Below are 72,089 nucleotides of genomic sequence, written 5' to 3'. Positions count from 1 at the left end.
TGTGTAAGAGTGTGGAAGTGCATATATATATATCTGTTTGTCTATTAGCAAGCAAGTTTGATGATTCAGTGAGGTGACTTGGCTGTAAATCTTCGCATGTACATGCATTCACATGTGCACATATATATATATATATATATATATATATATATATATATATGTGTGTGTGTGTGTGTGTGTGTAAACACATCAAATATCTGTGCACCATCAAAGAGGTTTTGTTCTACCAGTAAGATCCAATTGGTTTTTTCTCTTTTCATTCCTTTTTTTTTGGCTCTCTCCCTCTCTCCCCTTTCTCTCCTCCTTGCTCCCGCTCCACATCCCCCTCTCTGGCTGCCCGTGGCTCGCTCTGGCCGGGGGTAGCCAGGAACACGGGTGCTGTGATATGGACAGCTGGTCGCTCCATCTCTCAGGGCCCCAGAAGGTGTGAAATCTGGGATACCTTTCATAGCACATTACCCTCATTTTGGCAAAAAGAAAGAGACAGCACAAAGCCAGGAGAGCAAAACAGAAGGGAAGCAGTTATTTATACTGGAGTGAAATCTCTTATTCTTTAAAGGACCCTGGATCACAGATCCTGTCATCAATAGTCCTTCATTGACTAGTTTTCTTAATTGATTGAGGGAAAGGAGAGCTAATATTTGTCATTTTGACACGTCCATTATGGCAGTGGAGTCTTGTCCAGTGGAGCTTCAGATGTGTCAATAGATGAGAATGAATTGCTTGTGAAAGTGAGCTTTCAGGTGACAAGCATTGAGAAGCCAGTGTCTGGTAATAGGGTCATTTTTAAATACCAGAATTATTCACTGTGATGGCTAGTGATGCAATCCTTCTCTGTCACACCCAAGAATACTTTGACATTAAAAAATACATTGGTGGCATAAAAATAACAGCTTTACCATGTTAATATGGTTGTACACAGGAATAATATCAGTTGTGATCACATCTTTTACCATAGCTTGTTTTTTTAATTTTTTACCTTAACTTACATCATGGACTCAAAGAATCAAAGAACAAAGGAGGATGAAGTTATTCATTGACCTTTGAAGGCCTTTTGAAAATTACATTTATATAAGATCAACAAGTGCCCAACCATGTTAAAAGTTCATTGGCTGTCACAGCTTTGTTGACAGATCTGTGCACTGAAAGATGCAACAGCTGGTCCTGCCTTTCATAATTCGGGAATTTGCTTCTCGTGTTCTGCAAACCCCGATCAAATCCTGAAAATTTGTCACTGCAAGAGTCAGCAACCCTGCTGAGAAGGAGAAATATATGGTCTCATAGCTACACCAGAGCCACTGGAGAGGGAAAATGCAATCCCATTGTGGGCAAATAGATGAAGATGACTTACCCCCCCTCCCCAGCACACAAGCTTCAGAGCTCGCTCATTCCAAAAAAGATATCAGAGACGACGTTGGTGGCAGTGAATGCCAAAAGGAGAGAGAAAAAAGGACCAAAGTTTGCTGATGTGTGAAAGCAGATAAAGTCGGGAGTAGCGTTGCAACTTTCTCTTATCTGATGGCGGACCTTTCTAAATGTATCGGGAGCATCCTCGGCTCAGTGGTCGCCCGGCTGGAGAGAAACTGCACAAAGATTCTCCCATCGATACGGTCAGTCCTCATTCGATTAGCGCACCGCTCATCCTCCTGCTGTATTTGGATTAGTGGTCGGAGTTGAGCGGGTGTCGCACATGTACCAGGGCTTCTGCGTGTTCCATCCGCAGCTTGTCAGTATGCGCGGGACACCGTGGATCAGTGTTTATTGAATCATTTTCCAAATAGGGGAAACGATAATTACAAGAAGTGGCGGCTCTGCACATTATGCAAGTGCTGTGCCATGACTTTGGAGCCAAACGGGCCTTCTTATTAAAGGCGGCTGGGCAAGCGAAGCTCCTAATCTATTTCCAGGATTTCCGAAGCTTCAGCAATCCAGGGATTAGACGTTTTCTCACAGATTTAGACCCTTCCCCTCCACTTTACCCCCATCTCTGCCTCCCCCCACCCTTTCTGCTCAGGCCTCCCTCCGCTCCCTCTCTCTCTGTTGCTCTCTCACTCTTGTAGTGTTGGCGTCTGCAGTTTGTCAACTTGAACCCTTTCTATTCTAACACATTCAAGCACACACACACACACACACACACACAAACTCAGACATATCCTTTAAATATGGAACACACACACTTTCACATGCCTGCCTCAGTTTGTGGTTGGAGTCATGAGGGCAAACGAATATGGACTTTGCGATAGCAGTACCAGAGTCACAGAATGCTAACCTGCCTCCTGACACTGGTGTGTGTTGCTAAGTGATGTTCACATACACTCAAACACAGCATGTGTGCCCACAGGGAAACATGCTGCTGTGGCCAATTTGCAGTGTTGACCTGCCACACAGGTAAACTAAAGGTAAACTTCGTGAACTAAATCTTACCTTGTGTCCACAGCTAAATCTGAAAATACTCTTTCATATATATAAAAACAATATGCATGTCAGCCGCATAAACATCCGTCTGTTCTGTCACCTACTGTGATCACCTGTTGTGCTCAAAGGTATAGTTTGGCATTTTCAAAATACACTTATTTGTTGCTTGCTTGGAGTCAGGTGAGAAGATAAATACCACTGGTATCTGTATGGTACATATGAAGCTGGCCTGGCTCTGAAGGTAACACAATCCCCCTATAAGCACCTCAAACATGAGAGTTTTGATTGTGTCTAATTTTCAAAGCATATTTCCCAAAATATTAAAAACTATTTCTTTAACATAGTCAAACTCAAAGTTTAGCTGTTCTTATTTTGTTTCTGTTGTCAGACAACAGAACAAGCCTAAATCTGTTATTTGCTACCAGTTAACCTCCTGCATAAGTTGTCAAATCAGTAATTTATAAACAGACATAGACATTACTATTATTATTATGATATATTAGAGGCAAGAGAAAGTTGTTTCCTTAAAGGAAGACAAAATGGAGAGAAAAGACCGGTTTTCAGATTTTACCTGCCTTGGTGTGGATGTTGTCTTAAGTTGCTGTTGAGGTCCACTGTTTCTTTCAGTTTTTAACAGTCATGTGGGGAAATGACTCTCTGGGATCTTTCTCTACATCTAAAGCTATCACATCAATCCTTTTTTAAGATCAAACTGTGAAAAGACTAAAAAGAAAATCTGAAAAAATAAAAAAATAAAAAAATACAAATTGTCATCTTCAAAATATGTCTGCAAGGCAATAAAACAATTCAACAGTTCTAAAAGTTACAGAACAAATGTTTCAAAACCCTTGTGATGCTATTCGTTTTGAATAAATCATATATTATTGTCACTGTAAGCACCATTTTCCAGACTAAATACTTAGTCTATGTAGAAGTTAATCAAAAAAATAGGTTCCCTGTAATCTTAAAGAAAGATGTTATTCCTCAGCAACAACACTGCTGGGGAGTATAGTTTACGAGGCAGACAGCTGTACCCGGAGCACAGAGGTCAAACCTGAGGGGTCACAGAATGTGAAACATGGGGGACAACGGGCCTTGTGTTGGTCACAAAGTCGGGATAGAGGTTTATCCCCGGTTGTAATCAGCTGCCCTCATGTGTTCCGGATGCCACAGTGAGGCAAGTGAATATAAATACAAACAAAGACATAAATATGAGCACACGTGCTAACACACAGGCACACACATGCACACAAGTGTCTGACAAATATAGATACATGTCCACTGTCAGGTATGCCTTCTGTTACACATGTGCTGCATGTTTGTCAGCGCTGATGTAAAAACTCACATTCATAAATCGTCACACCTGTGGTTTACCTGTAATCCCGTTCTCTCGGGATCGGGGCAGATTTTCCTTTTTCCCTTGGTGGTCTTGTGTCACCACTGTCCGCAGGGTCAGGGATGTTCAAAGTGCTCTGATGGCTCTCGGGTTAAGGGAGGAGGGGTTGCAGGGATGGGCATTTCCACAACCCAGTGCTGTCCAAGCTAATCATGGAACAGTTAACGCATGCGGCTTCCCCGCCTGAGTCACAGGCAGAGCTTCATTGGAGCTTGGAGGACTCCCAGAGATGGTCCACAATGAGATATTGGTTGCCAGAAAGGTTCTGCTTAAGATGACATATTCATATTCTTGGCTATAAATGGGTTGAATGTTTCTAAATGTAGAAGGTACACATTTTATTAAATGGAGAATTACAGAACAAAAAAAATGCTGAATGAAGATGAGAAAATATGGAAATTGGAGGAATACGGGAAATTGAGCTGCAGCTGTAAGGCTTTGGAGTGATAAGCTTATCTTAGTTTGAACCATTTTAATTTCGCAGTTGAAGCAAACAAAAAGAATATTTGATAAAATATTGCAGAGGTAGGCTGACCACTTAAAAAAAGGAAGGCTTTGGCACAGTCAGACTTCATATAACAAGCTGCTCTGGGGATGCAAACTGAATGTGACCAGATGAGACAGTTAAATACACTCTTCCCCTTCGCCAAGTCCAACCCCCTGCACGGCGTTCAGGTGGGACGTGGCCTCGGACGAGACATGTCACGACTCGCCTGATGGGATCCTCGGAGCGGAATAACCAGGTCCGACAAACAGTCCCCCACCTCCGCCTGCCAGTTTTCCTGTCCCCACCCACTGTTCTCCCAAGCAGCCCAGACTTGACCAGCCATGGGACGTTGGGGAGGGACTGGGGAGGGGGGAAGTTTGGATTAGACCTGATCCCTTCAGCTTTCAGCACGAACTGGAGGAAGGCTTGAAAAAGAGGCATTTTATCAGCGAATTAAACTAAGATTCATCCAGGGCTTATGTGATTAAAAGGGGAAGAGGACAGCATCAATTAACAAAATCCCTCCCCAACATTTTCGCCAATATTTGTTTGAGGACGTGCTGTCTGCGATGTAAGCCCCTTTTGATGCCATGCACAAATATTTGGAGTTTATTTCACTGGGCGGCTTTTAATGGGCATAGGAATTTAAAAGAACACATTACTCGTGCATGTTGAGAAGCTGACATGTTTACGCCAAGATTCTACTGACTAGAAATAGCAACAAAACAGACATATTGTGTCACTAAACTTGACAATGCTATTTTGTTATCTGAGTATCATTCAAACATTTGTCTGAAGCATTTGCTTCAAAAGACAATCCTGGCTGATATTCTTTAGGAGACTGGGTAAACCAGAGGACCTTGTCTTCCTGTGTCACCTCAGTATGACCCTTTGCTGAAATGTCACAGCGAGCAAGCTGAGCCATCACAGAGAAAGGATTTTACAACACCTCTGTGTACAGTGTGTCGCCATCTCATTAGCCCTACAATATGGTGATCTGACATCCCCAAGAGCTCTCACTGCTCCCTGAGACGTTTGTAATCTCAGTTGACACTGCTTCCCCATTCATTGTTTCTGGCACCATTGTTCACCCGCCACATCATCGACTAGATAAACCACAGACATGTCAGTTACAATTGGCTCCCCCTGATTAGCCGAGGCCGACAAACACACAAATAATAACCCAGCGTGTGCACAAGCATTAATAAAAACACACTCAGAAGTCACATGCAAACAAGTGGCAGCTCATAACCGTGGCCTTATTGCTGTACAAGTGCATCCTTAAAAGTTGCTTCTTCGACTATTAAGCCTAATTAATGGGCCTGGTGTGGAGGGGCGATAACCGCTAACAGCGATTATCGGCCAGCGTGACACTCAATAAAGAGCCACTCTGCACACAAAAAGCCTGGCTGCACTCAACGGCTAGTGGCAGAGAGGAAAAAAAAGGGAAGATGAGATGAAAGGGGGAGGAAGTGCAAGAGGCGGAGCAGTGAAGGAAGTTAAAAAAGACCAAGTGATGGAGGCAGGCCGTTGTTAAAACAGAGGTTGCTGGAGAGATACTGGGAAGGAGGGAAGGAAAGAGAGGAGGGGGAAAAAGCTGGGGTTGAGAAGAGAAAAGGGTCCTTTATCCCTGATCCCTAGAGTGTGGACTAGAGTGTGAGAAGCCAGATCAGAGGGCTGTGCCAACCATCAGGGGGTTCACGCTAGTGTGGCTACAAAGCACAGCCTTCTAAGACACACGGAAGTGGCCCCTGGCTACGAGCTGGAAATAAGATGTTACAAACAGGGTTTGGGTATGGCTGTGAAAGCCCTGAACTTCAGCCACTGACGACTCTGTCAATCCATCTTGTGCATTGACACAAACCAGCTTCTGTTTCTTCCTCTGTGTATTAAAGTATAGACAGTTTCTACTTAATGGTTCTGTTTCTATCTGTTTTTGTCTCTGGTACACACTTGCCCCCGGTAACTGGGCTACATCTTCAGAGACAAATCCCAACATGACTACAGCAATTCCAGATTCATTTGGGTTCAATCAGTCTGTCCATTTGTTGCGGCAGAGGACGTGTCAATATTGTCTGTTTTTAGTAGCGCTTGTGTGAAGGTGTTTGCCGTGAAAGAAGTGGATAGACACAGCAAAGAGAAAACAGAATTTCATTTTCACCTGTAGGTCACTGTAACTCAATTTGGTATTTCTCTGCCAACTTTAATTCTTTCCTACTAGGATACATTACACATTTATGGCAGGGTCAAAAGCATGGATTATTAGCAAAGATTGAGACTTAAAATTCCACTGTGTTTAAAAAAATGTGCTTGTGTTGGTTGGAGTTTGTTCCTACAGGTACTGGTGAGAAGATGAAATATGTTCAGTTTGAGTAATCCTCTGCCAGAGCCCCTCATTATTGCTGGTGTATATTAAGTCTTATTACTTTAGGTCCATTATTTGAGATTCCTCCCATTGTTACTGGAAGGAGTCTTACATTGCTGCTGTTACCAGTTATCAGAGTATTTGCTGCATTGACTTTGCAGAAACAACATAACGGCACAGTTATAACATCATTAAAAAGCAACCATATCTGATCTATTTGTGTATTATAGGTATACACCTATACTGCTGTCAGCATGGTCACTCATAGGAAGCAAATGGGAGTCTGTTGTGTCGTTTGTAGTCAATTCACAGGTCTCAGCAGATCATTTCCTGCTTGTTTGTTGGGGATGTGGGAGTTGCTGTCAGTTCATTGATGTCAAAGAACTGGCAACACTGTTCTAAAGTAATCACCGGCAGATGCCGTGCTCAACACAGTGGCAACGGCTGCTCATTACCAAGGGTGTTACTGAAAGCATGAAAAACAAGAGTCTCATGGATTATCATTAACTTCAACAACATCATCTTGTAACATTATACACATGATAGATTGTTCTCTCTGTATATCACTGCAGATCCACACTAGGTCTCGACATACTGTGTGTATTACCTGTTACCTGAAATTTGTAATTTTAATGATTTTAGTGTTTCTGAAACTCTTACTACTCGCTGTCCAGTCCATGAGAACAAACTAAATTTGAATTATCAAAACCAAATTCTTTTGAAGAAACTCTTCAAAGCATACACATTCAGAAGTAGATGAGGAAAACGTAGCTTTTTGAAAATGCCAATGTGTTATTATCAAGTGATCTAGCAAGAAGCTGCTGGCTCAAGTGGCACATACCACCAACTATTAGCACTTTGCTACTTTTTGCTATTTAGTAAACGCCAGTGTGGACAAAACACATTAACAGCACATTTCAAATGTGTCCATGCAAATACCATTAAGGTAAAAACTGTGGCCAACATGTGACACTATAAATGAGCTGGATGAAAGGGACTACTTTGCATGAGAGGGTGGTTAGGGGAAAAAAAGTTTTGTTTCTTGCAGGATATCACACTCTGTCAACAAGCTAAGGTGTGGCCTAGCCCAGGCCTTCCCAAACCACAAGCATCCTGTGAAGGTGTTTGCTTTTGACATATGGACCTTTCATCACCCTCATTCCCCCTGTTTTAGAGGGTTTTCCACAGCTCAGTGTGAGGCCACCTCTTGAGGCCTGATCCAGGACAGAGTTTCACTGAGCACTGTTCCTTTCTGTGTTGCTTTGATTTAATAAACAGAGCAGACGCAAACTATACAGGGATGACAGCCTTCATGTTTGTGTGTGTGGATTCAACCATATTTTCAGTTGTTGAACCAACACACACACACAAACACACACCATGGTTGTTCAGTGAACTGAAAGGAGTGAGATGGATTATTATGAATGAAAGAAAACGTGTCAAGAAAGGCTGAAAGCTAGCATTTAATGCTAACCAAATAGAACCATAACGAAAAGATCTACTCATCTATTGTTTAAAATGAACATCTAGATGACATTTTCTGGTTATGGTTGGGTGCAGGCGCCTTGGGTGTATGTGTATGTGAGTTTTTGCTGGTGGGGTGTTGGGTGTTGTTGGGGTGATGTTGACAATGCACAGTGCCTTATAGACCCTGGAGTCGTACCCCAGTTTGTGATTACATGCTCATCAGAGGCCAAAGCAGCTCAGCTTTCATGTGATGTACGCTTTGACCCTGGGTTGCCAGTTCGGTAGATACCTCCAGCCTTGCCGCGTCAGGCGAAGCCAGTTTCCCCAGGCTTCATATTTATTAGTGATGATGTGTGCGAGCTGGCATGCAGCATGAGCAGCCGAGCGAAAATGCAGCGGACGTAAACCATGCTTGATGTGGCCATCTCATGTGGAAGGCGAAAGTAAATACGATTCCAGCAGGGAGGAAAATGCACAATCATTGCCTGGGAACTGAGGCCTCCCATTATAAGATTCATGCGAACCTAAGCAGGCTCCTGCTTAGGTTCTTCACTGAGGCTGAGTTAAAGTCCTTGCCCAGTTAACCATTCTTTAGTGGTTAAGAATTGACTTGAGGAATGTGCCTGGTTTCCTGCAGTACTAGCTTAGTCAAGGCTAGACCTATATACGTTAGCTTAGACCACCGCAGGTTGTGCTTGAGAAATCCACCACTTTCCTCCCCCTCCATTTCTAAATGTCAATCTCCACAATATCTTCCCTGTACAGAAATGCTGCCCTTCAGCATGACTGAATTCTCTCAGGGAGAGATGTGAAAAGACACAAGGAAATTCACTGCTATCAATAGAAAAGTGTCCTGTGTTATTACAACACTGTGTGCACTCAAGTACAGGCTATAACTTAATCTTCGTGAGGAAATGGTGTTTGGGGCCTGGGAAAGAAAGGTAATTTGCAAGTCAGAATAGTCGCTTTAATAGAGGACTTGAAACGAGGTTACTTGATATCGAACAAGTCTAAAAATCTCGTCTCTCAGCTATCTTGCATGAAGACCACGCATGACTTAAAATAGCCAGCAGAGGGGCCAATCATAATACTTTATTTTGAGAATGTAATTTTCTCATGCCTTGCCAGTAATTAACCTCCACACAATAAGGTATTGGAAGCACCACAGACACAATTCCAGCCCCACAGTTTGTTTAAAAGACTAGGCTATATGATAGGCTGTGTGTAACAGGGGAATGGAGGAAGAGGGAAAAAAGGAGCCAAGATTCGACTTTATCTTCTGCAGGGAGCCTTTTCTTTTGCATTCTCTGCCTGGTTTTATTCAAAACTGCTGTTTCTTCACTTCTGCTGAATTGGGTTTTGTTCCTGGCTAATTCCAGCCCGTCTCAGTCCAGGGCTCGTGGGAACTGCCGCGATCGCTTACAATCACTTCAGTCAAACACCTGGGAGATAATTGACTGGGCTTCGGTCAAACTTGTTTTTTTTTTTTTTTTCTTCTCTCTGTCTCTCTCTCTCTTTCCCTGAGTCTTCACAATGGAGACAAAAGAGCATAGGCACAAAAAAAGATCAGAATCACTAAATCCATTCCCAGACAAGGCACTGTATAGATGGCCTGAGAGCCAAATTGCCTTGCCCCAGTCTGGGCCAACTCAATGTGAAAATGGTTGAGGAACAGTTGTGGTTTGAGCTTGGCAGTCTCCAAGGAGATGTAGTGTTGGAGAACATAACGGTGAGAAACACGTAGACAAATGTATTGTCTTTTTCATACCTTAACAAATGCTTCCAGACCTCAATTCCCAAACGCAGAACCTGGAACATAGCAGAACTGTATACAATAATTTCTCAATTGTTCAAAATTTTGATGCAAGAGCTTTTAAGGTTTTCCCTTTATGTGATCTCATTGGCATGTAACACAGTAGGTGTTAGGCAGTAAGGGGCCCTCCTGTATCTTTGCCATGTATCATTTAGTTTATCACTAGACACTTAAATGTCAGTTGTTGACAAGGTTGAAAAGTCTCTTTCTCTTAGATTCAGAAAACAATGTTAGATATGAAAATTAAATGTCCGAAAATGGTGGTTGTTTGCTTGTGAGATGTTAATCGAGAGCTGAAGTTGAAGCACTGAAGCAGTTCTGCACTGAAAGGCCTTGAATTGTCTGCTGTTCAGTTTAATTTCCAGTTTAAGCCATGTGGGTAGTTAAATGGTCAGTTTTTATATATAAGCACTAAAAGTAGCTGAACCAACAGTTTAATGGCTGAAAGCAGATGAAGTGTCTGTTGATGCCTAAGCCATGAAAGCAGTTGAAGTGTCAGCTGATGATAAGTCAGGAGCTGCATGAACATCAGCAACGTCTCTCATCTCATGATTAACCTTGGCGACAGTTGGCCACTTCGGTTACCTCACAGTAATATCATGTGCTGCGCTCCCAAATTTAATGGCACACATTTCTAGTCAGGCAAAGGAAAGGAACTAACTAATCATCTTTGAATTGGTACGTGGCAGCAGCAGGGGCAGCCATTAAAATCACACCGCCATTAGTCATTAGACAGTAGTCAGACTTTACAGTTTCACTGTTAAACATAATCCTGTCCTAGTTTCATCATCTAGGGAAAATATTTATTATGAAACAATTCTGCAGTGTGCTCTTATCAGTGAATGCAACTTAGCGAATTCATGTTATTGACTCGCTAATCTTATTCGAGGTCACGATCCACTGTAAATAAAATTCATAAAAAGGAACCTTATAAACAACAGTGGACGGAGCTGACTTCTTATCTTGCACTTGGCAGCAGCGTAGTTCTCATACATATAGAAAATGATTTATCTTCCGTACCATGTGGCCACCTCCTGATGAGAAATCACATTTTAGCATGGAGGTGGTTATATCCTTGGCCTGTTTACTCCAGCTGCCTGTGGGCCAGAGGGTAGATTGAGGGTAATTATTTTTAGGGTATGGAAATGTTGACAGCTTTACATTGCCAAGCCTGCCTTACTCATAAAATGACTCACAAGAACACACAGTGACAGAGTAACTCGCACCTGTTTATACGGGTGGGCAGAGGTCTCTGGAGTGATTTCACATTGTTTGGGGGGAACTGTCTCCCTGATGCATCTGTTCTTTCTCCTCTTTGGACTATAACACTGCTTTATGGTCAGTGTATCTTCTCATTATGAGCATGGCCTCATTATCCATTTATGTAGCTAATGCTGTTATCCCTGTGGATGGCATGCACATGAGAAAATAATTGCTTCTAAGTAATTCTGATATGACCACCACTGTCACGTGCTACAACAATATCAATCCCCACCCTGCTGAGACTGCGCTGACTGCTGTTTTAGAAACAATGGTCCTAACAAATGACCAAAAGCTAATATCATTCCCCATTAAAAGCTGTGCAGATAACATTTAAAAGTTTATTTTCAAACTTCAGACCTCCCTGTGTTTTGTTACTGATGCTTTTGAGACCAGCGGAAACATTAAAACTCATACTAAATGTATCTTTGTCATATATATGTCTTCAGTTGAGGGGTTCTGTAGAGAATGGCACAAATCCAGGAGCATTTATATGTCTGTCCCAGCTTTAGACATATAAAAAAAAAAATAGTTGTTGCTATGGGATGGGGCGACACGAGTTATTCTGTCTGTCCCTTTGAACAATCATCAAAGTCTTAAAGAATCTGCACATGGTGATCTCCCCACGTTGTAACCTACTCGGGTTGCAGTTGAAAGCATGCATCGACGGCTTGCATCTTAGTATTTATCCTTGAACCCCCTGCTATAAGAAGTTCATGCAGCAGTCATAATGATGTCATGACAGATGCCGTTATCGAATGTCCTCCACCTTGTACTGCACTGACAAGCATGTTGTGTACATAATACAACACAAATAGCCTAAATAAGCTTCATATTCTATGTTGCTGGGATCATGTGTGTTGAAAAACATATACATATACATTAAACCAGTGGCATTTGCCCCAACATGTTGGTATTTAGTAAATTTAAAGATATGTTTCTACCATGATATCCTAATTTTCTTGTCAATATTAGGGTGCCTGATATCTTGGAATAAAGATTGATACCTCAGAGATGATTATCTTCAACACAGTAGAACATTAACTGATTTTCTTTCCATTATCAGGCAGGAGCAGGATTAAATCATGCCATCTTCCAGTTCCATATCTATCTCGCTGCTATGGACTACATCCTGGTTCTCCTCTCTTTGCTACTGGAGAAATTTTTCACATTTCTGGCCCATTGCGCTTGGCCGGGCTTTGAGGAAGCCAAAAGTACCTGCTTTAATTGCTGTGTTTTATAGACTGTACACAAGGCTACCCTCACTAAATACAGCATGCTTAGATTAATGGGAGCATTCAGCGTTTGTGCATTTTTAATGAGGACTGGAGGCTGCCAGACTACTTTTCTATATGATGAGGCTTTCCCCTTCGTTTGTGACACTGGCACGATACGTTGTGGCGCCCCAGTGCCCGCCAGCTGGTATCCACTGTGAAGCCAGGAGAAAACTGGTGTGCTCGGTAAAGTACATCCCACCCAGCGATGACAAGGAAACAAACACGGCTCCCTGGTTTTTTTTAGGCAAGCAGTGCAGCTTGAAATGCGCTGTCTGACATGTAAATACCCACATTCACACACACACACACACACGCACACACACACACACACACACACACACACACACACACACACACACACACACCCAACCATACAAATATACACACATACAGAGAGCACACTACGCACATGAATGGTTTGGTATTTTTCCACGTTCACATACAAGGGTGCACCTGTTGTCGATTCAAGCACACAGACACACACACACACACACACACACACACACACACACACACATACAGAGCTTATCAAAGAAAAACAAGAGTTTACAGCCTGATATGTTACAGGATACAGGGTGTGACCCTGATTTACATTTGCATGTGGAGTGCAATGGAGTACAGAGAGTAGAAACGGCAGTCAGCAGAGAAGATAACCCCAAACATTCACTCTAAATTTATGCCGGGATCCTATTCCCTCTCACTGAATTAATGCTTTAATCTCTCCCTCTTTGTTGCATGTGTACTTGGGCTCAGTGTGTGTGTGTGTGTGTGTGTGTGTGTGTGTGTGTGTATGTTGGGCATTGGGAGGTTGGGGGTGGGGATTATGTTTCTCAGCAGCCACTGTTTTAGTAGTTCTTTTTGGAATGAAAGAATTTACCACAGAAGTCCGGCGCCTGAGAAATTGCACCTTTTGCCATTTCAGTCTTTCCTCTATTCAAAGTCACACCAATAGTCCCCATCAGTTCTGCTGTCTTTGCATTTCTCCTCCACAAAGAAATAGCTAGTATTCTTTAATGGAAGATTACCTTCAAATGCAAGCTTAAAAGATTAGACGCTTTCATATATGTCTTTGAGGTCCATTATTCGATGTCATTTCTTGAACATCAGTCCTCTCCCTCGCTTTCCCATCTCTCCTCCTCTTTTGGTTGTTCTCTCGTTTATCTGAGTATCTTTAATTCACTTCTTTATCTATTCAAATAACACTCACCTGCTCATTTTGTGCGCCAAAACTTTCCTTTTTTTTTTTTTTTATTGCCAGACACCTACGTCAAATCTGTGACTTAGCGTGCTGCATCTTTGATCCTGTGGCTCTGACAGACCATATCCATAATTTATTCCATTCTAAAATGAAAAATCAACCATATGCCGGGGAATATTCATTTTTCCCACCGCCGTCCTGCCATCTGACTCCTTGGTTTATGAATTATTTTGACGATTGGTAATGATGTCCTGTGTTGGTAGGCCATTACAGGAGAGGAACTTAATTCGCCCATTGTTAATTAATTGCTTCATTCTTAGCGGGAGTAATAAAAATGCTATTAAGTAAAATACCTCTATCATTAACCTAACTTTGTTAATATGGGTATCAGTGGGGCTCAATAAACAAAAGCTGTAGTGCCTACTGCCGCACAGGGGTAATTAAAAATGCACTGTCATTAATTATATTGGATGGAAGATTGTCCAATGAGTTGGAGTCTTGTTGACTATTCCCTTCCCAAGCAAGGGCTCCATCAGGCGCTCAGCGAGAACAGTGAGTTTTTATTTGGCCTGGACTCCCTGCTGTTTATCTGCAGCTTACGAGTCCACCCATATAAACTAACTATATCCTGTAGTTACGCAAAATTAAGTACTTCATGTTCTTTTTCGAGCGTTTTTTTCACCGCAATAGCACATTTGCTTGTATAATTACACAACCCACACTTGGAGTGATCCTAAATCCGCTGCTCTATCGGGTGATGCTTTACCGTTGAGTCATAATGTGGCACAATGTGGTTGGTTTCAATTTCTAACAGATGAAAGGTGGGAATTATGCAAACTGCTATAAAATGTGTTTGGTCAAGAAGCCATAAAGCAATTGTCAGGTTAAATATCTGCTATCTCAGCTTGTATAAACACACATGTTTGCACCAGAGATAAAACCTGGCTGATATCTCCTGTTGGAATTTAGTGGAAACATTTTATTTGGATTGGGTACTTTTCCTTAGAGGCATGACGCACACACTGTATTGTTACCAGAATGCAACAGTAGGGGTAAAAGCATCTGTCGTTGCATTACTTTACCGGAAAAAAGTGCACTGACATTAATTATGTGTATTTTGGAGAACAGAACTCTCTGGTGATATACAATACCATGACTAACAATAATTAACACCTGTGCTGTTGGGAAGCTGCGCTAAAAGGATGACTAGGTTTGACTTCACATTTGCTCATTCCAGAGCGTTATTGCACTAAAAACAAAATGAGCTCTCTGAAACACACCAGAAAGCGGAAACTTGGAATTGCCAGAAGAATTCCTGTGTTGCGTCAGTAAATTGAGAAGTGGGTGAGCAATATTGTCAGTGAAGATATTAGCTTTAGAGATATTCTCATTTGTTTGTTTATGAGACAGCTATGACAGCAATCACTCGCACCAGGAACGGGCCTTCAGATTAACATTGCCAGCTTTATGTATCTCCGAGCTTGTTGTTTTCTTCCTCCTCAGTATCTCCTTTATCCCTTCGTCCCTATTTCCCTTTTTTTTCCCCTCCCTGTCTCCATCTTGTCACATTTCTGAAAAACTGGCAGCACAGGCGTGAAATTGATGTGATGAAAAACAACTGGGATATCTCTATGTGCCATTTGCTTTGCCGTTATGGCCACCCTCTCTCCCCTCAGCGTGGCTCTCGGCTTTCTGTTGCAATTGGGGGCATACTGCAAATTAGCCAGCAGCTATCTGAGGTTACCAGCCAAGTGCATCACTGACCTCGCTCCCTGCCAAGCTCACCCCTCCTGGAACCAGCTCTACGCCCAGTTTCAGCCCAAACTTTGTCCCAGTGATGCTGATCTTTCTGTCTTTCTTTCTGCGGTATCTTTAAAATTCTCTCAGAAACATGTATGCGCCATAATATTCAATTGCTTTGGCACACCTTTAATAATCCTGAGATAAGTGAATTTATAGAGAAGAGGCGGTGCAAGCTCTACACCTAATTTTGCTTCTAATTCAAAATTACATTTACACTGACAAATGGCTGCAGATACAGATGTGAAATAATAATAAATAGGTATGCGTCTTTGCTATGTTTCATAAGAGCTTAGATAAAGTATCATCCTTTAAGCCTGGCTGTGAATTCCTTTTTTATTACTGTCTTCCTTAACGGCTGAGGAAATATAAGGTGCAAGGGCAAATAAGAAAACTCTCCCCTCAGTTATGTTCATCCTAACATCTCCCACATGAGCCATGAAATCGGGCTCTGACTTATCCCGCAGCTTCACGTTTACAAGGAGAGATAAGGGCAGTTCAGACCTATTGTTGCAGCCGGCATGACCCTAAACATGAAAGGGCATCTTGGCCATCTCCCATTGTGAGCCGCTACAGTATATATTGAGCAGCATAAACCCATCCTTTTGTGTGAAGTGAAAAGAGAGGGGCCACTTAATTAAGCCAGCGAGAATGTAAGTGACTTCCTACGTGCATAAATGAATACTCAAGAAAGCAACTGTGTCATCCTGGATGTGGATAAATGAATAAGTTGCTGAATGCAAGCGGCAGTAAGTGGGTTAGCATGTAAATAAATGAATAAGTTAGCAAATTAGTGTTTAAGTGTGTTAGCATGTAAATAAATGAATAAGCAAGTGAATTAGAATGTGAGGGAGTTTGCAGGGTGAATAAAGATGTTAAAGAAGCGAGAGTGTCAGCAGTGCAAAGGAAGTTATCTCTCTGAGGGTAAAAAAAAAAAAAGTCTTTGAGGACACAGTTGTTCGAGCGCTGCTTGTCGCGGGGCGGCACAATGAGTACATCTGGCTCGCGCATGTCATATTTCCTCATGTACAGATGACATGCCAATTACTCCTTAATTACACGCGTCATCTGGACCAAAGTGCCCAATGCCAGCGCTGATTAATCCTGTTTATTGTGGCGGTGATGACAGTCCCGGTGGACACACAGCACCACAAAACACACAACAAGGGATTATGGGAGGGACATAGAGAAGACTGCAGGGACGGGATAGCCAGTGCAAGGGTTGACTGAGTGAATGACTGCCTGACAGTTAATGCTGCTCTTGATTTCAACCACTGATGATCAGATAACATGAAAATAAGTGATGGAAATCATTTTATTTCCAGACAGTGGAAATGTCTCGAGGCAGAACAACATCTGACTGGAAAAAACAAAAAAAGCTTTAGTTGCCAAAAAAACACTGAGGTTGCCTACTCACGAGGAAAAGCCGACGTTGTTGCTCAGCACAATCTGCAATATGCTTACACACACTTTTATGTTGATGGACGGCTGCCAAGTCATTTGAATATCATGTCCAGTTAAAATCATGATTTTACACACATCAAAACCAATTATTTTCTGTCATCTTCACAAAATTAGCATCTCATTATTCCCTCCAGTGTAATATTGCTAACAAGGGAGAGAGTGCGTTTGCAACACAGTTTTACTTCCGAGAGTCGTGAGGGGGGCAACGAGGTCATGTTGGCAGTGGAAGGATCTGTGTGTGGAAAATCTAGACCTTCCTGTAAATGAATACGTAGCATGTGTGAACCAGATACTCATCGTAAGCAGGAAGGTCTCAGACCGTGACTGTAAGATGCGGGGGAGGGGAAGGTGGTAACCATTAGATTGACACTGAGATAGTGGACGCGGTAGGACCGGCACTGGGAGTCCAGAGGGGACTGGGGAGCAGCCCCAGCGGAAGGGGGCTGGTTTATCTTCAGATGAGAGATGCACAGAGGTGGATGCTAGCCTTCCCCCTCACTCTGAGCCTTTGTTAAAGTCCACATTTCCTGTCCTCAATCACTCCATCTTGTACTTAGCTTCCACCTTCCTCCCCTCCTTCCATATCTGCCCCTAATTCATGCCCTGTCTTTGTCCAACTCTTTCTATCACACTCAGCGGCTCACTCCCTCTTGCTTTTGTTACTCCCTGTCACACTCTCTCTCAGCATTAGCGCCATCTCCATCCATCTGCTCCTTTTGTCTCTTTGCTCTTTTTCACTAGGATGCCTTGGCAAAAATGGGTATTGACTGTGCCTTCTCTTTCCTCTCATCCCTGTTCCGCTTTTTTTTTTTTTTTTTTTTTCATCACTGTGTACTCTAGCAGTACATGCTCCTTTTAGGAGGTGATGTGAAGAGTAGTAGAAATGCACCCTGTAAGGGGAAAAAAAGGTGATGATACAATCAGTTTTATTGTGCCGTAAGGATTTTTTCAGGCTTATGGTTATACATCCCGTATGCAGGCTGTATGAAAGAACTGCAATTCACATGCATTTTTTTTTCTTTCTCTCTCATTCCTTTCTTCCTTCTCTTTTCATTGCTCAAAATAATTAGGCTGCAGTCTGGACTCAGGGGTGTAACGTTTCTGCTCGCGTTTCCATGATACAAGAGTAAAAGGGAAAAAAAAAAAAAAAACTGGTTGTGCTGCTCCAGAAATTTCTACCTATGTGTCACCAACACCCCCTCCACCTACCTCCAGCCCTCCTCCTCCCCTCCCCTGATGCTGTTTTAACGTGGAGTTCCACAAGGCACAATGCACTTCAGCTGACCTAATTCTTCCCTGGCGCTCTTCCAGTGCTAAGAGTACATAAGGACTGCACTGTCAAGGTATTCAGCCCTGCCTCTCTATTATTTTAGAAATCAAGCAACATCTGCTGTGCTGCGAGCCCTCTTCGTGACTCACAGGAGGTTTTTGCAGTTTGCAGAAAGATGCACCTAAATTTGCCTGTAGCCAGCCATGAGATATCATTAATGTATTTTTCACACTGCAGATTTCATTTTGATTCCTGCTGCTGTTCTTTTTTTTTTTTTTTTCAAAACATGAATCTTGTTGTAGTTATTAAACATGCTGTTCAAAATGATCTCATAAGCAAAAGCATGTCAGAAAGAAGGTAATTCCTGTAACACTTGTATATAATTTAGATTACATTGCTGTGAACACGGTTGCTTTTACAGGCCATGGCTTTTGACTCACTAAGTTTAAAGTTTTTAATAAAACTTCAAAAAGTGCCTGACTGGATATACAGCATGACAACAAGTACTATTTTCTTGTGCCCTTTCGGTAGAAAAAGATTTAACTATCTCCTCCACACAAGTGCATCTCATTTCCTCTACAGTGCCGGGCATGTGGCATCTGTTGGAATTTTACAGCAATTTCAAAGTTTGGCTTTGTAGCATTTTAAGCACAGGGAGTGTGCAATTCTTGTTTATGTAAGTGTGTTTGCAACCCTAACCCTCATGGTCCATAAATTTTAATATTCCTTGTGAGTGCTATACCCGAGCAAAACACAAAGTGCCTCACAAGTCCTTGCCCAGAGCGCTAGTTTAGCACGGTTCTCCACCAAGACGCATTACACACCAGGCCTGCACTCACAGCACACCCACTTTCTGCCACCACTTTCCACATGCATCTTGCATGACTCACTGGTGATTTTAAACAAGCCCAATAACAACCCCACAACACACGGCTCCGACGGGAGACTCCGACTCGTACCGCCATGTGACCGTGATATTATTTGTCTGTCGTGGAGGAGGTTGGGGGTAGGGGTGGAGGGGTTTGGGGTGGGGCAAGGCTGCTGTTTTTCCTCCAGCTCCTCCAAAACAGAGCCGGAGTAAGGAAGGGGAGGGTGCAACCGTCCTGAGTTGCGCCCCAGGCTCCTTTTTGTGTTTACCAGCCCCTGCATGGGACTGATGCTATTTTCAATTCCAAGGCTCAGCCATGGCTAACTGGCCCTAGCCTCTTCATGCCATTTGCCTTAATAATGTGGGCCGGACTCTCTGCGGGGAAAGTAGCCGCCATCCTGAGAGTGGCTAAATGACACAGTGGAGTTCATTGATGGAAAGGATTACACGCTTGCACGCAGGGCAGAAAGGCAACGGGTTCTCTGAAGGGCATGACAAAGAGAGGCGATGTAAAATCTTCACAGGGGGAGAATGCACTAGCTTACTGTAAGTCAAAGGGCGAGTGTTGACATAATTTGTGGCATCACACTGTTTATCTTGTTGCCCGTAAAGCTTGTGTTGGGAACCTATGGAGGCCTTGTGAGGGACCTGTGAAACGTAGGAGACAGAAATAAAAAAAAAAAAAAACAATTTGAAAAATGTTATCTATATTAAATATTTTGAATATGTGAACTGGTTATATTAGATCCTATTAGTTTATTAAATGTTGCTTTTAAAGCAGCCCTGTGTTATCATTTGACACCACACTGGAACCTTGCATTTGCACTGTGTATCCATTTACATTTCCTGTAGCCAGTTCTGTATGGCATTACATCCTATGTTATTGTAGAGCATTTGACTGTTGTGAAATGTGACCACTTCCTCCTTTGTCCCCTAATAAGAAAACAATATGACTTATCAAGTGGAAAAATGACCCACGCACCAAAGATCTGCATCCACATCAAATGACAAGCGGGAGAATGAAGCATACGCTGTCGTTTAACCGTCCTGAACAATACGTGAATAGATGTAGCACTCTGTTTTACCTCTGCCCTCAATTAATTCCTATGAATCCAGCCACCATGTATTAAAATGGCCAGATGCTAGGATAGATTCTGTTGGGAGCAATGACATGCAACAAAGTGATATGAATCCCCCCCCACCCCACCCCCCACCCCAGACACAGTGCAGCAGCACACTCTCAGAGGGCCGGTGACACAATTTATGGAAAAAAGAAAACAAGACACAGCCACTTAAGTGTGGATGGACTGTCAGAAAAGACAGTTAAAAAAAAAAACTGTGTTAGATTAAAACATGTAGCCATAATTTCCTACAGGGTCAATAAAAACCCAGTTCTTAAAAGAAATGTTCATATCAGATTCGATCTAAGACCAGAAATGCAAATGAGAGACTGTGTACCATGAGTCAGGTCACGCTGAATATTCACACAAAGATAATTATCTGTGGATTAGCCCCATTTTGCTATTTTTTCTTTGAGAATTGCACTTGTCAGCTAACTCTTGGGAGAAATTGTTTAATCATTAAGACCCTTTGCTTTCTGAGAACTGCCAGCAGCACAACCCCGATTCGACTAAGTCAGAGAAGAGTGTGTCTGCACGTGGAACTGGGCATGTTCTTCGTGGAAAACTTGTCACATGCATTGGTCTTGAGTGATGAACCATTTAGCAATTAACCAGCAGTCACATTTAATTAATTTGGCTTAACGGTTCCCACTGAAGTGTATTTGTTTGCAAGGTTAAGCCCTGCAGTTCGCAATTTTCAAAGCCTTGGAGATGTTCAGAGAAGTCAGGTCCATCAAATCACAACATGCTATGCATCAAATGGGTGTGAACAAGTTTTCACACTCCATCCTATAGATTCAGTCCCCTTGAGATGTGATATCTATAAGAGCGAGTAATGCAGGGGCAGTGTGAAACCAAGACCCAAGGCCATCAAACAGGCGGTGATGTCCACTCCTAGCTGCAAATACTTTGGCCTAAATATCTCCTCTGATGTGACAACTGAACATCACCTATTTCTCATTCTGCACCATTCACTCGTTTGTTATCAGCTCTCCACAACTGAAACAAAAGCTGTGGCATTTCAAAGAATACCTGTACTTCAGTACGGCTGCAGAACCCCCCACTTCTTTCTTTTTTTTTTTTGCCTTTTGAAATGATTCCTATATCTACAAATCTCTGTCACTGCATACATAAATATCCAGCCTCTAGCAAGAATGTGTTTGCAGAAAAGGAGAATCAAAGGCCATTCAAGAAAGGAAATCATGACATTATATCTATATTTAGCTTCCGTTGTCTTAATTGGCATGAAGAGTACAATCAGATAAGGCTTTTGACTGTGACTCACATGCCGCTTCAGGAGAGGGAGAAATATCATTCACCAGCACATATCTCTGGCCAAGATTTTTCTCTCTTCCTTTTTTTCAGTTTTCTTTCTCTTTTTTTTTTTTTTGCAAGTCTGTGTTCATTATGGTGCTATTACTCAAGTTGTAAGGAATCTGTCGCACCAGCAGCTACTGTACCTGCAATTACCTCCATCTGTTGAACACATAAACACCATGTAGAGACCGGGAGGTTATTTTAACTACTAATACTTTTTCATCACAGAAGGATTTAAATCCCCCTCGCCTGAGCGTTTTATCTCTGCTGCAGTCACAAAGCCAGCTACCATCGAGCTCTATGTCACTCCCATGTTGCCCCTATATTATGGTCTGTGTGGTACTGGTCCATCTGGGCTCTGTGAGGTCACTGCACACACCACCTGCTCCGATCGGGTTTCGCTGTGGCTTCTGGGTAGTATCTCTGGGCACGCGTGGAGAGGCAGATGTATAGATTTAGTGGTACAAATGGCCCCAGATACTCAGAAGCATAAAACACTCACATATAATGTCTTACTGCACACACAGGGCACTACACTGGCACGGACACACACAGTCTGTACAAATTTACATTTCCAGCCCCAGAACCTTTTTAACGGTTTCCGTGCAGTTTTGTGTTTAATGAGACTCACTGTATGTGGTTCACTAATTGAGACAGACAATTGCTCCTTGCATGCTCAGGTGGACTTAATAGGCTTACAAGACTAAACATTGGATTGGGGTTAGCATATTCCACTTCACTACAGAAATGTATTGTCAGAAGTTGACTGGAAATAATGTCCAAACAGAAATGAGATCCCTTTTATAAACACTGTTTGTTTGCAACAGTGGTGGTTTCATGCTAACACAGTGCAAGAAGAAAATCTCTCTGACAGTGGTTCATAATGATTACATATAGACTGATGTTTCTGTTAAACGTGTGATCAGAGGAAGACAATAACATTTAGGCTCCTGCAGCATGCCTGTCAGTCTACACAACAGAAAAACCACTTTGTTTGAACTGTCCACAAAGCGTCTGTTTTTATTTTACCAGTGCAGTGTTGCCTATACACGTCCTGTTGACACTGTATACATGGTTGATACTGCCACCTGTCCTTTTTATTGCCTCTGAATGGACAAAGAAATACTTTCCAAAGGACTGAATTACCTTCTTTGATATTCTACACGCAAAACACTGACATTTGAAGTTACAGCCATGGAGTTTATGCTGGAGTGATGCAAACAACTGAAAGTAATTGTCTTGTAAATGAACGGTAGTTGAATTAAATATAAATTGCTGTATACTCTGAGAAAAACCTGCAATTAGACAACTGGAACTTCAAATGTGATTTACATCCACTGTTATCCCGCCCTCATACATTCATTTTCAGGCTTCAATTCACTAAACTCTGAGGCGCTGCAAAGACATGGAGGGTGACTGATGATGGGCAGTAATTATGTGACAAATCATTAAGAAGAAGAAAGAAAAAAAAAAGGAGCTCTGGTCCTGAATGCTCCACATAAATTCCTTACATTTTATAGTCTAATTATTAAAACCACAATAGCAACTTTAAACGAATTTAATCAAGAGATTTGGGACTATTTGATTAAATCAAATCAAAAACAAAGCCAAAATCATGAGCTCATCATAGATAGATAGATAGATAGATAGATAGATAGATAGATAGATAGATAGATAGACAGATAGATGTGGTTTGATTTGAAGATGGACATTTTTTGCAGTGCACGGAGAGGATTTTACTATGTGCGCAGCCAGACTCCGCCTGCTCACTGCGCGTCACTGGCGAGTAGTGTGGACGCGGAGTCACTCCCCTGCCTACTTTTAATAGCTTTGTCATGTGATGGAAAGCAGTTGTAAGACAGGTGCCCTCGGTTCATTCTCGGCGAGGGGCAGCAGTTGCCTGTGTGAGAGCGAGTGGGAAGCGTGTGTGGATTTCTTTTTTACTTGATTTCTTTCTTTTTTCTTTTTTTTCCTTTTTTTTTTTTTTTTTTTTTTAATTTTTTCGGACCGTCATTCAGTGGCTGAATGGCGTGGGACAGGTGTAACCAGGACTCGGTGTGGAGAGAATTAGAGGTGAGCGCATCTAAAAATCCGACTTCTTTCATCTTTCTAGCCTTGTGGACTTTCTTTTTTCCTTGGAACGATGGACAACACTGGCTATCCGAGACAGTGATTTCCACATAAGTCTACGCTCTCTTCTCCTCTGCTGCTGCTGCTGCTGCTGCTGCTGGTGGTGGTGGTGGTGGTGGTGGTGCTGGTGCGGTGGCATGCCGGTGTAGTGCGCGTCTGGACACTGTTGAGGATGCGGGGGACATACAACACGGGGATATATGACAAGTGGAGGGAATGTGCGGAATCTTCCTTTTCACCTCAGTTAAAGATGTAGTTGTTGTTACGTGTGCACAGGCTCAGGACCATTGCTTCCCTCATAGGATCTCTGCTCAGTCGGAGCGAGTGCTTGCAAGCTGGCGGATCTCTCTCCAGCCGCGGACTGTACGCGCTCCGGTGCCGAGAAGCTTTTTCATGCCGAAATGACTGAAATGTCTCAAAGTCAGGTATTTCGCTGACGCATGAAATCCACAGTCCCTTTGATGTGCTGTGTCGGGGTTAGCGCATGTTATTTTCAAAGGCGAGAGCAAAGGTTGCCCACACTGAGGGACCGCTATCTGGCATTGCGCAGGAGCATCATAATACCATCGGTACCGGCCACGTCTGTGTGCCAACATCCCGGCCGGGGGAACGTTGCGCTGGCTGGAGAGCAGCGCCGCATCCAGCCAGAATAGATGATTTGATGTTCGTGCGTATTGCATTTTTTACCTTCTGCGCATTTTTATCCAAATAATTAGTTCATACTCGCTCCCGTCGTCTTTTTCATCCATCTTTGCCTTCTCCTCAGTGTTATGATTAAAGTGCATGCAGATAATAAGGCACATCAAAAGGATACGTGTTTCCTGATTTACTGAGTCTGTCCGGCTTGGTTTAGGTCTACCTGGCTATACTTAGGCACTTGTCTGCATACAGGAGCTGAGTGATGCTTCAGAGAGGTTTTCTCAGTAACTACATGATGTGACTGCGGTCAGGCTGCATATTTGTGCTTATTTAGGCTGCGTGATGAGAATGTGAGACGGAAAACTGCCTTTATTTTAGAATAAAAGTAAGAGTCTGTTATTTCCGGCCGATTAAGGGATTGGGTTTCATTCAGATGAGCTGCTTTGCACTTTAATCACGGAGTCAGACGCATACTGTCACTTTAGCCAGGATGGAGAGTCTCCTTCACCGTTTGCTGCTGCGATAGCGTTTAGTTGTCTGCCAGTGTCAGTCCAACCAAGCGCGTTTCCTGAACCTCCTCCTTCGATTGCTTGTGTGAAAATGTATGTATTTAGACTTGTGCATGTGTAATAAAACCCTGCTCTTTGCACAACAGAACTGTCATCCATGTCAACAGTCCCTCCTCTAATAATCTTCTCCTAGCGGGTGCTTTTATGTGCGTTGCGTGCGTAAATCAGTGGAGCGCCGTGGTGCGCCCTGATTGTCTCTCTGGCGGCGCTATTTCATTAGTTCACCAAGAAGTCCATAAGATAATTGGGCATCGGACGTCCAGCCTCTGAATATCCTAACAGCTATGTTGTCGTTTTTTCATGCCGTGCCTTGTCAGAGTGGATCATCTCAGGGGGAAGCCTAAGACGCAGCGAATCTGTCCCCTCCGCTGTTGCGGTTGCAGCATAACGGATTTGTCTCATCATAGTTTAAGTCATCGCGTATTCGTGTTGGTGCGTTTCCGAGGACCGATGAACTGTGACACCGGTGTCTGCGCGGTTTTTCCTACTTGGCACAGTATCCGTGTCCCAGCTTTGCCCTGAGCCGAACCCGACTCTCATCTCTCCTCAGTTTGCGGGCCAAATACCTCTCGGCTTCGCCCGAGGATATCTATCATATATCCTGTATCAAGGCTATCCTGTGGTGTTCATACATTGGCTGACGTGCTGTCAACAAAATTAGGAGCGTGTAGCCTCCTCAGACTCCAGTCACAAAGCTATTTTCTCAGGCTTGGATTTGCATGTGCACAGTCACAGAGTGTAAACACGCCTCGACTCCGGCCAGGTTTTTCCTTTAATGATCCCTGTCTATATAGAGCTCAAAGTTTGCAGAAAGGTATGTCTCTGACTGTTGCACATTCAGCTGCTGGTTTCCTGCTTTTGGTTGCATACTGAAATGACTACTTTACCCATAGTGATGAGTGTAATTTTGCTGGATAAAAGCACTTAACACCTTAAACATAAAGGTACAAGGATTGTACTGGTGTAAATATCTGTCATTTAAAAAGATCCTGCAAAATCATCTGAGCCATGTTAACCTGTTGCCCCTTCCACCTCCTCCACTAAAACACCTTTTCACATCACCAAAGTCGCTGCTTGATTTCCAGTCCAGAGCCCCTCGCTTGCAGCCAGAAGAGAGCTGATAATTTGTGTGGGGAGGAAGCAGGAGCAGCTGCTACATACAGTACACATTGGCTAGATTACATAAAAGTGGCTGGTGAATAACAAAATGTCAACAGGCAGCGTTTAGCAGCACAGAGGCCAGCACCGGTGACAGTGCTTGGGGAGTGATGGTGGGAGGACAGAGTGTACTGTGGGTTGAGCAGTAGCAGAGTGGAAACAGGTTGTAGGTTCGCACATTGTGACCTGCAGCTAAGAAAACTGTTCTGTTAATAATCAATAGAGTCATAGTAAGAGAGGCAATAAAGGCTGTATTAATTAATAACAGCCAGCCAGTGTGTCACATGGAAGTGGGAGACATATTCAAAATGATCAGATGGGAGAATTTCGAGCTATATTTTTTAAAGGCGTGAATGAGTTAACTGTATGTTATACGAATGTATGACTTTCCTTTGTTTAGGACTCAGCAGCAGGTCGTAAGAGGACTTTTGACTCTCGTCCAGATTTTCATTCTCCCATTGTTTTCAAGCTTGGCACGACACGTTCAGTGCCTGATTTGCATATGAAGAAGGAGATGTGATTTCTGTCTGACCATCCTTGTTGTCTTCTTCCCCCCTTCCCCCAGTGTGCTGCCTTGGTTGGTGAAGACCAGCCCCTCTGCCCAGACCTCCCTGAACTTGACCTCTCAGAGCTGGATGTCAGTGACTTAGATGCAGACAGCTTCCTGGGTGGCCTCAAATGGTACAGTGACCAATCAGAGATCATTTCCTCTCAGTATGGCAACGAGGCATCCAATCTTTTTGAGGTAAGTATAGCTTATAGTAAATCACAGCATCTTTATCGATATGTTTTTCGGCCTCTGCTTGATTGTACAACATGGCAGGTTACTGTTTCTATTGTGGTGCTATGGAACATCTTTGCATCCACAGTGATTTCATTATATGCCCTCCCATGGGGTCAGGAGGGAGCTGATATAATAACATGCCCTAGCAAACACAACATGCTATCACATTCTTGAATGCGAGCCAAACAAAATGTACACCTGTTACCAGTTTACAAACATGCTTTTACATTGCTCCGAAGTACTAAAGAGGCGATAACGTGAAGAATGATAAGCCCAGGAGAACCTTGGTCCCCTTGTTTAGATCCTGGCCGCGGCGCTGGGCTCCCTTATCAAAACTTTGAGCGTTTATTTCAGCACAGAGTCAGTAACGCCGCACACATCTGAAAGAACACTCCGGTAGTAAACTCTGGACATGCCAGCTGGATTGCAAAACGCTTCTCAAAGGTTAGAGTGTAAAACTTTAATCTTTGCTTCCTCCCTCCTCCCCCTCTCTGGTTTTCTTTCTCCCCGTTTCCTTCTATCCCTCGGTTTCTGACTCTCTCTTTCTGTTCTCACCCAGTGACAAACGAAGTCCACAGAGGGTGATGATCTGGCCAGGGCCATAAAGCCATCGGTCTTGGGACTGAGTTCCAGTCCCCAGTTCATTATAAGCCTTTATCAGTGCCAGAGATAGACAAGAAAGACTGAGATTGGAGGCTTTAGACTCGCCTCAGGAGGAAAAACCCTGCCTGAGAAGGCAGTGCATGTGTGTGTGCGCCTATGGCCCTGTCATGTAGTCACGTTTTTTGGGGTCTTTGCTGTGTTTGTATGTGTGTGTGTGTGTACCTCCTCGGTGGTCTTGCAGGCAGCAGTTGATAACAGACTAAATTCTTTCCACGTTTAACCTCCCCACCACTGCCGCCACCTTTTTCAGAGTCTCTTTATATCAGCACACATTCTACCTCTGTGGACCACCCCTACACACACACAAGAAGGGGAGGGGGGGCCTTAAGTACTAGCTGGTGTGACCGAGGCTCCTCTGTCGTCTGAGAGTGATATGGCTTGCAGCCACCGAGTGGCTCTGGGGATGGATAAAAATACCAATGAGAGTGAATGCATGTGCTTGCGTGTGTGTTTATGTGTGTGTGTGTGTGTGTGTGTGTGTGTGTGTGTGTGTGTGTGTGTGTGTGTGAGAGAGACTTTAAAACACAATGGAACTTAGCACCCACCGAGGACCGTGATGAGGGAGCTAGCTCGGAGCAAGAAGCCGTGTGTGACTTCCAATGTGCGAAGGAGCTTGTATTTGTGTGCCTGCGTGTGCACATGTTCCTGCACACCAGCGTACATGTTTGCATCCACACTAATACTGTACATTGCAGGAAGTGGGTGCTGTTTTCACAAACTCAACAAGCCAGCAGCTATTGTATTATGCTCAGGATATGGAAAGGCTTCAGTTCATCATACGGCAGGACCCAGCTAATCCTACTTAATCTGACAGGGGAAAGTTTGCCGCTCGGCAAGGATCAGAGAGCTAGGGCTGTAGCTGCACTTCCTGTGCCCTCCTGATTGGCCTGTACACATGGTAGAGAAGCATTGGCCAGCTTTAAAGCCTGACAGTGTATTATTTCTCTCTTTTTTTGCATTTTCTCTTGCGTTTACATCCACTTAACGAATCAGTGTGAATTTGTTTGAAGAAAACGCAGGTAGCAGATAGTCAAGGCTGCCCTGAGCAACATGTGTAACAGCTGGGTGCAGCTGTCACACTGAGGCCCCTTTTTTAAACGTCCCCATCAAACAACACACCCTCTGGAAGTTTGAGCTGACTTTCATTAGTTCAAGTAAGTCAGCTGTTGAAAGATTTGCAGCTCAGATGGAAAGACAAACACAAACTGTTTTTTTTGTGCCGAGACTTTTATTCGGGTTAAAGTTCCACATGACACACAGGAGCAAATAAGTAAACACAGTTTGACTTGGTTATACAGTGCAGCTGGGAGCGGAAATATTGCTGTCACATCAGAGGGAGTCTTACTTGCTCATTAGAGGGACAATGGAAATTGTTTACGCGCTGTATAAGCAGTGGAAGTGTGTGTGTATGAACATGGATGAGCGCGTGTTTCTATCAGTGTTGGTGTGTTTTCTGTTCTGTAAGCAGCATACGGTCTTAGATCACAAGCTGTCCCCTGGCTGGCCTTTTGCTCTATTCCCTGCCACTGTCCCAACTGTCCCTGACACGAAATGTGGAGAATGATACACCACACTCCCCCCCCTTCTCTCGAAACACACACACACACACACACACACACACACACATAACAGCTATTGCTCCTGGCACAGTGTGTTTGACACCTCTTCAAAACGGGCCGACCGTGAATGTCCACAGTCTATTTTGGGCTGCAGTTGTTAAGGGGTGGTTACTCCAATAAGGTCCCAATGTACTGCCAAAGATAACAGCATAGAAGCGAGACCCAATTTCTTTTTAACCACAGGTCCCCCGCTCAGATTTCATGTCAAGCTTCAACCATTTTGATTGATGGAAACGTGTCTCGTTGGTTTGGGCTTATTCGGATTCCGATGTGGACATCCCGGTGGCGGTCGCGCTGGGACGTGGCACGGCATATCACACGTATACAGATCAAGGCATTTACAGTTGCGGTGAATCAGTCTACGTGATTATGCAAGAATGTTGGCACAGAGACGACCTTCTGACACGCTGTCGCTGCCGTACCTGTCCTGCTGCGAGATCCTCTGATGATAGATGGACAGGTGGGAAAAAGGGACAAGTGCAGATAGAGAAAAGTGAAACAAAGGGAAGTGCAGAGAAAGACAGACAAGGCCAGCAGATGACAAGACAGACGGACATGTGGACAGATGGGCAGTGAGAGAGACAAACATATAGTCCAGTAGAAGGCTGGACATGTGCCAGAAAATCAAAGCCCATGGATTGAAATAAAAGGTTGTGGGCTTTGCAGGTAGTAAAATAAGATGTTGAGGCTTAAAGCATTACTCTGATATTATATAGGGACTTGCTGTAAGTGTATGCACATGACCACACATGCTGTATATGGGCTGTGCCAGTAATGCAAACTCTTTATACTACTCCGACAGGACGCGGTGTGCGATGGCATCAGACTATCGAAAGGCATTATGGGGTTTTGTCTCGCTTGTTTGTGCCTTCTTGGACAGATGCTCAGGCGCTTATTCTTAAGTAAAGGCAGATTAGATTGATTGGGTCATCTTGAGCAGGCTTTGATAAAACATGCTGTGATAAAAATGTTTTCCTCAGGCAGCTCTTCGTTTCCCCGCAAACACATGTAAGCATTAGATTAGCTCGCACACTTGTTGGCGAGAGGCGCTCCCGTGAGCTGAGACAGGAGCACGCACAAAGTCGTAGACCCCTCTGAGAAGAATCGTCACGCCCACACACGCACGCAAACACACAAACACACAGACAGCACAGGCAGAGACCCTTATTGTCCCTGTTCCTACTCCCTGCTGAATGCCGGTTGCGTTTATTTTGCAAATTTATGCTGACATTTGAGAGTACACCACCCGCACCAGTTCACCGCTCCAGCAAAGGGTGTATGAATTATCATATTCCACTGTATAATATGATTTTCTCAAGTGAGGCTTATTAGAATACACCATACTTTCCTCATCTCAAGTTCCCCCCAGTTTTTACTGTGCTGATACATTGTTTGCACTGTCTGATGGAAGAAATCCTCCATCACTGTAGAACTGAAGCAAACAGCGTTTTCAGACCTGCAGCTATGCCGTTTCAAGATACACAAATGAGAGGGAGCGCAGAAAAGTAGGCGCAGACGTATAGCAGAGAGATGCAGACTTAGGCTGCTCAAGCCCGTGTCATCTTGGAGCGTCTGTCAGATCCACTCCACAACAAGAGCTCTCAAACCGCCGCCCCTCAACACTGTGGGCTCTGCCATCCCGTCTCTTTCTCCCTTCCTCCCTCTGTCTTTTTCGCTCCCAAGGCAAAGCATTTGTTCCTGGCTGATGGGAAGTTGAAGCTGCAGTGGCTAAACAAATATATTCTGGCCTCCAATGGTCGCTTCTGGAAAGGAAAAGCTGGCAGGAGAAAGGGAGCGAGGGGTAAAAAATAAAAGAATAGGGAGCAGGACGGGGGTGGATATGGCCAAAAGAAAAAAAAAAACATTTTTGTCCCCTTTAGGGAATGTTTGGTAAAAGAGGAAGGGAACATCTTTTGGTCTGGCGGTGGCTGCTTGGCTGCCTGTCTAGCTCTCTTCCTCTCTCTCTCTCTCTCTCTCTCTCTCTCACACACACTCACACACACTCAACCTACATTCCCAGTGGGGCCGCTGCTGCTGATTGAGGCATGGTTTGGTGTGCCTGCCCCAGCTGATCCCCTGCCCCCAGCGGATACCCATCTCTCTCATCACGCTGGAGCCACCAATGTGTATGTGTGCATGTGTGTGTGTTGTTCTTTGTGTAATTGAGACACCCTATACAAAGATGAGATAGTGGTGTTCTCCAGCTAGACACAACACTTTCAGCTCTTTCTGTTTTGTGTGTTCGTGTGCATTGGGTGGAAATGACTATTTTTAGTACCTGGGGTAATCTCTGCTAAGAGCCTTTCAGGGCTGTTTCACTTTAACCTGGCCAAAACACTAAGCCAATAATCCACCGCCCCTCCGACTCATACTCTCACACACACACACGCGTGGCAACATGTTGCAACGATACCATGCGATAAGACCAGTCGTCTTTGTATTATTTAATAGTGTACACTTTGGAGTGGCAGGAAGGTACCAACAGTGGACTCCTAGAATGCTTTTATATTCTTCCTTTCATGCAACAAAAAGACAGGAAGTACAAGAGGGTGTTTGCATAGAGATGAAGTGAATTGATCAGAGAGGGTTTCAGGGAGAGGAAGTACAAAGGAGAGAGTGAAAGCAAAAGCCAGTAGTGGGAAAACAGTATGAATAACAGACGAAGAGGGGAAACCTCAACAAAGACAGAGCGAGGGAAGAGGATGGAGAGAGGCCTTCAATCAGTGATTGCCGTAATTCATGGTGAAGCGCTATCAGTCTTGGGCGATAGGCTGCTTCCCCTCTCCAGGAAAGGCCAATCGATCCCAGGTGTGTGTGTGTGAGTGTGTGTGAGTGTGAGTAAATTCCTTGCCAGCATACCCAGCAGTGGCAGTGGCCTTGGCCAGCCCGTCTGCTCTGGTAGTTTGCCACTTTCTGTCAATCTCTGTGAGTTTGTAACACAGCTTCCAGAGAACTTTGTTGAATCTGGACAGTAATGAATAATTCAGTTGACAAATGATCTCTTTTAGCAATGAATTAAAAAGCAAGTTAATGCAGTTATGGGAGAAGCTGGTAGATATTAAAGAGTAACTTAATACCACACTGAAAAGAAGTGTTTTAATGTCTAATGGTGGCATCTTTGACCACACCCAGCATCACTGATGGATGTAGCTGGGTGTGAAATGTGTTCTGTTGCACCTCACCTCATATGTCATGGAGTGCACCGGTATATCACTGCAGCAAGTTAAACCAGACCAGCATCTGCTGGTGTATTCAGGCTCTGCAAGTTAGCTCTGATTAGCCCAGAGGGTCTTTGTGCAACAGCCAAGGAAGTCATGATTCTTCTCTTCTATTAGATTGAAAAAAAACATTTGTTCAGTCTTTGATTAGAATCTTTTCCCCATGTTTCATTTTCTAAAATTTTAGGTAATGTAATTTTTACACATCTTTGGCCATGTGCACTACAGTCTTGTTACTGTACATGTAAAAGACTAGTTTTCCCAGGTTGAGAGTCTATTTTTAAAGAGCTTTGTCATCCATGCAGAAAAACCCCCATTCTAACTAAGCTTTATGATGTGCACTGCATGCTTATACCTCCAGCTTATTTCCCCCCTGAAGCATTTAAGTCTGCACAGGCTTCAAATAGTTCAAGAGGCTCTCCAAGGCTCTGCTGATGCATGAGTGACTGGATGCTTGGATGACTCACTTGCTGCCCAATCAGTAGCTCCTGAGCCTCAACTGAAAGCAGAAGCTTTTGCAGACATTTGATCACTGCAGATAGAAAACATTCCTTCCACTGTACTTTTTGCAAAACAGAAACTTTTGTGTATAGATATAGTATTTGGTATAGAATAAGACTGGAAGAAAAGGCAGTCAGAAGGAAATGGGAATGTCATAGATAGATAAGGTTGGAGTGCAAAAAAGAGAGGGGTTTATACACAGTCCGAAACAACTCCTGTGCTTAATACAGAATTATACTGTGCACGTAAATGTGATTATTTGGCATTATCACAGTTAAAGCAAGCATGTTTCTTATCAAGTGAATTGTAAAGTCTGTGTATTGGGAAATTGTGCAGTGGGATAAATCTGCTGCACGTATCTGCCCTGATAGTGCTGTTGACCCCGGGAAGTCGACAGCTCTAAAATTGTCTGCTTGTTAAGCTCTTTCCAGGAGACCATTTTCAGGCTGTGCTGTGGTCAGCCAAACATCTTTTCATATGGCTGTGGGCTGTGTTGTATAATAACTTGATGGGCAGATCGGGAAGGGATTTTGAGTGCTGGACGCTTGTCGTCAAGTGGTCAATGGCCATTGATCACTCTGCATTTGGCAGACATTGCACAGTGCACTAGTGTGTGCAGGTGTGGTGAGTATGCTCAGCTCAATGTAAGCTGTGAAAAGCGAGCCTATCCAAACTAGAGGCAACATTATCAGTATTCCACGGAGAATAGATCCTAGATTAAGATGAAATACAGCTCAACATTCGCTGTTGATGCTACAAAGAAAGGCTCTGAGAGCTCTCATGCCCCCCCTCACCGTTTCTCATAGTATCCCTGCTTCACGTCAATGGTTGCACGATTCCTTTGATGTGTTTTCATTTCTTTACTTGTAAAGATAGGCGCATCCCCACATCGTTACCACTCACACAACAAGCAAAGGCCTGTGAAGTGCTCCGTGTTTGACCACTGCTACCACACGTGCTGCACATACACATATGGCACTTGAAAGTGTGCAAGGAAAAAAAAAAAAGACCTGCTCAGATAACATTTTCACAAAGTCACGACACGGATAAGAGGCATACACACTGCAGTGGCAGCCTCCTACCTGGATCCAGGAGCGACAAGGCACTCACTCGCACAGCACACAGAAGTCAAGGTAAAAGATAATGCGTTTATTTAGTAATCAGCAAATAGCTTTTATGCAGTGGGTAAGTGGTGAAGCCTGTGAGGCTTTGATAAGATCGTTTGCTTTCAGGTGTTTCCCTGTGGCACAGCGTATGCCATTGAGTGCAAATTGAATAGGGTGACCTTCTTAGCCGCAGAATCACATTGACTGCATTTCCCCCAAAAGATTCTGCCATTTCAATCACCATAAATTTGCGACTTTGCGTCCGCTGCCATATGCACAAACACATGCATGCAAGAACTTAGAATAAAAAGGTGACATAGAAACACAGCTACTGTTTGAGACCCTGTGAACCACTCTATCTTGTCCACTATACCCTGGCTCTCCTTGCATTGGCATCTTTCCGAGGAAGACATTACTGTGACAAATGAAACTCCGCAAACCCTCAATGGGCTTGGCAGGCCCCGAAAGGTCAGGAGCTGCATTTGTGTGCAGTTGTGCGTGTGTGTGATTGTGAGTGTATAAAGGTGGTGTCAGTGGCGGATAATAACATTGAGTCCTCTGCAAAAAAACAAGAAGTTCTGGTCCATTCTGCTCTCCTTACAAATCTATGTAAATGTCAAAACCAAAGTGACAGCCTTCTTTGTGGGTGTAATTGTTTTATAGACAGCTACTCTTGACTTCTGATGGCAGACCTGCATTCCAGCCAGGAAATGTGGCAGTGTCCATTTAGCAAGATGAACACTGGAAGCATTCCCTGTGCTCCTTTTTTCTGTCTCTCTCTGCACTCAGTCTGTCCCCCTCCCTGTGTTCCTCCAGCACATTATCAACAGAGTAACAGTATGTTCAAAGGCCCCATGCCTAGTGGTGCACATTCAGAGCTGCCGACTTAAGCAAATAGCTATTTGCATGCCATTAGGCGAAAAAAGCAGAGGGAAGCACCATTCCTCATCCCATCTCTGCATCTAGCTGAATATTCCTTATTCCAGACTCCAAATCTCTGCTTTTCTCCCCTCCCCCTCCCTCCCCCACTGTGACCGTCAGAGCAAGTCGGAGGCAAAGCAATCACAGCAATCAGTGTTTTCTCGTGCCAGGCCGATTGGGAAGTAGCTGCCAAAACAAAAGAGTGAGTGTCCAGTCATTATGATGGTGTGTGATTCTGTGGTGTTAGCAAATGGTTGCTTGGACCATCTGTTGGAGGGCTGGAGTAGGAATACAGCAGCAGATAGATGTGGAAGCTCCACCAGGACATATCGGACCTATCGAATCGACTCTGGTTGTGTGTGCTTTTTTCTGAAAAGTACACAAGTCGACTGCATGATTTTTGACCCGAAGTTAGACAGAAAGGGCCTGTTTGGTCTAAAGGCATGTGACAGCCTCAGCTGATCTCAGCAGATGTGTGACAGAGTTCAGGTGGTTAGTTCGAGCAGCAGGGTTACCAGTCAAAGGATTTTTCCACAGAGAAGTAGAAAGAACAGCACTGTTAACATCCCTTGGGTAGGTGTCTCAATTGGATCTGGTCTCTGTCAGGATGTGTAACAACAGTTCTCTTTTCTGTCTCTGGCTCAGTCTCACACACTCACTTCCAGATATCTCCTCTTCTCACTTTCTCTTCTCCCCTGTCTTTCCCCCCACCAGCTCATCTGATAGTGCTCTAACAGTCTCAAATGGTTCCCAGGAGATGCATCATCTCTGCACACACGCATCCTGGTCCTCATTGATAGGTCGCACCGTTTCCTCACTGAGTTATAACTCACGTAGCCTTCTAAACTGAGACAGACATTTGGCATGTAAGCAGTCAGCCTCTGCACCAGCACTTATTCTTCAGTCGGAGAGCTGCCATTTTTGTTTAAACGGAGGCACAGAATAGTGAATTCCTGCCAGGGCCGAGGGATTATCACAAGGCCAGTTGTGGTATTAAAGCTTAGTAGGATGGAAAAGCCTAAAATCAGCTGCTTGGTGTTTGTCCCCTATTTACAGGGAACAAGATTTCACAACTTACCCCTCAAACCATCATGATACACCAGAATATACACTGAGCACAGTAGAGGAGAGACAGGTGAGCTAAATATACAGTGACTTTTGTGTCCAGAACATGTAGTCCCCAGGATCATTTGCTTAAGGAATAGTTTCAGAATAACGAGATGCTCTATTGGCGATGTAGTCGGACGGAAAACGAGAGCCAACAGGAGCCCTCAGCTTGCTGCGATGTGCTGCAAAGCCCTGACCACAATGGAGGTTTAACATTTAGTTTTATGATTTGGAACACTGTCGGACTGAGCCACCACAGCCTCACACACACACACACAGACACACTGAGGGACTTAACAGTGTTATGTATGGTTTCATTGCTCCGTATAGGCCATAATCACCCTCTCTCCATCTCAGTAAGCTCATGCTAAATGACCAGACATCTCTAGTGGCTGCCATGATTTGTCTCTCCGCCGTGCATCGTGCCATACCTTAACCCTCCGTGCCTCTCTTTCCTCCCTCCTTCCCCGCTGCCATATGTTGTGCCGGTGTGACCGGCCGACGTGTCAGGCCTGACTAACGCCTTAACGGCAAGGCTGACTTTGATTTATTTCCTCTGAAATCTGGGGGCCGGGGGTAATAACACAGAATGACATTATTTGTTTATCAAATCCAAGGCTGCTTTTCTTGGCAGAGTCAAGATGTGACGGCTTGATACCACCACCACCACTACCCCCATTCGCCACACACACTTCTACCCAGCACAATGTCTGACTGTGGCATGATTAGAAGGTCTGTCAAGTGGCTTAACCTCATCCGATGGAATGCTTGTGAAACCTGACAGAGCAGAGAGCAGACAAAAAAGATTGAGATGAAGCAACGCAATTAAATTGTCAAAACACAGATTTAACCCCACTGTGCAATTTGAGGGCCAGTTTATTAAGAGTGTTTTCTGTCTGAACTAACTGGTTGCTATTCCTCTATTTGGAGAAAGAGAGAGGGAAAGAGGGAGCAAAAAGAGACAGTGAAAATAAACAGTACTTTAAATACCAGATGACCCATTTAATGGGAGATATTTTATCTTCCCACATCCAGAGTCTGTCTCACTTGTTCTGCCTCTCATTTGAAGATAACGCCGGGGCTGTTTCGCCTGTTGAAACTTCATCTTGGTGTTATTCAGTGATCAGGTCTATCATGCTGGCACTTTCACAACACATTTGGTTCCTTTTAACATGTAAATGATGCATTGCCCGGAAAAGCTCGTTAAAATTTGATCCCTGGCAAATTTGCTCAGGAGCTTGGAATCCTCAAGAAGCAATTAGCAGATTTAATTTGGCTATTTGCCCCAGTGTTCAGAAGTGAGTATTTGTTTAAAACAGCACCTTCACCTTCAGTTATCAGCTGCGTGAATAGTATCTCCTGGAACACAATGCTCTGCTATGGAACTCAATAAAAAGAGTTAAACGCAAGGACAATCTCAAAGACAGCCAGCCTGATAACAAAAGGGCCTCACCTAATAATGAACAACTGGAGTTGGCTTTTTTTTCTCTGATGTGGGGAAGCTGGGGTGAAGGAGGGGAGAGAGAGGCCCTGCCAGCACTTGCCAGCATGTTTTATGGCTAATTGAAGCATTTGGAATAAAAAAGGCTCAAAATGGCACCCTTTAGAATTGGAGCGGGGTTAATATATTGTGATCCCACAATTAGCCCAGGATTGTTAAGATCTCTTTAATTCGGTGAGGTCCATTAAGCGGGATGGGCGAGAAAGTGCTCCCACCGAGACAATTTTTCTCGTCTCCCTTTGTTCTTCCTGCCCTCTTTTTCTCTCAGCAGCTGCTGTAGTAATCAATATAAGTGGACATGGCTATAAGCAGGTTGCCAGGTTATCCTGGCTCACCCCCTTTGGGTGCCATAGCTCCTGAAGTCCCCCCACACAGAGATTTTGTTTATAAATATACAAGTGGCAAGTGAGTCAGTGGTAGTAGATTGACTTTGGCGCGGAAACTCTGCAAGGTGTGGTCCTTCAGCTGGCATGGAAAAGCTCGCCCTCCTGGACAGGAGTATTAGATCATGCTCTCTCCGGAGTAGAAACGATCAGTGAGGTTTGCTCTTTACCCCAGTTTCTCAAATCCCCACTTGGCCCTTGAGTGCCTCCACTAGAGCCACAGCAGCGGCTGCAGCATGATCGTCACGACTCAAGGTTTTACAAGTGTCTCTTTCAGAATATGAGAGTCCCTTCTGGGTTATCTTTGGGGATACAGTGTGCCTGTGGGAGCTTGCCAATTGGTGGAGTTTTTTGAAACAGGATTGAAATCACTACATTCGAGTTTGCCACTGCATAAGAAATTCCCCAATCCTTTCCAAACCATGACATAATGAAACTTGCACAGCCCTCTCAACTTTTAATATAACTAGTGTCACAATGTGGCATAGACTGAAATTTCTACAGAATGTATAGGTTTGATCTTGTTCTGGAGAGGTGAATAAAGCCACACCTAAATGCAGCATTGCTTGGATGGTTGCTTAGGTTGGACCTAAACAGATGGCTGGCTCATTAAACACTCATTTGTGATAATCTAAAATGATCCTACTTTCAATTTCTCATGCGAGGGTATATGTTTGGGCTAAGAAAAGGCTCTGGCTTTATCAGCAGTTAATACCTACCCGCTTAATGCTCAGGTAATAACTTGGGATGCTGGAAAATAGTGAGCATTTCAGTAGCACAGGGTTCCAGCACAGTGGATTTGAAGCTCCTTGCAAGTAATTAAACAGCATGCCACCTCATACAGAGCAATTTCCTGCAAGGCATTTGCTTGCCAGTGCGCCATGGCCCCAGTCTACATCGTGTTATCTCTGTGAAATATGTCCCCTTTATCATTTTTTAATAATGACTGAGTGCTCATGTTGTTAGGAGAAAATCTACTCAATGAGCATCAGATTAACGTTTTACTCATTGTTAGCTAGCTAACTGAACGTCCAAGATATCTGTGTCATCTTTAAATGAAAATTGGAGGGGGTAAAGCATTAAAATGGCCACTATCTCATTGGTGAATCCAAAGCTGCTCCAAAAGTGCCATCCATGGTGGGTGTGTAATTGTGTAAAATCAGTGGGGTAGACAGAAACAAGCAGGCGGGTAAATTTTGTGCATGTGGGATTCTGAGTCTTAGAGGCATGGTGCTGGTATCTGAGAGGCTGGTGGCCCCTTCGGCATAATGATGGCCACACGCCGTTGCCGAGCGATGATAATCCTGCCGTGTGCATAAAGGGATTTGTTCTTGTTGGGCTGGCCACAGAACGTCCCGGGGTGACGACGCTGTTTATCTTTCCGCTGTCTTAAAGTCCCCTGGGCTTTTATGGCCCTGGAACTTACAGTTCCTGTTGTCACTTGTCACAAGTTGTCACTTGTCTGTGCAAAGGCAGAGTCGCGTGCACACACAAACACACACTCCTTTGTCAAGCAAGCTGCATTCCTCTCACTTTTAATATCTGTCTATATGCATTCTCTCTACTCTTGTTTTTTTCACTACTCACATGCATAGTTATTATCCCCAGTGAACCTCCCATGTTGATAGCTGGCAGCTCACATCTCTCTTTTCCCCTCACTCTCAGTATCCATCTCTATATATTCATCTCTCCATCGCTTTATTTCTCTCACACACACACACGCACTTCTAATCTCGGCCATTAAACAGCCAGCTGCAGCGAGCAAACAACTCCTCTGGTACATCAAAGACGAGCTGAGTGGCAAGAACAAGGTTTATTTTTCCTGAAATGTTGATGGTAACTTCCCGGCCATTGTGAACATCAGCTGTTATGCCAACATTTTAAATACATCACATTTCGTTAGAATTAGTGGGTGGTAATTCTCCTTATCTGAGGATTGCCTGCAAACATCTTGTCGGCAAGCTGATCGTCTCTCAGTTCTTTGGCATAAGAGAGACAAGAGTCGACTTCCGCCCATTGTTTCCTTTACCCCCACAGACCACTCCATACCGCAACCCACCTCAACCTGTTCCTGTTCTCCCTAGGTATTTGCTACTTGTCAGCCCAGGTAATGGGTTTCTTGGGGGAGATATTATTTTGGTCCAGTAAGCTATGTGTTTAAAATATGAGTGACAGGCTTGACTCACTTGCACACAGAGAGAATTTTGTTTTTAAAAAGATTGCCCAAATAGCGCCAGCTCAGCTGCTGCTGCGAAAAATAAAAAATCGAGAAAAAAATCTTCCCACTTTATTAGCGATGAAAGTCTGCATGCAACCGCCCACCACCTTTACTTCCCTGAAGAAAAAAAAAGAGATGCAACTTTCCCAGACTAAAATGTCCTATTTTCTCTGTCTCTGTTTTTCTGTCTCTGTCTTCCCCCCTTTTTGCTCTCCTAAGAAGATAGATGAAGAAAATGAGGCCAACTTGCTGGCAGTGCTTACAGAGACCCTGGACAGCATCCCGGTGGATGAGGACGGATTGCCTTCGTTTGAGGCCCTGGCAGATGGGGACGTGACCAATGCCAGTGACCGGAGCTGTCCCTCCTCCCCCGACGGCTCGCCACGCACCCCAGAGCCTGAGGAGCCTTCCCTGGTATGACCAACAGCTCCTCCTCCTCATTATTCTCCCATTACCACCACTACAGGGTCAAAACATATGTTGTTCCTGAGACCTGACCTCCAACCCCGCACACACTCTTTCTTTTTTGCCAGTCAGTGGCAGACACCAGATAAGACTCTTCAACAAGACTGGGCAACCGAAGCTGGCCATTTATCTGTTAGACTTCAGGACTCGGCTGTGCCCAAGCCACACCATGTGCTCACTGTATGTGCAGTCAGAGCATGAAAGAGATACAGATGCTGGGAGGAGGGAAGTAAATGGAATGGATCAGTGTGTTTGCTGCTCATTGATAATTACGTAGCAGTGCAATTGTGGCGCTGGTTCACTGATATGAAGGCTGTGGTGAGGCCAACTATGGTTGACACAGTGCCACAAGCCCTGAAATCAAGCTGGTACGTAATGAAAATAAGGGGGGAAAGAAATCTATCTCATCTCATCTGCTCTCAGTTGGCCTCAAGTAATCCCCCCATGCCCCAGTCATCTTCTTTGGCAAAAAGACAGGCCTGTCAGTAAGACGTCAGCTTACCTTTATGCTTCCTTGTTTATTTAACACATAACCACAGCATCTGGGCATTTCTCTAGCTGAAAGACTTTGACCTAAAATGTTCTGTTATGTTCCGTTATAGTCCATTTTATTCCATGCCGGTCCCTTCCCAGTGACCTTTACTCACATGCCTGAGTGTGTTTTTTCCATCACATTTGAGAAGCCTGTCTTTGTGTAGACAAAAACACCTGCACAGGCAGAAAAACTACTCAACTTGTCCTGTCACATACTAATAATTGCTCAACAATCTGTAATCTTTCAGATGTGTCAGTGATTTTATCTTTTGTAGCTGCATTCCCAGTCTCTTCAGCTTGTACGTTTACAAAGCACAGGCTTTCTAATTGAAAGAAAATGGTCATTTGCATAACCCCCCCCCCCCCCCCCCCCCCCCCCTCCGTCTTTTCCCTCCTTCACCACTTTCTCTTGTTCTGTTTGGGTCCATTCGCAGCTGAAGAAGCTCCTTCTGGCACCCGCAAACTCCCAGCTCAGCTATAATCAATACACAGGTGGCAAGGCACAGAACCATGCAGCCAGCAGCAACCACCGGATCAGACCACCACCTGCCGTCGTCAAGGTAGGGACACACACAAACACACACACGCACACACAAACAAATACATGCACTGCCATGCTGTTTCTCTCATGTACACACATTTTTTTTTTTTGTTCCCGTTTGTTTATCTCTCTCACTCTGTTCTTCCTCTCTCTGGTTGCTTGCTCTCCCTCCCTCTCACTCTTTTCTTGTTTTGGTGGCCGCCTTTAGAAGATGTTAGACTGCTGCTCTAGTCTACTCTCCCAGGGGGCCATCTCGTAATGAAAACAGGCTGATTGCTGTTGGGCTTTCCAGGCGAGGCATCGGCACCGTTGTCTCATTAGCTCCACCACTTATCCGCCTTGGTATGGTGCCTTTTGGAAAAAAAAAAAAAAAAAAAAAAGTAACAGCGACAGGCACTCTTGTGGCAAGATTGATGCCTTGAGATGACAAGATCAAACTATCAGACTTCATGTTCTCATTAGATGGCTCTCAAAAGAATTTTTCTCTAAAGGGGTGTGGTTGATTGAGATGAAATTTAGTCAGTGTAAGTATCATACGTTCATGAATGTGAATAAATAAAGTATATGATTTTAGTAATATGTTTATATTTCATGTGAGAGCTTGACATGTTGTATGTTCGGCCTCATTTAAAGCTTATAGCACTTGATCTTTTGCTCTTGTTTGGGAAAATGTCTCTGTTATACATTCCCTCCCCTTAAAATCTCTGAATGTAAAAAGCGTCTGTATGATCACACTGTGTGGTAAACACAACACAGACACATTTGTGTGTGCTGTGCGTACTATGTTTGTACATGTAGTGCGTCAACCCTCCTCACAGAGTCTATTTTCATACCGTGCCTTTGAGTCATCCATTTCTGGAGCACAGCGAATGAGGACTCCCGGAGGACATGGTGTGCGTACAGAGTGGCGCGGTGGTGCTCGGAGGGCCACGCAATTAAGATGATGGGCGGACCGCACTCCCACCATCGCCTCCCAGACAGTTGGGCAACCGCTGTGCTCAGGCTGTCTGAGTTGCTCCTTTAGCCTCTCTCTCACGCTGTCTCTCTCTGCTTTCATTTTTGTGCCAAATAAAGCACATCACATTTTTCACAACTGGACCAAGTGCACTGCGCTCCGAACAGTGAGCGAAAGTTTTTTTCAATCAAACCTAATACTTTTCTCTTCCTCTCTCTCTTGCTGTGCTGCACAGACGGAGAGCCCCTGGAATGGCAAAGCAAGAGGGGGCTCCAGCCAACAGAACCGCCCGGTGAGGCGGCCTTGCACTGAGCTGCTGAAATACCTAACGGCCACCGATGACATCCTGCTCCACACCAAAGCCAGTGAAGCCAAGAGCACGTGGGGTGGTGCCAGTGGCAGGGACAAGAGTGGCCTGGGTCTTGGCGCCTCTTCCTCCTCCTCGTCGCCATCCTCGTCATCCACCTCCTCGTTCTCCTCCCTCTCCTCTACCTCCTCTTCATCTTCCTCCACCACCTCCAAGAAGAAGTCAGCTGTGCCATCTCAACAACAGCAGCAACAGCAGCAGCAGCAGCAGCTGCAGCAGCATCACCAGCGAGGTGAGAGCCGGGCTGCAGGCGAGTGTAGTGTGGCTGGTGTTGGGGCTGGGAAGTGGCAGCGTTGCACTCACGATGGCAGTGTTGAGGAGTCGGAGGGTGCTTCTATCCCTGTCGGCCACAGAACCTCCACCTGCGGCCATGCCCGCCCCAAACTGGAGCCCAGTGAAGAAGGAAGGCCGCCAGGCAATGTGGGCCGTCTGGCCGCCGCTAGGTTTATTAGGTATATGCATTCTTATTCCCTCCCTCCCAGAGAGGTGAGTCACAGCTGTGAGCATTGCCGAGAGGCTGCGGGCGCCACTCAGGCTAGTGAGGGCTTTGGCAGGCAAGGCCGCAGTAGCAGTGGTGGTGCCAGCCGTGCATCACACAGGCACATCACAGTGACTATTAGGAAAAGAGATGAGAAGCCGGGGCACCCCTTACTTAGCCAGCTGCTCACCTCCAAACAGAGGCCTGCTCAGTATCGGGCCCACCTTCTCCCACCTCAGATCACCCCTTTACCCAGCACTCAGGGCAAATTAGCAGGTAAGAGGTCTGAGAGTCCAGCCCAGGCTGTTGCAAAGGTGGAGGAGGAAGAGTTCAGAGGAACCACTGATGTTAGAAACTGGGGAGTAAATCAGGCTGAAGAGCCTGACTCAGGGCCCCTGTTGTCACCTCTTGCCTTAGATCTAGAGAGCTGGGTTAGCCAGTCAGATCCAGATCTAGACATGGGCTTTGGACTAGAGCTGGGGTGGCCAATCCAGGGGGGCTATGGGGAGGATGTTGACCATGATGATGATGATGATGGTGTTGATGATGATGATGATGACCATGTCATGGGCAGCCCCGCAGCGGTGCTCTCACAGGGCCCACCAAGCCCACTCTTCCCCGATACTAGAATTGCAGAGCCCACCCCTCCCTGCATCATACAAGGGCAAGGGCACCCACACAGACAGGCACTCAGCGAGCACCCCGACGACCAGGGCCTCCCGTTGTTAGGTAATCATGACTGCATCCCCCCCACTGGCCTTATCTCTGCTCTCTCTTCTCCCTCTCCTGCTCTAACCACTTCCCAGTTTGACTTCACAACTAACCCCTATTCTAATTCGAATCTAACAGTCATTTTGAGGGCATAAACAACAATGACAACAAACAGCCTGCTAGCCAATGCTTTTTGCTAGTCCCGTAGGCATTCTTTTTCAATTGAAATCGAGTGAAGTTAAAAAAAAAACAACAAAAAAAAAAACAAAAATGGAGGGGGTGGGAAAAGGGGCGAGCCTTGTCTTGCTACTGTACGTGCTGTATTCATAAAGTCGACCCTTGAACCATCTTTTGCTGATTGAGCTGAGTGTGCTGAATATGTACATTTAGACTCAGAGCCCGGGTGCTGCTCTTTAGCGTCGTGCTACTAAAGCCACGTTCCCTTAGCTGGAGCACAAGTCGGCCAGAGCCTCGGGCAACTGCACAAGCTTCCTTGACTCTCCTTTCTTCCTTCTTTTTTCCCCTCCTCTGCTGTTGGTGCATGCGTTTATGACTTTATTGTCCAGGGAGGGGCTCACCCACTGTCATGTGTCTTGTTTGTGGCATCGTCTCTCTGTGTCTTTATTCCATTTTGATTTGTTTGTTGTCTTGAGCAGGGTATGTCTGTGTCTAGACACCTGTGAAACATGTACCATCACTTCATCCTGCCTCACAGAGTGAACAGTCTATCCTCAGAGAATAAATTGTTAAAACGGGGTCAATCTAAAAGATATGCTTTGTACACTAGTGTCCATAGCAGGACTTTCTAACCAGGGATGGGTTTTTATTCAGTAATATTTGCATATAATGCGCTAGTTTGAGATTAATAGTTGCAGAATGTGGACCTGTTCTCTTCTGCCATGAGTGTTATAACTAGATCAATAATTACCCATGCTCCTTTGTGTTCTGCAGCCAAACCAACCACCTTGCCACTTCCTTTGACCCCAGAGTCTCCAAAGTAAGTGTGAGAAGTTTTTCCACATTATTCTAGGCAAAAAGCAGCCACAAACTACAGAAAAAAGTCAAAGACGACTCTATAGACTAGCATCCAAGTTGAGGCATTTTTGTGACTCATTTCCATTTCTTAGATCACAAAAGCTTGTAGAGACTCGCTTTCACCTGAGAGGTAAAATGTTGCACTTTTTTTTGTCTTCCAGTGACCACAAGGGATCACCGTTTGAGAACAAAACCATTGAACGCACATTAAGTGTGGAGATTGCTGGAACCCCAGGTGAGCACACTTTTCTGCTTATTTAAAATGCATGAAGTTATTGTTATGAAAAGACTAGTCCTTACCTTCCTCTTGGTCTTACCCTCCCCCTTGCAGCTAGTAATGGGTTAACTGTGGCTTTTCCAGCATCTTGATAGTTCCATCACAGTTCAAAGTTCAAGGTGAAGGCATAGGGGAACATTTATGTGCTTGAGTATTGATTAGGCTTTCCAATCTCTTCAGGGTTTATTAGCAAACCCCTCCCATCCTCCACCATCTCCCCTCCCCTGTTACTGAAGCATTAATATGCTTTTCGTCTTACTCCATCAGATCCTAATGCGCTCTGACTGACAGCTTACTTAGCCTACACATCATAGGAAAATTGAAATGGCAGTGTTATTGTTTTAAATGGTTTTGCCATATAATTCAGTTTTGCTCTTATGATCTGTGTCGTCCTCCCTTTACACCACAAGCCATACAAGCAATTTGATCAACTGGGGGTCGTTTTCTAATGTTAAGACTGCTGTATGGAGTCAGTGTGGGGTTTTTTATTCACATCATTGGCATCATCCTTTTGTGTTATTGAGATGTAATTAACTACATCAGAAGAAAACTATAGGTGAAAAGACAAATATGAGGAGAAGCTCAGTGAAAGCTGCAGAACTGGGGATCAAGTCACTCTTTCTCACTCTGTGCAAATTATGTCAGTAATCCCCCTTCCGCTCCAGATTAATCATCTATGGTCAATAAAAAAAATGGCTGCCCTTTAGCCTTTCATGCTGTGTGATGTTGCACTGGTTTCTTTGGGTATTCATTTACCAACAAGGGAAATGGTCCTCAGACATACCTCATGCCCTCTACTTAGCTCTTGCGGGGGATGGAAATGTATGGCACATCAGAGCCCAGGAGGTCTCCCTCTGTCCGTCTGACCTTGGTTGTCGTACCAAAGGGGTCAAAGGGGACAATTGTTGAGACCTAAAGAATGGAAAGAGCAGGGCTGCTTAAGCTCTGGGGCAATCGAGCACAGTTAATATTTCTTCCTATTTTACTGCATGTGGGCGAGTCTGTTGACCTGTGGCCAAAGCAGTGCGTCCGTTCTGTTCCAGCGCATTTATTTTGCAAGCACAGTCAAATAAAGCCCTTCACCTGACTGCTGTGCAAATTTAGGATTGAATATTAGCAGGAAAGTCGTTAGTCCAGAAAGCGCCGGGTTACTGAGCCCCTCTCCTACTTAGGGATTAGCTTTTGAGTCTCGTGCTGTATGAGATAGATGGATATAGATTCCAGTAAGCAGAGATGAAAGCTTTTTGGTCGGGAGTTACATGTCCTTTGCAGATTTAGAGTAACATTCCACTACAATAGAGATTATGGTGCTGTTACTGATAACCACATGGAAGTTGGCCAGGTGGGCGGTTCCACCCTCCGCTTTCATGGCAGGTGCACAACCCACTGATGGAACTTTCCATGAACTGTTGCCTATTAGTAACAAATTATTGACATGATGAGTTGTAGTAGTAGTGATAACTGTTTAATAGAAAGATAATTTATTTATCAGTTGAACATAGACCTGAACATCTTGTACTGAACCAAATAATGTTTAATACTACATGATAGCACCTTTTGAACTGTTGGCTGTGTGTTTTCTTGACACTTCTCAGAGAGGTACAGTAAAGCTACAACAGTCAGTGAGACCCCCCTGGGATCTGACTGTTCAGGCCTAATCTCTGCCAAGCTAATAGATTTACCCTGTGCTGCCGTGTTGTCTTTAATTACTGTATCTCATGACACTGGGGTGGTCTGTGTGTTGCTATTTGCATGGCTTACCGGCGGATCAACTCTTTAAGCCCGGGGTTGTTATTCGCTCCGAGGTCTCCTCACAATTTACAGCTGGACCAGAAAAAAGACTATAAAACCCTTCTCTTTCTTTCTGTCTTTCTCACTTGCTTCATGTTTTTTTTTTCTCTCCGGTGGCTACATGATTGGTGTTCATGTCTGCGGATCATCCATCACTAGCAAGATTGACTGAGAGGCACATATTTATCTAATTCTGATTTATTTCACCTCCATCGCTAATGGCCCCTAGTTTATGACCCCATGCGCACATTGTTTTGGACAGATGGTGCTTCATTGTTGAAACAGGAGTTCCTCAGGCATTGTGTAGCACCCGCTCTCACTCTCCGCCTTCTCCTTTTCGTAGCTCATTTCATTGGCATAATGCATTTAAGTGTCTGTATCAGAAGTGAGAGAAGGGAGAGAAAGACAGGAGAAAAGGGGGGCAGAGGAGAGAGGGGGCTTGCAGTCCTACTTACAGCCACATCCAGATAATAAGTAGGATGATAATCCATTGGATCAGGCATTCCAAACACAGCAAGTGGCTTCAGAAACTTGCATTTTTACGTATCAGGCTCCCGCACTCTCTTTACCAAGCTGTCTTCGCGATGCATACTATAACACTGGATTTAATACTAATAGGTGTCATTTGGTGCAATTCACTAGCAAGAGGAGAATGATGTGCATTATAAGAAAGGCAAAGAGGAAGGGAGAGAATAGGTGTTTCAAAGCGCATGAGTTTGACTCGGGTAAGAGACTGCTGACGAGTGTGTGTGTGTGTGTGTGTGTGTGTGTGTTCTGTACAAGACAGAAACAGGAAAAGATGCCAAGAGACAAAAAGGGAGAAATAGAGACTGATCTGTGGAAGATGGCAGAAAGGAAGAGGGAAGAAAGGAGAAAACAAGACTAAAGGAGAGGAGGAAAGAGAGAATGAGAGTAATGGTGGTGGCTGTTTGTGTGAGTGCATTAACAATGCTATAAAGTGGGCTCATCTCAGGACTTCCCATATAACTGCCATCTGTCTGGTTGTAAATCTGTAGGAGGCGGGGGAAGAGATGGGGGCACAAGCAGTAGTGACATGCCATCTGAGAAGAATGACAACCCATTTGCCAGTACTTCCTGTGCTTCTATGACATAGCTGACATCTCGCCATGGCAACATCAGCAGGCACGCTAACATGTAAATTAAGAGTAGTGACATATCTTCCTACATTGGTTCAGAGATGGTGCTGGATCATCTTGAAGCATGCACGCCGTCATGCCAGTGATTGTTCTTTCAGACCGATAAAAAAGGTCTTTGGTTTGATTCAGATGAATTGGCTGCTGTCCAGGGCAGACATTTGTGTGAGGCAGGCAGAGATGTGATACACAACTTTAATTTTTTTCTGCAGATGCTTTTGTCCTCTACAGGGTTTTGTTTGTGTGTTTTTTTTCTTTTTTTTCATGAAAAGGGATCTTTCCAAGGTCAGGGAGGAAGGGGGTGACAAGTCATCCGTATTACAGCACCACCATATTAAGTTACACCAAGCATTACATTAATCTGTCAAGATCGCAATAAAATAGAGATCAGGATTAGGCCAAGTGAAAGTGAATATTTTAATCAGTCATGTATCTGTGTCCACTGTCCATAAACTGACCTGGGAGTTTATAGATGAGTGAGGGGAGGAGGGAGAGCGGGATATTTGGAGTGGCCTGCATTATGATTCCATTTTCATTTTATTGCCCCCCACCCCTACACCAACCTCTGTCTCTTCATCCCTCTGCAGGTCTGACACCACCTACCACGCCCCCACACAAAGCCAGTCAAGAGAATCCTTTCAAAGCATCGCTCAAAACCAAGTTGTCTTCATGTTCCTCCTCAGCTTTGGCATGCAAAAGAGCCAGGTTGAGCGAGTTGGGCCCCAGCGCTCTGGCCCCGGCCCCAGGTGCCTCAGGCGGGGGCCCCAACAGGAAGGGTCCCGAACAGACTGAGCTTTATGCCCACCTGAGCAAAGCGTCCACCACCCTCCCTTACTCCGCCACCCAACACACAGTGGTGGGTGGCCCTGAGGAGCATCGCAGCACTAGCAACAATAAGCGGGCGGCACCCCGTGGCTACAGTGACCATGACTATTGCCAAGCATCAGCTAGCACTAAGAAGGACGGCGGCACAGCCACTGTTACCATGACTACAGCAGCGGAAATGACAGTCACCTCAGGTGCCACTGCTGCTCCCATGCCTACTGCAGGCACAGCGGAGGACAGGCATGTCGAATGTAAGGACTCAGCCATGCCACCATCCTCTTCATCATCTTCATCTTCTTGCTCTCCATCATCAGCTTCATCTGGTCCGTTGGCTAAGCAGCAGCAGAATTTGGCCTCTGTGGATGAAGAAGCAGTTCGGGTCCAGGGGTTAGGGAAGCAGACCCTTACAGAAACCACCCAGATCCCCTCACAAGCGGCCACTATTGACAGGGACCAACAACACCCTTCTACCACCAGCCGGAAGCTCCTGTGTGACCAAGAAATTAGAGCAGAACTCAACAAGCACTTTGGCCACCCTTTAAAAGCCCTCTATAATCAGGGTGGCCAGGAGAGAGAAGCAGGCAGCAAACCGAACAAGTCTGCAGCCCCTCAGTCCCTTGAGGAGGGAGAGGACATCTGCTACTCCCAGAGGCTGCCTGGCTCCAGCTACCTGCATCCAGGGTTCCTGCCCTTCCACGATGAGCTAGAGCTGGGTGAGGGCCGTGAGAGTCGCTTCCTCTATCCATGGGAGGGCACCCCTCTGGACCTACTCTTTGACTGCCCCCCCTGCTCTCCCTCCTCTTCCCCACCATCCAGCTGCTCTCCTTCGCGAGGCTCCATCTCCCCACCGTCCTCCCTCCTCCTCTCGCCAGGCAGGCCTTTCTGCTGGACCAGCAGCGGCTCCCGCTCCCGTTCTCGTTCCCACTCTGGCTCCCGCAGCTCCTCCTCACACTACCGAAGGCGCTCCCTCTCCAGCTCACCTGACAGACGCCCCTCTTCCTGGTAAGTCATCTCTCTCTCTCTTGCTCCCACATACACACACACAGACACACACACACACAGATCTCCTATTTCTTTTGGCTGAACCTTGGCTGCTCCCCACCCATGCAGTTTAAACAGGGTTTGGAGCTGGCAGGGGGTCGAGCTTAGGAGTGTAAAACAGGCTTGATCAGCCGTCAAAGCTGATGTCAGACAGAATAGACCCTGGAGACTCTTAGCATGGGCTCTTGACCTCCTGCTAGTCTTTGCTTTGCCTGGACTAAATGCAGATTAGATTTGGCAAGTCTTGCACAAAGCCAAATTGTCGGCAGTTGTTATGCTAACCAGTTTCTGCCTATTAAAGCAGGTGGCCCTTTCATTTCTCTGAACTGACAGTGGGGAAAGAAGATTGGTTGAATGGTGCAATGAACAATGAACAAAAACCCAAAACATGAAAGGTGCCAAAGGCGCTGGACTTTTGAACAGTGTCAGTTTTCATCTCTAGGCAGGGAGTTATATTTGAGTGTCTTCCTAACACTCCCCTCCTCACTCGCTCCCTCGCATGCTTCTGTTTTTTGTTTGATGCCGGGGCTATTGTTTTAAGCGGCAGCTGTTGTTTTTACTGAGTGGCAAACCCTCCTCTTTTACATCCCCAGAGATGAAAGCCAAATTCAGGCTGTGGGAATGTAGTCTCAAAACCCCTCTCAAAAGAGACTCCTATCATCATAGCACTGTGTGAGAACTACATTTCCCATGCTTCCCTTTGATCAGAGCCAAGGGGATTTCTGTTGGGTGTTTTTGGTAGAAGAACAGAGGCGAACCGTAGTTACTGAGAAAGATGTGAGTAAATTCAGTTTGTCAGTAGTAGTTCATTGAGTGCCTCCACTGCAGTGACTCAGTTAGTTTGCCTGATTATTTAAAGGTCAAGTTACTCCACAGAGCCAATACAATCATTTATCCTTCTACACCAACCCGCTCACAGATTATATAGTAATATCCCCAAATCATTCAATCAGAATGAGACTCTGACAAGCCTTCAAAAAATACTGGCGAGGGATTAGAGCTTTGAAAGTGACAGAACAAGAAGCTTGTTATATTTTGATGCAAGGAAAGACAGAGAGAATGTCAGCAAAATAATCTTTCAAAAATCTTCCTCTCTGTTCAAGTTTCACAGCGCAAGATCCTAGATCTTTCCAAGCTGGCAATCCTTTGCTTCACTGAGCTTCCCGAACTTCTCTCCCTCCATTATTCAGCTCTTCCTTCTTCAGCAACACTTCAATAATTAAGCATCAAGCTTAAGGAGTGCAGGGGTACAAGCTCTACAGTCGGGCCACCGGGGCCTGCAGTATTGACCATTTCCTCATACAACATAGATAGCAGGTGCTTGCTCAGGTGTGTGAGAAGGATAGAAAGTCATGCACGCCTTCTGTGGCACTGGGTTAGATTAGGACAAGGCCACAATGCTTTTATCTGGAATTAACCCAGTTTCTAGCATATTAATGGGTATTACAAATATCAAAGAAGTTAATTTGGTTCCCAAAGCCAAGAAGAAATTAACCAAGGTGTCGCAACTTTGCAGCAGTCGACAGTATGTTTGATTCCTTTTTAAACATTTTGCTGCTGTGTGAGATGAACATCACTCCTAGATGTTGGTAAAAATAAGTTTTCATATTTAACATGTTCTATTTTTCCCTCAGGTCTCGTCACAACACAGATTCAAGCACTTTTCGCTCCAGGACTAACAAGAGCCCCCACCCTCAGTCTCGATCTCCTCTCAGCCGCAGGCCAAGGTGATTATTTTGAATGAATTATTTAACCTCTCATTTGTTATGTGTGATAAACCTTTGTTTAGTCACATCCTTCAAGTTGGAACAAATGTGTTATTCTTAGAAGCTGCCTGGCAAAAATCAAAAGACCTCATGATGGAAAGAGGCTGAAGAAGCAGTCACAACTTTTTCCTGTCACCGCTCAGAAGCAGTTTGATTTCTCTGCGATTCCCTTTCCACATCATGACTGAAGCCGTTATGCAGTCTGTCCCATCCACATGGGGACCCCTTGACAAACATTCAGGGCAAATATGTTTAATTGATCATGTTTTATTGGACAAGTGACAAGAGAATCATACTGATGCACATTCATACTTCACTCATGAGTTGATGCTCCCAGCTGTATAATGATGCTTATTAAACTTAGTGCCGCTGTAGTTTTCCATGAGCCGCTGCAGAGAGGACCATTTCATATGCAGAGAAGTACTGACACAGTGCAGAGAGAGAGAGAGGGAGAGGGAGAGAGGGAGACTGACACCATCCCAGCGCTCCAAGCTGATTTGGCACCCACGTGCCTAATGACACCCGACAAGCCCGAGAGTCGCTCATCAGTTGAAAACTTAACAGACGCGTCTTGTGCTAGTGTGGGGTGGGGGAGAAAGTTGCACTTCTTGATGAAGCCCTAACTAAGCAGAAAGTAATGACATGTGAAGTTGTGCTGACAGTTGCAGCTGCCTGGCTCCCCGACCGCGCCGCTCGCCGGCACTCCCGCGGGCCTATCCTACGGGCTCCGTAATCATATAAATGGCAAAGAGACATCTTATTAACATGTCCATTTCCGTTCCTTTGCAACCCCCTATTCCTCCGTCAGTGGTGAGGAAAAGGGGGACTGCTCCTCTGTGAATATTGGCACTTGTTCTTCATACGCATCAACAGGGAGGCTGAATGTAGAGGACAAGCGAGGACAGTGATGTCATACGTCTCTTATCCTCCACAGGTATGACAGCTATGAGGAGTACCAGCACGAGAGGCTCAAGAGGGAGGAGTACCGCCGGGACTACGAGAAGCGGGAGTTCGAAAGAGCCGAGCAGAGAGAGAGGCAAAGGCAGAAAGCAATAGTGAGTCAACAAACACAACTGCCATCTCATTTCCCCTGTCGCCCTGTTGTTTTTTTCTGTACTGTGTTTTACGTCCGTCCTGCTGCCGCTGATAAAAGACCACATGCAATCACTGCTGTGGCACATGTACAAATTCCTGCAAACACACAGAAACCTCCCACAGACACACACACACACATTACTTAGGATGAGACAGCCTCCAGCCCAGTGCCATGTGCCTCAGCGTCTCTCTGCTGAAAGAATATATACAAAGTGAGTTCCTGAATGATTCAGGCGACAGGCTCTTCCTCTTTATCTCCGGGTTGTGTATTTTTAACGTCTCTGTCATCTGGAAACACTGTCGACTCTTATTAATCACACCACAGGGGTAAAATGTTAAAATAGTGGAAAACAGAAACTAGGAGAGCAAGACGGGGAAAAGGACAAAAAAGGAAACGGCTACTGATTCTCTGGAGCTCTTTTCCTTCTTCTTTATCTATTTCAAAACTCAGCCCAATGCAGTGAATATCATATTTTTCTCCCATGTCTCCACTCTCCTTGTCTCAGTGTGAAATTGCTCAAGTTTCCAGGGAGATCACTCTACTACCACCCGCTGATAAAGCTCACTTTAAATGATGCAGTAATGCAAACGTGGCTTGGCACGCATACATTTTCAGAGATGGAGAGACAAACAATTACGAGCAGTGAAGCTCAAGCTGTCAAACAAGGTTTGGGAGACCACGGATGTGAAGGCGTCTCCTTGTGTGCGTCTGTCTGACTCTCTCGCTCTGTTTTTGCCTCATGCTCTCACTCACTCACTCACACACCCACACACATACACACAGGCAGCCCTCAGGGTGCCATCAAGAAAAGACCGCCTATTTATCAGTTGTCAGCAACTAAACCCCTAATTCAGCAAATACTTTTTTTTTGTCTCAAACAGTATGTAAGCAGAGTGGAAAAGGCATAAAAACAGTCATCTGTAGTTAATTTATATTTTTCTTGGCTACTCTGTAGAAGCCAAATGGTGCAAAGGTGAACTTTGAGTTTAGCACCAGGCAACTGATTTACATATATGTTACCACTACCCTCAAGACAGCATTCAAACTCTCAATAGGCCTCAATGGACTTGCCCCAGTAATGGCAAGTAAATGAGTGAATAAATAAATAATACTAGTGATGCACTATACCCCCAGGCTTGTGCTGTATTATATGATTAGCAGATGCAATTAAACTACTCAAAAGCTATAATTGCAGCCTCGTGCAGTTTGTTCCTAAATTATTCTGCTATGACCCCCACGTCCTCTGAGGTTCAAGGAAATCCATGTTTTTCGCCCTGTGGCTCACTGCTGCTGCTCTTAATGCTCCCTCTCTGTTGGATATGAATGTCCTTATAATATCAAGACCTCTCAGTTAACAAACCCGCCTAGTTTGCTTTGTATTGTAAGTTTGATTCCCAAGTTGGAACGAAAGAAAGAAAGAAAGAAAGAAAGAAAGAAAGAAAGAAGAAGACAAGCCTTTCTCATATACGGCTGAGTCACCCCACAGCTTTATTTTTAGACTTCACGAAAGAAGAAGCAGCCCCAAACTTAAGATTTGATAAAAATCACTGCCTCTGGTTGATGAGTTGCAGAGAGAAAGAGGAATTGTGGTGCCAAGGCAGATTGAAGGCGCTTCCAAACTGCAAGTCTATCAGATAAGAGGAAGCAAGCTGAACCAATCACAGAGGAGCACAACAGACAGACGGAGAAGAGGGACAGAATCGGGGGGCCCAAAGTCAGCCGCAGTATCCACAGGAGTGATCAGGACCAATTCATTAGGGCTCAGTGAAGAAAGAGAGGGGAAAGGGAAAAACACACTCCCCCTTTTAATCTCCTTCCTCTGCTCTGTCTGTCCTCCTAACGAGCAGGAGGAGAGACGGGTGGTGTACGTGGGGCGACTGAGGTCCACCTGCACCCGGACAGAGCTGAAGCGCCGCTTTGAAGTCTTTGGCGAAATTGAAGAATGTGCAGTGAACTTGAGGGACGATGGGTAAGGCCCCAGGACTCTGTGCATGTGTGTGCGTGTGCATCGATACAGTAATCTGGTATTGTAGACTTATTTTAGCATTCCTAGGTATAATAATAATAATAACAATAATAATAATAACAATTTCATGTAACAGAGAAAAATCTGTGCTGTACCTGCTGAGCTCAGAGCAGAGGCGAGTGTTTAAGGTCTGAAACTAAGACAGAGCTTTTGCAGTCTCAGAGTGGCTCCTGATTCATCTATGTCTCGGCCTACAGAGCCCCAAAGATACACATTTATCGATTCTCTTTTGCATATAAATAGTGTGATCGTCATCTAAGACAAGGCCCCCTGCTCAGTTATTGTTGGCCCACAGCAACACTCTGACGTATCATTTTCTATTCTTGACCAGGGACAATTTTGGCTTCATCACGTACCGCTACACTTGTGACGCCTTTGCCGCCCTTGAGAACGGACACACCTTACGCAGGTCAAACGAGCCTCAGTTCGAGCTGTGCTTTGGCGGACAAAAGCAGTTCTGCAAATCACATTACACAGACTTGGGTAAGTGCAGCTTTGTTGTTCTCTGCATCAGCCCCCTGCAGTCATGCAGTATATTTGCGTAGCTGGGAGGACTGTCAGTGTAAAGAGGAAAAGGGGAAAGTGGGAGGAGGGGATAAAACAGCAAAAAAGAAAAAAGAAAAAAAAAGCTTGAGTGATGCTTCCAGATCAAAGGAGACCCATCTAAAATTCTTACAGTCTTGAATGTGTCCACCAGGCATTTGTGGCTCAAAAAGGGCAAAGAGAGTTCAGAGGTCAGAATGTGAACATGCAGAGAATACAGCTCCATTTCCTCCCTGCGGGGTGCATCTCCAGCAAAATGAGGCAGACTCCATTACTCATATGGACATGAGATGCTTGTTTCTACTATGTTGATATGTAAAGCGGAGACATTAGAGAGAAAGATGGCACTTAAAAGCTCGTGAGCAGCTGTGTTCAAGGTACATTTTCATGTGCTGTGTGGGTGTGGGAATCACTTTAAAAGCGTGGAGAAGAAGAGGGACGAGTAGAGAGGAAATTAGGAGGATAAAGGCACAGTAGAACAAAGACGGGGAAAGAGATGAGGTGAGGAAGAAGAAGGTGGGAGCAAGGTTAAGTCCCAGCAACCCCTCCTCCCTCTGGAGTGAGATTCCATCTGTTGCCAGCTGTTACGAGGTAGAGCCTTGATGTGGCACGTAGGCCTGTCATTTACATAGAGGGAGGGGCCACTGTGGGAGCATACCTACTTTCCTGTCCCAACTGCCTTTGTTGCGAGTCCAGGGGTCGTGGGTGACAGCGGTGCAGCAGAATTCATCTAACATATGTGATTCCTTAGAGTAAAAGGCACACATATGTATGTAGCTGATGTGCTGTGTCCATAGCTTCCTTATGGGTCTGTACTCAAATGCAGCTGAACGCAAAGGCTGAATGACGCATTTAATAAATAATTCAAGCTATCAGTGAAATCACGCCTTTTTTTCAGGTGCAATGCCCTTTTTTGACATGAGAAGAAAGAAAAGATTATTTCTTCTGTTCTGCGGCTGCACAGTGATAAACGTGGCAGGAATTGAGCAGCCATATTGAAACTTAAGTGAGACATGCCTCATTATGTTAAGTGTTGCACAGCCACAAAAGATTGTCTCCTCCATTTGATGACATATAAGAAAGATATTGACTCTTGCATCTGTTGCCAGTTTTCCCCTGACATGTATTTACCAGCAGAATGTGGGGTCAGCAGTGAATAAGGCAAAGCTACAAGAGGGTCAATGGGTCACTTAGAAGAAGAGCACTCTCCTCAATAAATGATGTGGTCGCTATACATTTTCAAAACACATGCTTGAAGCCATCAGGTCTTTGAGAGAAGACATGATGAGAAATTGACACACACAGAAACAGTTGCTAATCCTAAAGCCTTGGGGGTAGACATTATGCCGAGATTGACTAATCAGTCTACTGAAATGGAAAGGCCTTCATTTGACCGCCTCTTTGTCAGGAACAGGCTATTTTGGTCGTCCCCATACTGATGGCACAGGATAAAGAGATTGAGAGGAAGGGAGAATCTTATAATAGTGTGGTATCCAACCCACTCCACACCCCCACCCCGCTCTCTTCTCAATCTTGTAGGCTCTCACTTCTTTCTTTTTTTTTTTGTTTTCTGAGACACTGTCCATTAGTTTTAAGTAGAGCACTGGGATATTTTTCATCCCTCAAGGTGCGCAGTGTGACGCAATCTAGCCCTCGGCCATTGCATTAGATCACGACTAGCGTCTCCTAGCTGCCATGGTCATTCCCATTTCTCAAAGCTCTTGGAGTGTGCTGCTGGGCCCTTTGGGGGCCCCATTTGTGAAGCTGTCTGTTGGAAGAGATAAGATACTCTATGTATTATCAGGTTGATCAGGGAAAATAGGACATATGGATACGCTTTCACATCTGTGGCCCTCCATGTGGAAGAAAACACTTTTTTCTACCTCCACTATCTGAACTCTTTGGTGGGAGCAGTTTGATTCAAACAGTTTCGAAACCATTAATTGTGGCTGATCAAGAAATAGTTCAGCACATAAGACCTCATAAAATGTTATCTTCAAGACTGACCTTTGGCGTACAGTGGGTTGTGCACTTCCCTGTTTTCATGTTACTCGTGAATTTGTGGGAATTTGGCAGCACTTTACTTTCTGTTGCCAAAGACAGGGAATAAATCGTTTCATAAGCATAGTGGCTATCAGATTATCACTGGAGCCAGACAGGAGCAAACAATACTGTCGTAAAGGGAGAATACTCTGTGAGCTCTGATCATAAACCCATCTGAGAATACAAAGGTGAAAGTCTTGTTGTACGTGCAGTTTCAAAGAATCCTGCTCTGCTCCGCTCTAACCACAATCCTGCTCACCCTCTTTCAGATTCCCATTCGGACGACTTTGATCCAGCCTCCACAAAAAGCAAGTATGACTCCATGGATTTTGACAGCTTGCTGAGGGAGGCCCAGCGCAGCCTGAGAAGGTAACCAGTTCAGTGGCACCTGGTGTCTGTCACAAAGAGGGACTTCTTATACCTCACTGTTGTTTCTCGCTCCTTTGACGACGAGACTACCAGAAGTTTTACACTCTATGTCGTAGAGTATATAAGAATAAGTCTATAGACCTATATCAATATAAATGAATATATCAAAAATAAAGTTTACATGAACATAGCTGCTGAAGAGCTGGGAAGAGACATTGCATTCTGGGAAAGCCAGTGAACCCTCAGAACCTGGTGCACAGGTTTGGTGCACTCTACTGCTGTACAACCATCAGTGAAAGAAGAAAAGAAAAAAAAAAAAAAAACTTTAATGATTTTTTTTCTCCAAGCACTACAATGCCCACAATTCTTTGGGGTTGAAAACATGCAGCTTGTTCAGCCAGATTTGTTTTTGTTTTGCTGTTGATTTTTCTTCTTTCTTTGAAATCTGGTGTTTGGATCTGGTGTTACATTACAAACAAGAGTATAGGGAATTGTATCTTGGAGGTAAAATTCTCAAGGTAACATTGTTGTCTACATTTTAAGGAGAAATGTAGCCGTGTATTTACAAATACTATAAAAAGGAATATTTTTATTTTATGTACATATCGGATAAAGTTCTTTATTTGTTACAGCTATGCACTGTAAAACGCAGCCTTTTTTAAAAATGAGGAGAAAATTTCTTAAACCAGAATGTCGATCTGTAGTAATTACAATACTGTAAGACATATTGTACATCTACATGATGTTTAGAAGACATGATATGATTGTAAAAAAGAAAAAAAGATGTGTCCGACTGCTCATTTTGAGGGAGCATGTGAACAAACGTCCTTTTTTAAGTTATTTTGTTGGGGAAAAACAGTCAACCATGTATAGTTTTCTCTGTTTATAAAGTTTCTCAATCAGTGTTTTTTGCTTATACAACCAGTGTAAAATGCATTTTTAACGTGTTTTTCATGATTGTAAAAAAAAAAAAAAGTACCCCATTTTTTATTAATTATTTCTGAAGCAATCAGTATATATATAGAAATATAACTCGGTTTGATTTCATTGCTTTGTATGGTTCTCCTTTTGATTACCTTCAGTGAGAGAGAAAACTGCATTCAAATCTTTTCAATCAGTACAAACACATATTTATCTATTTATTTTAATATTAGAATCAAAAATATTTATGGGCTCCATTTCACATGGCGTACCTCATGAAATTTATTTGCTTATTTATGTTGTCCTTCGATTTGTGTTATTTAACTTGTAATCACTAGACAGGGTGTACAATAAATGGTTTGGTGGGGATAATATTACCTTCTATGCCTTTCCGAAACAATCAGAACATTCAGCTAATCACTCCAGCAGCCAACCCCCTCATCATTTCAATGATTTCTGTCTCCGCTCTCAGTCAAATCTGCAGCTCGTCGCTGGTTTTCCTTTCCACACAGAAGCAGAACACGAAGCAATAAAATGATTTTGCAGGAATTGTTGTACCACCACAAACACTTGTTGTCATCGCTCCACTCACGCTTGATTATGTGAATGCCAAACAAAAGTTTACAATTTCTTTTTCCTGAATTTTTTTAAAGATCTTGTATTTGATGTACAAAATATATATATACAATGATGCTACTAATATTATTCACAATAATTACAAGATAATTAATAATAATAACGATGATAATAATATAAATGAAAGAAAAAACTATATAAAAAGCAATAAATTATTTTTCAGAGTTGTATTTTAGCTCCTACTGTTGTGTGATTTTTGGACTTGACCCATTACCCAGTCGCTGGTAGTTAGGATGACTCCATTCCTGTATCTTGGCATTTCATCACCGTGACATCACCCTGCTTGAATGTCCCCACCCCCACCTCCAGCTCTTCCCTTTAAAGATGTAATTGAGTCTATGTGATTGTAATGCACGCATTACTTTGTGACATCTGTGCAAACGTGACTGACTCTTAAACTCCACCCTGTGTGTAAAAATGTGTCGAGTTGAACCTGTTTGTTGTGTAGTGCATGGCTATTACAGGATGACAGTCGGTACAGTGTATACCACTTTGGATATCTGCCTCTAAGCTGTCTTTACTGGCAGATTTTTAAATGACATTCTATCAGCCTAGAGAAAACTACTCAACAATGTATCGCATGCCGCCCCATCCATCCACCCACCACCACCACCACCACCCCCTTCCCCCACTCACAGTCCAGATATCACAGCTCCGTCGACATGACATAAAAGGTAACCTTGCGGTTTCTGGTTCAATTAATATCCCGTTTAGAGCGCGAGCCAAGTAATGACAGAACCAGCTTCCATCACAGGGAGGAAAAATCTTTCGCAGGAAAGCTCTGCTGATCACAGGCTTCCTTTCATGGAGTTTGACTGTGGAGACAAGAAACAGCTAATTTTTATGATGCAAAGAGGCAAAAATTGATCAGAAGTGAGGATAAAAAGAAAAAAAAACCCTTTACCTGTGTTTTAAGACATTGTTTTACTTTTTTGCTGTCTGTATAGCGTTTGGGTAATGGTGTCGTGTCCCATTTGATAGATGTGGCTTTAATCATTGTAATAAAAATGCTTTGTAAATTGCCTAGAGTAGCAATATATTATAACACCTTATGGTTCAAATTTCAACTGTGGCGGACTTTTTAATAATGTGACCTACTGAGGACTTTGCCACTGCTTAAATGTTTGTTGGGTAATCATGTTTCTTTTGGAAGGACAAAATGTGTATGAGCAAATGTATGTATATATGTGTGTGTGAGTTTGTGATTTTAGGCAGGTACGTGTGCGTTTCTGGGAGTGTTTGTGTTTGTGTGTGTGTGTGTGTTTGTGTGTGTGTGTGTTTGTGTGTGTGTGTGTGTGTGTGTGGGAAGGGAAGGGGGAGGGGGGTCGCTGTGGGTTGTTACCGGTTTGTGTCCTATCCACGTTGCCTTCTGCCGAGTCCTTACCAATGCCTTTGTGGTTCTACCTATTGTATGACTTTCTTGTGAATTTTATTTTTTATGTGCAATTCTCATCAGCCTCACCATGCCAATAAAGGGAAATGTGTTTGAAAAAAAAACAAAACATTCTTTCTTTGACTGGCTTTACTATGATCTTCCTTCCTTGTGATGACTGTCTCTTCATCAGGTACTGTTGTACCACTTTCACTCAGCACTGTGGAATGATAATGATTTGTGCTCCCTCTGATTACTACCAAGAAAGCATCCTTCGGCTTTCTAAAAAGGTAGATTTAAAAGTTTCCGAAATCAAATGCTTGCTGTTAATGTGGATTCAAAATAAATTCATCATCCCTCCCTCCTGTGCTTATATATCAAAGTGTTAAGTGAAAGCTGACAGACGCAGGAGAAATGACACAAGCCCGTCCTCAGCACATCTGTCTCTCTCTGAAGTTTCTCCCCTAATAAAGAAACTCAGCTTAATTCAGAGCAGCTTCCCTCTTTGATATTCATATCACCTGGGAGAGAACACTGTAGTCTTTGTCTGTGTCCACAACTTGACTCCACACCATGAGTCTGCAAGTTAATTAAAAAGTTGGGGGGAACAATTTCATTAACACAATGGAGAGCTATAGTGAGTTGATGGTGTGCTTGATATTCAGTGGGGCTTCATTATGACTATAACAACCCCCCCTCCTTTTTTTTTCTTTAACACACACACATATCTTAGCCTGGGAGCTGGGATCACACCAGGAGCTTCCACCGTCTTTTTTTTTTTTTTTTTTCACTGGTGCAAAGAGAAATATGGGAAGAATGTGCATTAAACTTTAAGGTTGGGGGTCTGATTGTGTTTTTTATTAAGGCCGCTGTTTAGCCCCGGAGAAGAGAGCGGCTGGCTTTCATTTCGGCTTGGCTGCCGCATTACAGCGGGAGGTCTCCTTCTGCTTGCCCTTTCCACAGAATGAAACTGTCCCTGGAAATCTCTCCTCTCCCTGTCGGCTTTCTTTTCTCCCACCTCTCTCTTTCCATCATGATAGGATGGCTTTTTTTTATCTGTTATGTGTCTTTTTTTATTATTAACCAGCAGATAAGCAGCTATCTCTACTCCAGTTGGAAGTAAGTGGTAGCCTTAGAGATAATGGGGTTTGATGGGGCTGGGCTCTCTGTGGGACAAACACTGTTGTTGTGTAGCTCTGTATTTTATTTGGCATCTGGCTGCGGCTGCTGTGTCGGATGCTGTTGAAATCCTGGACATGGCACTGACTGTTAAGTCTTTGTTTCCAGCAATGTGACAAGAACGTGTAAATGGTTCATATTTTGGTGGCCAAGCAGTCGAGAGCAACTTGAAAATGAAACGCTGCACAATTTTGGCAGCTTTTATGTGAGGGTATCATCCTACTACTGTATTTTTCTCACGGTCCTGCCTGTCTCAGTATCATGTAAGCAGGTCAGGGTGTGGAAAAAGCCATCTTCGATAATAAGATTAGATTACTGAGACTAGTTAATTAAAGCCTATGGGGTGGAACATGAGCAATCCTACCAGTAATTTACTATCAAGAACACTTTTTTTTTATTCTCAGCGTAATACAAGATATATCAAGACTACAAATTTTACTTCTGTATCAATGAAATAACAACTGACATTGAAGCAACAACATTTATCTCCTATTCTATCACAATAATTAAAGTTTGGTGACACTGATTATCTCTGACTACAAGGCTGGCACAGAGAATAAAAACAAGATTATAGTGTGTCAAAGACGTAGGATTAGGGAGCTGCTGGTGATGACAAAATAACATCAAAGACGCGACGCCGGGATGTGATGCTATGTCGCTGAGTTCTCGCCGCCAGTGTCCCTTCAAGGTTTCTCTCTGCAAAACTCCCCAAACTCCTTTTCACTTTCTGTCCTTCTCTTTCTCTCTGTCCCTCTTGTTGCCTTTTATTTTTAGAAGATTCCGTAAAAGCTGAGTGTCTAACACTAATCTGTCACCAGGCAGAAGTCAGCACTCCTGCAAGACTTTGCCAGAACTGGAGGAAGGAGCTAAATTTTGAAACATAATAATATCATGACTGCCATAGTTGCAGGCAAGATGTTGCTACTCCGTGACTGATTAAGTCACGTGGTCTGTGGTGTAATCTTGCAGTGGTCATGAGATCTGATGGCTCCCGTTTGATTGTGAGAAGAATAAACTCTCCCTCTGGCGGTTTCTGGACCCATCATCTTGAATGAAATTGTGCATCTTGTCCATAACATCTCTCAAAGTGTTCTTTGATGAATCAGAACACAATGACCCACGAGATGTTGCTTGGCTTCCATTTGTTGACACACTTCTTTGTTAGCGCTATTTTTTTCCTACAAGCCTTCTATCGTATGCCACCTTATGGGAGAAGATAATGACAGTGCTATTAAAATCGCAATCTCCCTATCTGGCATTCTAGTTTCAGCAGTTTCTGCTGTTAAAGAGTAATGAGGAACAGAAGGACAGTATTCTTCTTCCCCCAAAACTATCAACTTTGGGGACTGAATGTATTCTTCGCTAGATAATTAATGGCTACAGACAAATGGTGGTTGATTGAGCGACTCATCCCTCTATTTTCAATCACCATCTGCTGTGTGTTGCTGGCAAAAAACAATGTTAATTACCTCGAGTGTGCCCAAGACGTGGCGTATTAATTAGAACAACAAAAAAGGGAAACCTAAAACATTCCAGCGTTTTAGTGTCTATAATGATGTGCGCGCGCGTGCTTGTTCATATAGATTTTGTTGATGGATTAGCATAAGAATCAGATCCAGAAGGCAATCATTTGCTAATTTGGCCTTTTGATCAAGTACTTACAGATCCACGCTGTCTTGACGCCCTCGCGTTTACCTGCTTCCTGTGCCTCGAGGCCATGGCAGGCCTTTAAGATTGCTGGGGCTGGCAACTCTCTGCCACACAGAAGGGACGTCAGCAGAAAGATGAATCTCCACTGTGACCGTGGGGACAGCCAGCTGACAGAGAGCATTAGGGCTCCGGATGCAGATGCCCAGGCTTTTTCTGTGTGAGCATCACCTGAACGAAAAAAAGAAGACGTAGAGAGAGGGAAAGACACGAAGCGGGAGTGACTCGACGTGACAAGGCTGTGATGGCACACTTTTGGGCCAAATACCGTGATGGCACTCTGCAGACGCTCCATCCCCTCGCTCCCGCACTCCAAGTGTGCAGGTGGTGAGAGTGGATCGGGATAGGCTCGGCATCACGGCGCCATCACTAACGAGCCGATGTAGAGAGCAACATGTAAATGTGATGATGTGAGCAGCATATCATTGGTAATTATTTGGCAATCATGGAGTAGCATCAATAACAATTAGCATAATTTCCATGACTTCAGTACTTAATGACTTCATTCAAAATACTGACAAATCAAATATGCTTATTTCCCTCATACAAAGAGATCATTTACAGTCTGTTAGAGACTGGATTAAGGACATCAAGTACTTCAAATAAAAAAGTAGCATGAGACCTGAATTACAAAGTGACTTCAGCTGTAACGTGCACAGAAGTAAACACCTCTTAAATGCTTCACCATAATTCTTTAGATCAATGACTTTGAAACCTTTTTTGCTTGTGACCTTGTTAATAACTGAGTTGTGAGCAGTCTAATCGGTTATTTTCTCATCTCACACATGTATTCATAATAATTTTTAGAGGCCTTACATTTTATAGCAATAAAGGATTATTGAAAAATTCCAACAAATAAACATAATTTTGTGTTGCAAAATTCATTTTTTTCTTATTCCTCATCCCAGAAATCATCTCTTGACCTTTTAAATTAATCTTGCGACCACTCGTTGGGGATCCTTATCCCATGTTTAGCAACCTCTGCTTTAGAAAATGCAAGGCTAGCTATCTAGTTTTTTATTCTTGTTATTTAAACTGACCCATACTAGTTGGATCTGGGCTTCATAATGGCTCCATTCAAGCATTCTTGACAAGATGGCTTGGAAAGAGAGAAAAGCTGAGTGCTCTCTCCCTCTCTATGTATTCTTTCCCACTGTCTCTCTCCCTCTGTCTCTTATCTGCTCTTGTATTTTTATGCAGAGTGGTCCAGGCGGATCGCGGAGTTGTGTCTAAATCCAGTTCCCAGCTACTTAGCCCCCACCCAACCCACTCACTCTGACTCAAGGGCACATGAGAGCATCTCTCCCTCTCTCTCAGACCCCAGCTTGAACGCATGTATCAGACAGCAAGCCATCACAGTACAGTACAATGGGCACATGGACAGTGATTGTTTATTTGCACTATTTATGTCAGTGTACAGTCTGCGGCAAATGGCACTGTAATGCAATCATTCATTCTTGCCATCCTGCGCTCCTGTCCATTAGGCTAATGATATTCTGTAGCCGTCCTGGGTTCCCTGGCTGTTGAAATTGTGAATGTGAGAAGTAGCAGAAAGTAGGGAGACCGCTGCTTAATTGGAGGGCCATGATCAAATTTCAGTGTCTGGAAACATCTGCCCTGTAGTGCCCTTGAGCAACAGATGGAATTCCCTGCAGATCCAAAGAGACTATTGTGTAACTGTTCTTGTGAACTGACCAACATATGGGGCGAGGAGAGTGGATAGCGGCAGGAGATCAATAAAGTATCAAAAGAAGAGGTTGATGCAGTCCACGCTCCTTATCATTTCAAAGCGCAGATACACCTTCAGTGACATTAGCACTCCATTTGAAGACCTGCAGCTTCTCTGAAAATGGTACATCTTGAAAAATAATGACTATCTTCACCAGTCACAGCAGCAACAAATCAAGGTTTGTGCAGCAACAGAAACAGAGCAGAGGTGTGTTTTTGCCATTTAACAAGACTAAAAGAGACTGCAGCCACGCTAGCAGCTCTGCGAGGCTGCACCGAGGCACAGTGGTGCTTTGGACTAAATGCTAACATGCGGATGTTAGCATGTTAACATTTGTTATGCTGAGCTGAGTGTGATGGGAATGTCATTAGTTTTGGTTTATGATCAAATACTTGTAAAACTAAATCAGGACAAATAAAAATTTTGTAGAAGCAGAGTGGAGGTTAACAGCACTGGTTCACCTACTTCCAAGGTGCATGGAGAAAGTCTGAAGGGGCAGCAAACAGAGGAACTTTGTTTGTGTTGGTGGCGCTACAGGAAAAGAGACCAAGGTTAGGGTTCATCACCTGGGCACCATGAATATCTGTATCCAATTCCATTGCAATCCATCCAGTGATTATTGAGATGTTGCAGTCTGGACTGAAGTGGTGGACTGACCGACCGACAAACCAACACTACCATCTGCATCATGGCAATTGGTGAACATGTACCCCTTGTATATTGTGCTGTTTGCAATGTTTGGCTGCTGAGGACAGCAGAAGAGGTGTTAAAGGAGAACAAAGGCTTAATGTGGCCAAGGTTCAATCTGAGACAGGAAAAAAGACCACAGTGTAGTGAGTCTCTGATTCTCCCCTCTGATATATAAATAGCATCAAATCAAGGGAATGTCCTGTCAAATTAATTACTCATTATCACCACATATCCTGTTAATCCTTATTTTGTGGGCACCATTGCAGCTCAAATGTCAGTGCTATCCTAAAGCATTACAGATACATTTTGTAATGGAACTTTCCTCTGTGTTTGGGTTGTCAAAAAATTTCAGCCCAAATCATCCTGACTAAAGTGCATTAAAATGCACGGACAGTCAAGCTATAATTACTGGGCAAAAATACCCCATGCCTTAATCCACATGGTAATAACGCAATTAAAGTGGTGTTTCTTGGACTTGGTAATCTTCTGTGACAAGGCTTACAATTCAATTAACCCCGTTTTAACACTTTGTTTCAACTTCGTGTGAGGCTAATTTGCTTTAAACTTACTTCAGTTGCTATAATTATGCCTTAAGAAATGTCCAATTTCTGAATTATCAGTTATTTATGTCAGTGAAACACTGATTTTCAGCGGATGGGCTTTGCTCTTATCCAGCAGGATGCCTGAAAGGGAATGTCTTAAATCTGGCTCCAAACAAAATGATAGCTTTGTTATTTCTTATAATGTTTGGATGGCTTTATTGATTGCTACTGATGTACTCGACTTGTTGCACTCATAGTGAACTGAAACTGCTGTACTCCGAAAACAATGCTCAGTCACCTTTAAAATTAGGAGTGAAATATTTTTGGAAATAGAAATACTCTCCTATTCTTTTCTCTCTGATTGGGTGCTCTGTAAAGTTGGATGCACCCATGATGGGGGAGTTTCAGCCTGATACAATTTACGTTAATCTCATAGTACAACCAGAGCTGCACTCCTCCTGACATCTACCAAAGCCAGCCACTGATCTAACCCATTTAATCACTCCTTTCTTGTTCTCTTTCTAAGCTCATGCTGGCTGTGACATATTGAGCCGGCAAACTTTCCATGTTCTCTCAGAGAAGGTCATTGGGCCAGGCCCAATCTAGCCTCTGAAACTGAGCCAGGATTTCCACTGCTGTCGTTCAGATTAGTATTAGACGTGAGCGCCTTTCCTAAGCAAATCAGACAGTGTGAAGGACAGAACCGTTCTTCCATTCAAGCACGCCTGCTTCTTGTTAAAGAGAGACAGGGCAATAAGTTGTAGGACAAAGGGAAGTTTGTGGGAAGTCTTCACATTTCATGAATGCTTATTTTTTAAATGTGACAAGCCAGTTTGTTATGTTAGCTGAGAAGCAATTGTATTACACTGACTACAGCTATAGGAGCTGTCTATGGACATAATTTATGTGTCAGTATGTGATAAGTGGCATTCTTATAGTTTTGAATAATTTTCTTGTGAGCACGTCAATAAAGCTTTTAATATTTAATCATTTCAAGAAATCGTGGTGACACGCTTGTTCCAAGAAGTGTGTTTTTGTTTGTTTTTTTCTGTAAGTGTTGATTGAAGTTTCGTGGCAGACCATCACAATCACTTGTTCCACGAAGGAATTTTTCTGGGTAACACCGGTGCAGCCAGGCACACACACACACACACGCACACACGCACACACATGCACATACACACACACACAAACACACACACACAATTGAATGCCGACACGTGATACAAGGACAAACAGGATCCAACATTCACTGCTAAAGGACAACGCGGGACACACAGTGTACTGGACAGATATGTGAGCACAGCACACTATGTCTGCACTGTGAATCTGACACCATTTGGATACAAAGCGCGACATACTGTAATTCAAGAGTTTTGCTGCGAGCATGAACAAATTCGGTGGGTGAATTGGTATCGATTCAGCTCTGTAGCACTTGGAAGGACAAACTTGCACCTGGACTCAATCAATGTTGATTGGAGAGTGGCAGCATGCCCACATGCACACAACACAGCTGATAGGACACACTATGCAGTTCCGCAAAGGAGAAGTTAGATCAAACTTAACTCATCCGCACATGTATCTGATGCTTTCCCTTTTATAATTTCGTGTTTAATGTGCAGATATCCAGAAGCATGATATGTCTTATCAAACACATCACTTCAGATCCAAGCAAGAAGCCCCAACATGATCAACACCTTGAAGTGAGTCGTGCCTATATGTGATTTTTGCCATAGAGGGTAGTCCCATACAGGGCTACACACTTCTGCAGATTTGTGTGGCTTAATTGGAAATCTTGCATCAGTTATTCAAGTCCCCTGTTGTTTGTTTGTCTTGAATTACTGCTTTCCCTGATTTGACTCAGGGGTTCAATTCAAAGTTTTTTTGTTTTATTTCTTTTTTTCCTCTTCATGTATTTGCTGTTGCATTATTATACCCCCAGGCTTTAAATCCTGAGCAGTAAAAAGAGTCAGGCCAAACATTTGGGTTGCAGTGTTTCAGCAAGACAGGCTGCTTTTACTCTGTTTGGTAAACAAGACTCAAGATGTCTTTATTGTCGCTTTACCAGTACTGTTTTGGATCAATCTAAGCCATATGCCAAAGCTCCAGATATAACCTACAGGGTGGAAAACTAAGCAAATTAAGCATATAAACTTATCTTTTTGCACACAAGCCTCTGTCTTCAACAAACACTCTTTCTCAACTAGCAGCTTTCAAACAACAATTATTCTCCTCCTTTCTTTCCTAGTTTCCCGTTGCAGACACCCATTTTGGATCCCTTGTCTGCTGACTTGTTGGCATGCCGACTGGATGGCTCAGTTTTGGGATTATGTCAACGCCTTCAGCAGATGCTATTGCATTACATAAAGAGATATGCCATGCTGGAGAGCGCTTTCACTCACTCCTAATGTGTGCATTCTGGCCAGGGGCAACAACTTCGCATCCAGTCCTATCACTGAAATAGCAAACAAGACTTCTGGGAGCATTCCCAAAGCTGTTTTTCATTACATATCAAAGGTAAATTCTGACTGTGTTACCTGAAACTCAACAAACCCAAAGGAAAAGGCTTTGATATACATCACCTTATCAGGTGCTTTGGGCTAACATGAGATTCTTTGAATGTTCTCGCCACATGTCAAGTTTTTAGAAGTTTCTATTCTATGTTAAGGCTCTGTTATCCATTGTATGCGTGCTGGTACTGCAGATCCTGCAGAGAATCTGACAGTCAGTGCACTTGTCTGCAGCTCAGTGCAGCTTTGGGAGCTTTCAGCTCACTGGTCTGATTTTCTTGAAGTCTCAGCACCAACTAAATAAGTTGGCCAGCTGAACCAGGGCTAGGTTTGTGCATGTCAGTGTTAGAGTGGAGTCTTTAACTGTGTACATCACTCTGGTGCAAAAGGTTGGGTTCATATTTTTTTCAGCTATATCTCAACACGGTACTCACACATCCATATGTGCAGGAAAAGAGTCTCACTTCTCTGGCCTTAATCTTAATATACACATATTTACAGTTCTTGTTCTGTGCACAAACACATTCTGAAGTTCAGCTGAAGATAACATGAGGCTTCAGCAGTCTGGATTATGTTGATTTCAGACATGCAATATTTTTGTCTGATAAGATGGTTATTGTGCCAGATTAGCCAACTAGAGAGTCATAGATTGTTGACATGACAGATTGAATGTTGGTCCCCGTCCAATCATAGCTCACCGTCTTTCATGACCTGTGTGATGTCATCAGGACGTAGGTGCCAGGGACAGACTTCAGTTGGCGTCCACTATGATACACTACACTGGAGAAAACGGTAAAATGAGATGGCTGGTGCCCATTTTCATTCCTGAAGGCGTACATTTGTCAGGTTGAGCAGACATGGTGCAGCCTGAACATGGTGTTAGAGAAGATCAAGTTTCAGTCTTTTTAGCACAATATTCCCTCAGACATTGTCTTCTTGTTGTACTGCAGTGTAGGAATAGTAGCAGAAACATATCAGCTGTAGAACTCAGGACCGCTTCGCGAACACTTCCCCAATTCCTCCAGGCCGACGTTGGCCCTGAATGAATGTACACTCACTCCTAAAACCCCTAATTCTCCTGTGCATTGTATTTTATGACACATGTAAGCCTTTCTCTCAATAAAATCAATTTTGCCCAGGTCTGATGTCCCAGTGGAGGCACGGCAGGCTGTGTGACAGCAGAGAGGAACAGGGTGGAGCGGCTATTTTTACCTGAAGCCCAGGAGTGAGCTCGACACAGAAGGTGAAGCAGGAGGAGAGTGGAATTTGGGCAACGTTTGGGAACGTGAACCGGGTAACGTTAATCATCTGGACAGCAGAGACATTAACTGTGCATGAAGCTCGGTCTCTGGATATTGCATGTGCTGTTCAAATGCTGACAGAGGGCATGTGTGTGTGTGTGTGTGTGTGTGTGTGTGTGTGTGTGTGTGTGTGAGAAAATCAGAGGCAAAGAGAGGAAGGGCATGGTGTGTTTCTGTGTGAATCTGGGAGTAAGTGAGGACATATTGTAGTGTAACTGTGTGTGTGTTTCTGTGTGAGGGCAGTGTGTCTGTGCTGAGGTGATATACAGTGCCCTGACTTGCTCTTGTAGATGAAGTGTGGTTTGCTCAAAGCCACACCCCCCCCAAAGGAATAGACTGTGTATGTCAACTCACTTTTGGGGTTTGGAAAACACAGATGAAAAAGGACGAGGCTACAGCGGCACACTCGGCAGCCTGCCCCCCCCACCCCCCCGTCACACACTAACATCATTACAATTTCAGCTCCAGTGCCTTCTAACAAAACTCTGCATATTTACAATGTGTGTGTGTATCCACTATTGTCTTGTTAAAAATTTTACAATGGCTGCTGAGCGCCTTCGCATGCTGAATGCAATATTGTGTCTTAATATGCCCTAATATAATGGCTACAGATTTGGAGAGTGCTGATATGGCACATTTCGCAGTGGAAGCATCTGAGTTGCACGAAAAGTGGCGCGTTCACCCCTGAGAGAGTGAGGGGCTCACCTTTTGTTATTATTTTCGGAGGCGCCGATTCGCACTGACCTACTTTGGGAGCAGGGATTGTAGAGGCACAGAGCACCAATGCAAATGAAATCTGTTGCTTCCTGCCTGTTGGATTTTCAGGATTTCCAGGCACATGATGCAACTGGGGAAAAAATGACTAGATGTCATATACTTCCTGCAGTTTCATGGATACTGTCATCTTTTTATGGGCAAATTTGAAGTTGCTCCAAAGTCATCATCATTCAGAATTTTCTGTGGTGGTTGTTTTCTTGGGGGGGAAAAAAAATGTATTGAATCAGAGGCCTTACATCAGTTTGAATTTGTGACAGCAGCCTGTTTGGTTTACCTACACAACCTCACATAAACCTGCTCAGCATTGCAAATGACAGTGATCACACTGTGACTTGAGCATGACACTCCACCTGCTTGACAGGTAGCTGTCAAAAATACCTGTCATTCTGTCAGCCGCACAGTCTAGCCACTACCATCAACTCCATGTTTTTTACAGGGTAGTGTTGCCTGGTACACATTTTGATGGGCACCATGCAGTGCTGGAGACACTGTGACCAATACACCGACAAATCTGTGATCAATATTTACTATATACTTATTTGTCACCATATTCTTGGAAGGCCGTGTGTAGTTTTTATACAACTAATGATGGTAGATTTTATGAATTCATACATTAAAAAGGATAAAGCACATTGCTCTGTAAAGGGAAAAGTAGCTCAAACTTTTAAGTTCA

At 44.0% G+C, this 72,089-nt stretch overlaps 1 protein-coding gene and 1 long non-coding RNA gene across 7 annotated transcripts in view; both read left to right on the top strand.

Moving 5' to 3' along the window:
* The first annotated feature begins 23,342 nt into the window (after window positions 1–23,342).
* On the top strand, window positions 23,343–58,238 carry ppargc1a (peroxisome proliferator-activated receptor gamma, coactivator 1 alpha). Of its 5 annotated transcripts, none has more exons than XM_071477628.1 (13): window positions 23,343–23,591; window positions 26,580–26,759; window positions 40,258–40,449; window positions 41,469–41,594; window positions 42,766–43,129; window positions 45,038–45,083; window positions 45,283–45,356; window positions 48,931–50,170; window positions 51,844–51,936; window positions 52,910–53,030; window positions 54,919–55,040; window positions 55,429–55,580; window positions 57,953–58,238. In XM_071477628.1, the coding sequence occupies exons 1-13, from the start codon at window positions 23,544–23,546 to the stop codon at window positions 58,054–58,056; spliced, it is 2,862 nt and encodes a 953-aa protein (XP_071333729.1). In that variant the 5' UTR covers window positions 23,343–23,543; the 3' UTR covers window positions 58,057–58,238. The 5 variants fall into 5 exon arrangements, with proteins under 5 accessions (XP_071333729.1, XP_071333726.1, XP_071333728.1 ...); XM_071477625.1 differs by having other exon boundaries at window positions 23,402–23,591; window positions 42,766–44,104; XM_071477627.1 differs by having other exon boundaries at window positions 23,402–23,591; window positions 40,255–40,449.
* A 10,075-nt stretch (window positions 58,239–68,313) lies between these two features.
* LOC139621236 (uncharacterized) overlaps window positions 68,314–72,089 on the top strand; it is a 15,032-nt gene continuing 11,256 nt past the window's right edge. Inside the window, exons 1-3 of one of the 2 annotated variants that reach the window (XR_011690957.1) lie at window positions 68,314–68,531; window positions 69,077–69,345; window positions 70,478–70,581. This is a non-coding gene — a long non-coding RNA (uncharacterized lncRNA). Of the gene's footprint in view, window positions 68,532–69,076; window positions 69,346–70,477; window positions 70,633–72,089 lie in introns of both variants that reach the window. The other variant, XR_011690956.1, reaches the window with a different exon arrangement.

The sequence above is a fragment of the Trachinotus anak genome, unplaced genomic scaffold (genome assembly GCF_046630095.1).
Source record: "Trachinotus anak isolate AG129_WGS33_773 ecotype Australia unplaced genomic scaffold, CSIRO_AGI_Tana_v1 ptg000005l, whole genome shotgun sequence".
NCBI lineage: Eukaryota > Metazoa > Chordata > Actinopteri > Carangiformes > Carangidae > Trachinotus > Trachinotus anak.
The sequence above is the reverse complement of the archived record's forward strand: the minus strand, read 5'-3'. Positions and strand labels throughout refer to the sequence as shown.

What these genes read in the sequence shown, in the direction of transcription:
- ppargc1a (XM_071477624.1), top strand. Translation starts at nt 23,544, where the DNA reads ATGGCGTGGGACAGGTGTAACCAGGACTCGGTGTGGAGAGAATTAGAG. An exon ending in AGCCTGAGGAGCCTTCCCTG is followed by an intron (nt 40,450 to 41,468) that starts GTATGACCAACA and finishes GTCCATTCGCAG; the next exon opens with CTGAAGAAGCTCCTTCTGGC. An exon ending in ATCACATTACACAGACTTGG is followed by an intron (nt 55,581 to 57,952) that starts GTAAGTGCAGCT and finishes ACCCTCTTTCAG; the next exon opens with ATTCCCATTCGGACGACTTT.